This window comes from Diorhabda carinulata, chromosome 9, assembly GCF_026250575.1.
Source record: "Diorhabda carinulata isolate Delta chromosome 9, icDioCari1.1, whole genome shotgun sequence".
NCBI lineage: Eukaryota > Metazoa > Arthropoda > Insecta > Coleoptera > Chrysomelidae > Diorhabda > Diorhabda carinulata.
In genome coordinates, this window is record NC_079468.1 from 23,461,695 (window position 1) to 23,523,922 (window position 62,228).

The 62,228-nt window shown below is 30.5% G+C and overlaps 8 protein-coding genes and 1 non-coding gene across 11 annotated transcripts; 3 read left to right on the plus strand and 6 right to left on the minus strand.

Moving 5' to 3' along the window:
- Nucleotides 1–3,480: 3,480 nt before the first annotated feature.
- Nucleotides 3,481–5,878, minus strand: LOC130897912 (zinc finger protein 680-like). The gene is made up of 3 exons (XM_057806894.1): nucleotides 5,636–5,878; nucleotides 4,297–5,036; nucleotides 3,481–3,914 (listed from the first exon to the last, which is right to left on the minus strand). The coding sequence occupies exons 1-3, from the start codon at nucleotides 5,780–5,782 to the stop codon at nucleotides 3,533–3,535; spliced, it is 1,269 nt and encodes a 422-aa protein (XP_057662877.1). The 5' UTR covers nucleotides 5,783–5,878; the 3' UTR covers nucleotides 3,481–3,532.
- Nucleotides 5,879–5,930: 52 nt separating this feature from the next.
- On the plus strand, nucleotides 5,931–8,574 carry LOC130897920 (ras-related protein Rab-18-B-like). Its single transcript, XM_057806906.1, has 3 exons — nucleotides 5,931–6,489; nucleotides 7,228–7,353; nucleotides 7,460–8,574. Exons 1-3 carry the CDS (start codon nucleotides 6,112–6,114, stop codon nucleotides 7,568–7,570), a joined length of 615 nt encoding a protein of 204 aa, XP_057662889.1. The 5' UTR covers nucleotides 5,931–6,111; the 3' UTR covers nucleotides 7,571–8,574.
- Nucleotides 8,575–9,518: 944 nt separating this feature from the next.
- LOC130897923 (RNA-binding protein 48) lies at nucleotides 9,519–10,421 on the minus strand. The gene is made up of 2 exons (XM_057806910.1): nucleotides 10,056–10,421; nucleotides 9,519–9,953 (listed from the first exon to the last, which is right to left on the minus strand). Exons 1-2 carry the CDS (start codon nucleotides 10,149–10,151, stop codon nucleotides 9,600–9,602), a joined length of 450 nt encoding a protein of 149 aa, XP_057662893.1. The 5' UTR covers nucleotides 10,152–10,421; the 3' UTR covers nucleotides 9,519–9,599.
- Nucleotides 10,422–10,698: 277 nt separating this feature from the next.
- LOC130897916 (progestin and adipoQ receptor family member 3) lies at nucleotides 10,699–16,668 on the minus strand. 2 transcript variants are annotated; one of them, XM_057806902.1, is made up of 7 exons: nucleotides 16,449–16,668; nucleotides 15,857–15,934; nucleotides 12,580–12,803; nucleotides 11,963–12,119; nucleotides 11,744–11,896; nucleotides 11,053–11,241; nucleotides 10,699–10,992 (listed from the first exon to the last, which is right to left on the minus strand). In XM_057806902.1, exons 2-7 carry the CDS (start codon nucleotides 15,932–15,934, stop codon nucleotides 10,759–10,761), a joined length of 1,035 nt encoding a protein of 344 aa, XP_057662885.1. In that variant the 5' UTR covers nucleotides 16,449–16,668; the 3' UTR covers nucleotides 10,699–10,758. The 2 variants fall into 2 exon arrangements, with proteins under 2 accessions (XP_057662885.1, XP_057662884.1); XM_057806901.1 differs by having other exon boundaries at nucleotides 16,275–16,645.
- A 469-nt stretch (nucleotides 16,669–17,137) lies between these two features.
- On the minus strand, nucleotides 17,138–17,210 carry Trnav-aac (transfer RNA valine (anticodon AAC)). The gene has a single exon. It is a non-coding gene; the product is annotated as a tRNA-Val (tRNA).
- Nucleotides 17,211–17,475: 265 nt separating this feature from the next.
- On the plus strand, nucleotides 17,476–22,586 carry LOC130897924 (ubiquitin-conjugating enzyme E2-17 kDa). The gene is made up of 5 exons (XM_057806911.1): nucleotides 17,476–17,831; nucleotides 18,333–18,396; nucleotides 18,463–18,494; nucleotides 20,482–20,665; nucleotides 20,798–22,586. Exons 1-5 carry the CDS (start codon nucleotides 17,808–17,810, stop codon nucleotides 20,935–20,937), a joined length of 444 nt encoding a protein of 147 aa, XP_057662894.1. The 5' UTR covers nucleotides 17,476–17,807; the 3' UTR covers nucleotides 20,938–22,586.
- A 3,390-nt stretch (nucleotides 22,587–25,976) lies between these two features.
- Nucleotides 25,977–26,506, minus strand: LOC130897926 (60S ribosomal protein L30). The gene has a single exon (XM_057806913.1). It carries the CDS (start codon nucleotides 26,381–26,383, stop codon nucleotides 26,033–26,035), a length of 351 nt encoding a protein of 116 aa, XP_057662896.1. The 5' UTR covers nucleotides 26,384–26,506; the 3' UTR covers nucleotides 25,977–26,032.
- A 353-nt stretch (nucleotides 26,507–26,859) lies between these two features.
- LOC130897917 (RISC-loading complex subunit tarbp2-like) lies at nucleotides 26,860–29,634 on the plus strand. Its single transcript, XM_057806903.1, has 4 exons — nucleotides 26,860–27,534; nucleotides 27,712–27,898; nucleotides 27,951–28,170; nucleotides 29,336–29,634. The coding sequence occupies exons 1-4, from the start codon at nucleotides 27,195–27,197 to the stop codon at nucleotides 29,555–29,557; spliced, it is 969 nt and encodes a 322-aa protein (XP_057662886.1). The 5' UTR covers nucleotides 26,860–27,194; the 3' UTR covers nucleotides 29,558–29,634.
- Nucleotides 29,635–32,920: 3,286 nt separating this feature from the next.
- On the minus strand, nucleotides 32,921–60,005 carry LOC130897910 (leucine-rich repeat and calponin homology domain-containing protein). 2 transcript variants are annotated; one of them, XM_057806891.1, is made up of 10 exons: nucleotides 59,574–60,001; nucleotides 50,397–50,593; nucleotides 47,095–47,412; nucleotides 46,020–46,257; nucleotides 43,462–43,612; nucleotides 43,307–43,393; nucleotides 42,642–43,239; nucleotides 40,600–40,737; nucleotides 40,460–40,537; nucleotides 32,921–35,280 (listed from the first exon to the last, which is right to left on the minus strand). In XM_057806891.1, exons 1-10 carry the CDS (start codon nucleotides 59,746–59,748, stop codon nucleotides 35,146–35,148), a joined length of 2,115 nt encoding a protein of 704 aa, XP_057662874.1. In that variant the 5' UTR covers nucleotides 59,749–60,001; the 3' UTR covers nucleotides 32,921–35,145. The 2 variants fall into 2 exon arrangements, with proteins under 2 accessions (XP_057662874.1, XP_057662873.1); XM_057806890.1 differs by lacking the exon at nucleotides 32,921–35,280 and adding an exon at nucleotides 39,469–40,377 and having other exon boundaries at nucleotides 59,574–60,005.
- Nucleotides 60,006–62,228: the final 2,223 nt, after the last annotated feature.

Sequence of the window (62,228 nt, forward strand, 5' to 3'; positions counted from 1 at the left end):
GACAATGGTTTTTAGTCGGATGCTTTTATAAAAATCGGAAATATTTGAATCTACGTTACAAAATTGTTCATTTTATACAGGGTGTATATAAAAAGTGGTCAAAGTTTAACTTCATAAATATCAAATTTCTTTATTTTTTCAAATAGAACACCCTGTATATTAATACATTTTTGAAATCTACGTTAAATTTTAGTATACTTTTGTCTAAAAACTTTTTTCGAAAAATGCACACTTTTAGAGTTATTAATTCTTTTGTAAAAAATTTGACGTTGCAGACCCTTATAAATTATTTTTTTACGACGATACCCTTAAAGATACAAAAATGGTTTTTAGTCGGTTGCTTTTATAAAAATCGGAAATATTTGAATCTACGTTACAAAATTGTTCATTTTATACAGGGTGTATATAAAAAGTGGTCAAAGTTTAACTTCATAAATATCAAATTTCTTTATTTTTTCAAATAGAACACCCTGTATATTAATACATTTTTGAAATCTACGTTAAATTTTAGTATACTTTTGTCTAAAAACTTTTTTCGAAAAATGCACACTTTTAGAGTTATTAATTCTTTTGTAAAAAATTTGACGTTGCAGACCCTTATAAATTATTTTTTTACGACGATACCCTTAAAGATACAAAAATGGTTTTTATTCGGTTGCTTTTAACAAGATCAGACGTATTTGAATCTATGTTGAAAAATTTTTCGTTTTATACAGGGTGTGTATAAAAAGTGTTCAAAGTTTAACTTCATAAATATCAAATTACTCCATTTTTTCAAATAGAACCACCCAGTTTTTTCTATTTTAATGCATTCAGGGGTAAAAAATAATGCAAATTCATATATACTTTCCTGTACTTAAACCTTACCGTTATCCAGATATTAAATGTTTTCTATCTATCTTTGAAAAATTATCCAAAAAACTAATATTAAAACAGAAGAGACTTAAAATCATTGCCATCTGAAGGATTTAATTCTGTGGATGACGTCTATTACCATGATAATATGGCATTTTTACAATTTGACGCATTTTTTTCGAAGTGAAATCGCCAAATTGTAAAACAGAACGCACCTCGCGCGCAGATTCGTTTGAACGCCATATGCCCCCAGCCGCCATATTTGTTTGTTAATTAAGAAACTTTGAATAACTAACTTTAGGTTCTAACGTGTTTTTCAGTTTTTGAAAAAATATTTCAATATCAATTTTAAAATTACGTGAAACTTGACCTTCTTTTAAAAATTAGTTTTGTTACGTCAATGGATCCAAGCGGGTCGCTGGCGTGGAACGGCAAACGGTGGGGGGCAAAGGGACATCACCACTTCACGCACTGACAACTGCGGATGTATCCCGGACGCTAGCGTACCCAAGCGGAACGTCGAAGCATCTTTCTAGGTACTTACATAGTGATTCTAAGCGGTGCACGGTGGAAATACAATTAAGAAAGATTGATTGTCTGTTATAATTTATATTTTTGTCTTTTCATTGTCTAAAAACTAATTTTTTTTGTATAAAAACAAACGGCAGTACCTACGTATGTTTCTTTATCAGAACATTGACGTTTCTATTATCATTTTTGAAGCTTCCATCCAACCATGGGTTAAATATGTCTCAGTTTCGATAACTATTTTCAATTTTAAAAATCTGATCTCTACGACGACATTTTCTTATTATTTGGAGAAGGTCTCGAGATCCGCAGAAAAGCTGTCTTTTGAAAATGACAGTTGATGTTAAAAAAATATGAGGAGACCGTTTATTCGAAAAAGAAGAAGATAAAGGAGGTTGCCGAACGTTCCAAAAACATCAAGCGACCGTTTATACGAGAAAAAAAGAAGAAAATGACAATTGTCGAAATATAAGCAGAGCTTTTAATCGAAAAAGAAGAGAATTACAGTCATCGTTAGTTCCAAAACATTAAAGGACCGTTAATTCCAAGAAAAAAGAGGAAATGGGCAACTGTCGAACGTCAAGAGACTGTTTTTTCGAAAAAGAAGAACATAAGAAAGTTATTCTACGTTCCGAAAAATCAAGAGATCGTTTATTCAGAAAAAAAAAGAAGAAAATGATAGTTGTCAAACGTTCCAAAACATAAGTAGACCTTTCGTTGGAAAAAGAAGAAGATAAAGGAGGTTACTAAACGTTCCAAAACCTCAAGAGACCGTTTATTCGGAAAAAAGAAGAATATGACAGTTGTCTAACGTTTTAATATATAAGTAGATCGTTTATTCGAAAAAGAAGAAGATAAACGAAGTTTCCGATCGTTCCGAAATCTCAAGAAACCGCTAATTCGAAAACAAGATGAAAATGTCATTTATCGAACGTTCCAAAACGTCAAAAAACCGTTTATTCCAAAAAAAAAGATGAAAATTTCGGTTTCCATCGTTCCAAAACACAAGCAAATGGTTTATTGGGGAAAGAAGAAGTTAAAGGATGTTATTAAACATTCCAAAACCTCAACAGACCGTTTATTCGGAAAAAAGAAGAATATGACAGTTGTCTAACGTTTTAATATATAAGTAGATCGTTTATTCGAAAAAGAAGAAGATAAACGAAGTTTCCGATCGTTCCGAAATCTCAAGAAACCGCTAATTCGAAAACAAGATGAAGATGTCATTTATCGAACGTTCCAAAACGTCAAAAAACCGTTTATTCCAAAAAAAAAGATGAAAATTTCGGTTTCCATCGTTCCAAAACACAAGCAAATGGTTTATTGGGGAAAGAAGAAGTTAAAGGATGTTATTAAACATTCCAAAACCTCAACAGACCGTTTATTCGGAAAAAAGAAGAATATGACAGTTGTCTAACGTTTTAATATATAAGTAGATCGTTTATTCGAAAAAGAAGAAGATAAACGAAGTTTCCGATCGTTCCGAAATCTCAAGAAACCGCTAATTCGAAAACAAGATGAAGATGTCATTTGTCGAACGTTCCAAAACGACAAAAAACCGTTTATTCCAAAAAAAAGATGAAAATTTCGGTTTACATCGTTCCAAAACAGAAGCAAATGGTTTATTGGGGAAAGAAGAAGTTAAAGGATGTTATTAAACATTCCAAAACCTCAAGAGACCGTTTATTCGGAGAAAAAAGAAGAATATGACAGTTGTCTAACGTTTTAATATATAAGTAGATCGTTTATTCGAAAAAGAAGAAGATAAACGAGGTTTCCGATCGTTCCGAAATCTCAAGAAACCGCTAATTCGAAAACAAGATGAAAATGTTATTTATCGAACGTTCCAAAACGTCAAAAAAACGTTTATTCCAAAAAAAAGAAGAAAATTTCATGAAAAATTGTTTTTGTACGCCCCTTATATTCATTTGAAGTAAAATTTGTTAAAATATTTACGTTAAAATTATAATTTTTTCAACTATTTTTCAATACACCCCTGTATTTTACCAATTTACACTTTAGCTATTTAAATAAAAAATTGAGACTAAAATATGGAAGTTAATCGTAACAAAAAAAACAAAAAATTAAAAAAATACGTTTATTCATTGAAGAAATTATTTATTTATTTCAAATTTACAAGTTTGAGTACCTACAAAATGTCTACTACAAACGACGAATTCTCCGTTGCTTCCATTTGCTCGGGATGGTGTCGCCTTTTATGTTTCTTCAACTGAGACGACGAAGTGTAACTTTTAACGCAAAAATTACACTTGAAATGCTTTATTCCAGTATGTTGTTGCATGTGGTACTTCAAATGTACAGACTGCAAGAAAGTTCTACCGCAGCACATGCACAAGAACTTCCTTCCGCCGTGCTTTTTCTGGTGATACATAAAAGTATCGTAAGTTTTAAATTCCATGTTACATTCCGCACACGAAAACTCACAAGAATTGGAATGTACCGCTTCGTGTTTTTTCAAACTCCATTGCGTTGGAAATGATTTTGGACAACCGTCATGACTGCAATGGAACCTAAAAAAAACTATTCACTCTAAACCTTTCGTCCATATTTATCCATAAAATTCACTTATTGTATTTACTACTTTGATTACATTTTATTTTCAACTCATAAAAGATGAAAAAACACGAAAATAAAATTGAATTGTTTATATTATAACCTTCAACAAAACATTTTCAGTACGATCAAAAATCCTAGAACTACTAGAACCGATTCGGATTCGTTAATGAATTGAACACAAAACTAAACAATGTCAATAGTATCAGAGTTGAATCGGAATCGAAGCAACGAACAAACCTATCAACTCATATTTAAACAACGTTGCCAGACTTCGAAAAAATTACGGAAATTTAAAAAAAATGAGGTTAAAACTTAAATTTTCTTATAAATACGTACCTAAACCTGTAATGGGTCTTTATATGTGCCGTTAAGGTCCCCGTTTTATTAAAACTTTTCCCACAATACGGACATTGGTATCTGTGGAGTCCCATATAATGATTTAGAAAAGAGTCGCCGTTATATAATTCAGCATTATCCGAACAGATATTACAATTGAAATATTCGCTGTGTAAAGACATGTGGGGCACAAGTCCGCTTTCGAATGAAGCGAAAAACATACCAGGGCAAACCGGGCAAGCAAATCGAATGTTAATTCTTCTCCTAAGTACAGTTTGCGGTTGTTTAGGTGACGAAGGGACTTGTCTTATAACTTTTACAGTGACCGGTTGTATATTCATATTTTCCATGTCAATTTCTCGTTGATCATATTCTTCAAGTTCTTGTTGATCCGGCACAACTTCCTGGTTATCCCCTTCTTCGTATTCGATTATTTCTTCCTTTGTGTTTTCATCGAGTACATCTTCTTGTTCTCCTTCTAGATAATGTTGAATTTCATCGTCAATTAGTTGAGAATCATCGTTATCTTCGCTTTGTACTATTCTACTTTCACTAAATTCGTTTTTGATGTCACTATCTGAGTCTTTATCACAAACTTCATTCTCCAAATCTGGTTCTGTTTGTTTAGAAATCAACTTTAGATGATTATCTCTAAATTGTAAAATGAAGTTGTAGGCTATTCTCACTGTTTTAAAACACGGCACACAAACTCCTTGGGGTATATCCTCAGATAAATCCAACTGAAATTTAAAAGCATATAAGCAAAATATTATGTCTAATAATTAAAATTCAATTTCAACCCAATGGTAAATTAGAAAATATGAATCATTATTGGTGTTTAATATGTAGAATTAGATCATAACTATCTTAGAAATTCAGTTTAACATAAAATAAAATAATGAAAATAATAATTCATATACATTCAAACTAAAAATGTTTCATTTAGGTAAAATACCATTGTAATACCTGATAAGGCAAGGGGCTGGAATATTGATAAACACTCTTATCAGTTATTTGTGAAAGGGGATGTTTATGTTGCAAAGAGGGTAGATAATAAGGTTGTGGTTAAAACTTGAGAAAATACATTTCATTCTAAAAACTACATTCTTGTAAACAAGGTTGATTTCTACATTATTAAGAAGTTTCATTTTAAAACCCATAACATACACGAATATAATTGTATTAGAATAGTGATAGAAATAATTAATCATAAACTGTCAAAAATGTTTTTCATAATATACGTAAAATTTATTAATTACCTATTATTTTTTTTAAATATGAAATACTAGGAATTGTTATCTTTTTAATATAAATAACTGCTTAAGAAAATTTGATTTACCTCGATAGAAGTGCAATAAGTAATCATGGTGCTAACTTCTACATCACAATTTGCAATTGGTCCTCGTAAAGGATATAACTTTGAAGATGTTTCTAAACAAACAAGACACCTATCATCTGAAATTGTTTGTGTTTTTATTTTACTCATTTTAATTGTAATGATTTAACCAATTTCAAAATACACAGTGTTAATCAAATATACTATTTTACTTAAACCATGATATTGACAATTGGCATTCATTATGACATTAATGACATAACGACATGTACCTTATTGCTTCCAAGTTCTATGCAATAATTTTATTAAATAGAAGAGAGAATTAACTTTTAAACTTTGACGTGACATTGACAAACGTTCAATGTTCATTATTTTGAAGATTTGCGACGTACATAAAGAAAAAATATAAACGAATTTAATTTTTGGGTACAATTATTTTTCTTCTTTATAAAAATAACACATCCAAAGTAAATATTAAAATGGAAGAAGATATTCTTACAACATTAAAAATTTTAATAATAGGTGAGAGTGGTGTAGGAAAATCGAGCCTTCTCCTTAGGTTTACAGAAGATAATTTCGACCCCGAACAAACTTTAACAATCGGAGTAGATTTTAAAACAAAACGATTGAATATAGATGGTAATACGGTGAAACTGGCTATATGGGATACCGCGGGACAAGAAAGATTTAGAACATTAACACCATCCTATTATAGAGATGCTCAAGGTGCCATTTTAGTATTTGACGTTAGCAATTATGCATCGTTCTCTAAACTAGAGATGTGGCTAAATGAATTAGAAACTTATTCTACCAAAAGTGATATCATTAAAATGATTGTTGGTAATAAAATAGATGTGGTAAGTTCTTTCTTATTCATACTTCATTTTTATAAAATTTCAAGGATTTCCATTCTATTATTCTTTTAACTTATATTTTTCATTCGTTGACCTCTTATTCGCTGCGATTTTATAAATCTGGTGCTAGTTTCTTCATTTCTTCAGTGTTCATAAAGATTCTATATTGTCCATCAGCCATATATTCTTCGTATCATTTTTCTTTCAAATGTGGTAAGTTTTTCTTCATCAACTTTGTATATTTTCATTTTAGTACACCTACTGATTTTTTTGCATAGAATTAGAAGCCAGAATTTATGATATGCCTGCATGGATCCTTTGAGTGATTTCCTCTCATCATTCATTTTGTTCATTAACCCCCTCGAATATATATTTTTGGGTCATTAACATGTTGAAATATTACAGGGGATGGTCTGGCATATTCCCTTCCATTTTTTAAATTTTCCCAATTCTATAAGTTGTCAGACTAACCGACAATTCAATATTAACACTTCCTCATAAACTTGCAACTCTGTTTAATAATTTTTTAATGTAAACACCTCATTTGGAAGTAGTTGTTCAACAGATTCTATAAGATTTTTTGCAATTTGTCTCATAGTCAAAAAGAAAAACTTTCTCAGATATTTTTATGTTTTTTGTGATAACTTGATTTCTATAAGAATGATTTTCATAGAAAATGTACTATAGTTTCAATGAAAAATTTTGTTTTGGAGAAATCGATGTAATTTTTTTGTGTTGAAGAATAAACGAGAAGTATCTAGAGAAGAAGCCATGAGATTTGCCAAGAGACATCAAACTTTATATATTGAAGCTAGTGCTAAAACAAAGGATGGAGTACAATCAGCTTTCGAAGAATTAGTCCACAAAGTAAATATATTAATCTGTTTAGTAATTATTAAATATTTATAAGTCTAGTTATTTTTTTTTTCTTCAATGAAATGTGGTATTCAAAAAAAAATTATCATTGTTGTAGATAATACAAACACCGAGTTTATGGGAATCTTATGCAATGAACAACATTCACGTAGGAAATAAGGACCATCCGGAACAGTCTAGATGTGCCGGATACTGTAATTTAGTCTAAATTATAATTATTTCCACCTTTTTATCAATAATAAGTTGAACTTTCTTGTGTTTTAACGAATACTAATCACATTGCTTATTGGATGTTACAAATAATTATATAAACACTAGTAGATCTACAGGTATTGGTCACAGCACAACAGCTTCTTCTATCAGCCTTTTCCTGATTCCCAATGCATCGTTAAGTGAATCATTCCATTGTGGAGTTGATTTATTTTTGTTACACTTCTTTTTTCTTAGTATTTTTCAGTTGTTGGTACCAGAAAAGCTGTCCCTCTAATTTTTACTTGAGAATCACACTAAGAATACAAAATAAAGTTTTCACAAGGAGTATTGGTGCATGTGAGTGTCCTTTCTATTCCTAATAATTTTTTATGTCATTACAGATGAATAAAATTCGCAGTTGGTAGTTCATAATCTGTTTTAGAGAATCGGACCTTATTTTTATAAGATAGTATGAAAACAATTGTAAAATATCGATAAATCAATATATTAATCTCATTGAAACCTAGTATATAATGTGATAAGTAACTTATTTAACCAAATGTATCTAAATATTCTAAATATTTTTTTTATCAATTAATAAAACCGATTTTTGTGAAAAACTGTTAATTTTATTTTTTATCCATTTCCACCCTGTTAACAGTTTCTTGATAAAAAATAAATCCTTTAATACGATTATAAAGTCACTTAATACGATCTGGACTCAAAAAAGTGGTTCAAAACGATTTTTTAATTTCATATCCAAGGAATGATGGGAATGGACAAAAATAACAGGATATTAATAAATTTTTGTTACAAACATAAATCTTATGTGTTTAAATAAAAAAAATGAAAATGGAGTTATAAATGGCGCTATTTTTATTTAAATAAATGTGGTAATCACCTCGTTATAGCAAATAATTTCTCTTATAATTTACAAGATTCAATTCAACACAAAAATCGGTTTTTCTATTTTATTTACAACTATAAAAAACCTGCTACAAAATAAACTTGTTTATTTAACTAATTGTTTTATTTCATTGCCTAAAATTTATTATTCTCTATCAAAATATGACTAATTCACTTACCCAATTTTATGTTTTACAAAGGCACTATAAAATAAAATTCAGTAATGACTCACTCACTAAGTTAAAGTTAAAATCGTTTTGATAGTTAAAAACACTTTAGATGTTTCACAATTTAACTATGATTTTTATTTGAATTCTGTAATACCCGCAAATATTACTTAACCTATAAAAAATAAAGTTTACAATACCAAACCACCTAGATCTATGGTTTTCGCATAGTGTATCGATGTCACAATGAAGTGAAACGGACCACCGAACTATACCACTAGGATCACAGATCAAGATAAACAAAAATACCAACTTTGTAAATGTATAATTCAAAATTTAATGAAGTTATGTATTTATTACGTATAATAAATAATGAAATTAAATCCATTTAAGAATATTTGAATTTATCAGTCATTTCTGATGAGGGAAATTATGTGGTAGGTTCCCATAAGAAGATACAAATATCGCATCGTAAGTACATTAGCTTAATTCGGTTGTGAATCATTATATTCCTATATCTAGGGAATGTTTTGGATAATAATATCCACAAAACTGCATTTAACAAAATTCATTCGTAAATGATATGCGATTGATCCGCAGGATGTAAACTAAGCCACTGTCTTGTTTAGAATAACTTACAACGTTGCCAAATTTAATTAATATAATAAACTAAAATGAGAGATTAAATAAAAAATTATTTGAAGATTTGCTTTCGTCATTTCGAAAAATAGGATTTTTTCTCGATTTTTAAACCAAAAAAGTCGACTTTGATTTGTTACAACTCTATTTATACTATATTAATAATCGTGTATATAGAAATGTAAAAATTGAATTTTGTTACATATAGGATTATAATACTTATTCCCCCTTTTGTAATGAAACAAAAAAAAACATTTTTTATACATTTATAATAGGAAAAATTACCTCTTTTAATATTTTCAAAAATTTACAACCACACACTATCAGTCAAATTCAAGTTTTTTCATTTTCTGGTTTCGGTAGCCTCATCAAGACATCTCTTTTCCTTTGTAACAACTTATTTTTAGTTTCTTGTATGGTTTCACACTCAGGAGCATAACAAACATGAAGAATACCACCATAAAACGATTTTGTATCTAATAATCTTTTAGCAATACGAGCTGACTGAATTCTTTGATACCTGACATGATAACACTCTGTAAACAATTCATTTGATGCATCAGCAACAACGGTGATACTTAAAACTTGACCATATTTGATACAAAGTTGTTTCAATTCATTTCGTAAACCTATTGAAGGTACACCATATATGTACAAATGTTGAGATTCCTGATTTATAGTATACACCTAAAATCGACATCTAAATCTACTAAATTTATATAAAAATAATTCATGTTCTGATATAATGAAAAAGACATAAATAGAATTTATTCTAATAATTATATTCACCTTAACTGCAGTCAATTTTCTCCCTTGACGATACGCAGGTCTTGTAGTACATAATTCTAACTGAACGTGATGAATTTTTTCTTTATCTTCACTCATTTTTTATAAAAAATATACTTAACATTTAAAATTATGTATTATTTAACAATTCAAGATTAAAATATAGAGTTTTATATTATATATAAACATAAATATAACCTCACTTCTTTAGTCAAATCTGAAGTTAGGTCTAATCATAGATCTCAATCAATTTCGGTAAAGCGGTGCACATAATGATCGTTTTGTTTCTAATTTGGTATTCGTTGCATTAACTATTATTTTCGTGAATTCAAACAAAGACTTAAGTCATAAAACTATAAAACTCAAGACAGGAAATGATGTCATAATTATCTTAAAACGTAAGCTTTCACGAAATAAAATTCATAGATAAAGTGTATCTTATCTTTGTTTAAATTAAATGTTTCATTGCCGAGTGGTTAGTTTTATCTATATTCAAAAAATTATTTTAATTTATAATTGTATATTTAGTAAGAATTTGGTTATATTAAAAATTAATTGATATGTATGTATTAAAATAGTCTGGCAACATTACGCCACTGATATGTTATAATCACATAGTAAATACAGGGTGAAAATGATTGTACAATTGTCTTATCACAGTTTTATTGAAAGTTACATAATATAATGAAAATAAAATATATTAAAATTATGGAAATTTCATTTTATTTGGACAAGCATGATTTAACCGATATTCTATGTATATCAAACCACTATTGTGCCAATAATAAAGTGCTAGTACGACGAATATATGCCACCATTGATGCGAATGTCCAACAAAGTCAAACTTTCCCGCCAAAAAACGTTCAGGAATCTTCGTTATGTATATAACAAATGCGATACCACTTATTATATACATTCCGATCACCCTAGGTAACAAAATCTAAAAATAAATCAACGCTACAGTTGGTACCAATGAAAAGATCATAGAGTATCAACTTACACAGACTAGTGGGTTCTCAAACCCACCATTTATGATGGTCCAGTGTATAGTTGGTATCACACCGTATAATCCCCATGCTACAAAAACTATAGTTTTAATATTCGAGTGAATATTAAAATGGGGTATATGTAACGTCATTGCTATGGCAAATATCACAGTTACAGTGCTGGTATAAAACAACTGCAAGTCCTGAAAAATAATTTGCAATAACGTGTTTATTAAACAAACCATAGAACTAAATCTTGTTATCATTTTATAGAACTAGGAAGACCAATAGATTTGTAGCGTAAAATACTAGTCATACTAAATTTGTACAGAGTTTCAAGGTCAAGTGACTACGTTTGTAAGAAGGTTAATAACACTTATCAAATTTAGTGTCTGCTGGTACTTGAAATATTATTTGAGGAGTCTTGATAAGAACTGTTTTTATATTTTAATAAAACAATAACAAGAACGCAATAAAGAGCAAAATGGACACTATTTGTTTACAATTTATACAATTGTCAGTTATAATATATGTCAAAAGTGCTGTGTAAAACCGGTTGCGATTCGACCAATCAGGAATCTACAGAATTGCCAACTTTTATTCATATCAAAATATACGAGGGTCGGGTGGAAGTATTGTATTATATAAAAATGTTTATGTATACAAATCGGTCATTTTTCATAGTTTCCGGACTATGATACTTACTGTATCGCACCAAAAGGCATAATAAATTCCAGATGTATATATCGCTAGTAAAGATAAAGCTATACCAAACAAATCATAAGAGAGATATTTATTACAATCTTTTTCCGATCTACACGAGAATGTGTGGTATAACGCTGATAAGGCCATGCATAACTAGAACAAAATATTTATTTTTTTAAAATAACAGCGAATAAAAAATTGTTGGTTAGGTATACTTACCACAAAACACGCTAAAAAAGATCCAACTATAATTTTATCGCTGAAAGTGGCCTGTATTTTCAATATCATAAAATCGTAAATAGGTAACAAGATAAAAAGAAATAATCCAAAAATGTGTGACCATATGTTGATCGTTTCATTCGTCCACCAAAATATACTACAAAAAAGACAGGTTATAATACATTTACTGATCCCGCGATTTGAAGTCGAACGCAGCCACGTGGGACGAAACAATTTAGAATAGATGTAGTGTCAAATGTCAACTGTTAACTGTCATTATAATCAGTTCTATACTGAATATATCGATTCTGATAAAAAAACTTCAATGCAAATATAAATAATTCATTATTATTAAAATAGGAATAAACAGCTGCCAACATAACCTGTTTTACTGGGTTATTTGTAATCGATTATTCAAACTGATTCGCATTAATGATACACAAATGAAACTACTTTTCACTCTAGACTGTTTCAGATAGAAGTATCACGTGACTGCATTAAATCGGTTATTTGTTAATCGATTATCGTAATCGATTAACGTTAATGATAAATAACTGATCAATCTCTAGTTTTGACGTTTGTCCTCGGTTCCTTTTTTTGAATATAAATAGACTTACCTTGATACACATAAATCTGTGTTGAGATTTTTTCTGTATCCTGTCAAAATAAAAGGATTATGTTTCAAATATGGCGGAGCTTGGTCATAAGGCAACAATTCCTTCGCTTTTTGGTAAAAAATTTCGTCATATTCGTCATCATCGCTTTCTTCGTCTATTGAATTTTTATTTGGAGCTCCAGACAAATCTTCTAATAATGATTGTGTGCGATCGTGCGATACAGCCTGAAATAATGCATTATTTCAAATTAAATAAATCGGCAACGCTGTATCTTATCGTACCTATTATAAACACAGTTTCCTTTAGTCAACTTGGATAAATTGAATAGCATGCTATGTTGCCAAGCTTATATATTATGCGTATTAATATTATATAACACCTTGTATCATCACGAAACAACCCTGTATTATCACTTCCAAGCATGCTAATAATCGAAATATTATTTTTATTCATTCAAATTATTATTGAGCAAATGATATCGACGGATTATTATGTGTTTTAAAATAATTAATTATAGATTGGCAACACTGTGACATAAAATCGAGTTTGATTCAAGCTTCGTTCGCATACATTGACCTTCTCACGCTTCTGTTATCCTAATAACAGAAAAAGCGTGGACAACGTGGCATTGAGATGTAAACAAAATTCTTTCAATCAAGTAAAAAAGGAGAAGATGAATTTATTAAAAAAAAAGAGTAACGGACACAATACCAATGTGTTTTTTCTTTTATACAGTGTGATATTTTACTAATAGCAATAAAATAAATGTAGTTAGTTGTTTGAACAATTTTGTCACGTCTAGACAAAGCGATGTAGGAATAATTAAATCACGTAGGTCATTTTTGTAATTTGATTTTATTCATTTGTTTATTTAACGTATGTTAATAGTATTGGAAAAATTTAAATAATTTACATGTACTATTAAAGCGGCTGTAGCTGATATTTTTTTTAAACATTGAAAATATTAATCATTTCACTGTCCATAAATTGATATAAATATTTTTATTACAAAATATACATGGTATCAATCTTCGGAAAAAATCAATAAATTCTCATGTGGCCATAGTTAGTGATAAAAAAACAATTATTATCGATAATTTCAAGGTTAGCATATAGTAAACGTATAAAATTAACATCATTAAACTAAAAGGTAGTTGCGCTTGATTGGGAAAAACTGCAGGAAACTACCGCCATGCAAATTAGTTATTTTACTTCAACTTTGACAGGGTCATAACGCAAAGACGCCATCTTTACATTTAGTACTATGTCACTTTTGTTGCGTCATCATCGGCAACTTCACTTTTCCATTAGGCGAACATAACATGCAAGGGGTATTCGTCACAACATGTAATAAACGCTAGACTTTATACTTAATGTTTATCTATTTAGAAGCTTTTATCCAAAAATCCAATAGATAAACGAAATAAAGTGGATAATATAAATAATTAAAAGTTGTGTCACGATTATTATTTTGAAATTATGATTTGATGAAAAAGAAGAAGAAAATGAAGTGGCTACTGTTACGTGTACATAGATATATTCATTATTTTTAACTTTAAAGCTAATAGTGATAGTTCAAGATTTTTAAAAACCATATAAAAACGTATTATTTCTAAGAATTTTGGATGTCGTTACTACAAGTATTGTATTATGTATGTATGTAAATAAAAATCAGTCAAAAGTCAATCGGTCAATGTCAAATATGTTGGCAACTACAGTAATTCCACATAAAGTAGTTTAATGTTAAATTTTTATCTTTATTTGTATTGTCAATGCCAGTATGCAAGAAATAATTGATTAAGATTCTGTTTGTACATCGATTATATCATAAATCGATTACGAATTGAAAATTTCAATGATTAGGATTGTCTTTTCGGGTTAATGACCCATTGCATAAAGTCTGGTCAAGGTTATAGTTGGGGGCCGAATTTATCAACAGATTTATCACGTTGATTTTAATAAAAAATCTCACTTTATATCAAAAAATGTAATAGTATTTGCAAAGATAGGTGTAGGTAATAACTATATTTACGTTTACAAATAATTAACTAGGTATCTAGTAAAATAGATCTGACAACACTGTAAAAACTAACATTAAATCAGCTGTTTCAGATTTAAAACTCACTGTTAATAATGAAAGTCATTTAACCGCCATCTTGTTAATTTTTTTCAACTAAATATTTGTTTGGGATGTTTACTACGGGTTATACTTGAAATTCAATAAATTCAATTTCGTATATAGTGTAATATTACTTCAGTAAAAGTGATAGGTAGTCGAAAGTTTTCTGAATTATTATTATTGAAATTGACCTAGATAAATCAACGGAACTTGTTCTTGGCAACTTTCTTATTTTACACAAAACGCGCATTGTCGCCTTTATACTTAATGTCCATGTAAATACTTATAAACGAGTTTTTTATTTATTATTAACATACAACAGAAACGTACTTCATATTTCCAACCAATACAACACAATTATTTTTTTGACACCCATAAATAATTTGTGACCGTTCAGATTATATGATTATAAGATGTGAAATGCTTGTATTATTATACAGAGTATATCAAAAACGACGCTGTTTCCAAATTAAATCTTCAAAATTCAAAACTGCGTTTTATTGATATAATACCTAATAAAATATAAAATTCAATCTTGGAAAATAATTTTAAAAAATTTCTAATTTACATACCTCGCTCTCTCTATACGCCTTACTCATTATGTTGAAAAGAGATAGCGACAAACGACATTAATTAGGTTCTATGAATAAAGATTCGTTTTGATTCCTTCTGATAACTGTCATTTACAGTAGTTTTCAAAACATATTTATTTTATAATTAGATATATTTTACAAATGGATAAAATCCTTTATTTGTTATTTTTACTTTATAATTCAGTTGCTTGAAGTTTATGATTTATATTTGAAATGAAATATCATAAATAGTACCAGTATAAATGTTATTTGTTTACTTTCAAATTTGTGTCTAAATATACGTGAAACGGAAATGTAGTGCTGACAATATTTGTATTTTACATAGTTGGTATGCTTGGAATATCCCGGAAAATAAAATTTTAATGTATCATTATAAACATTCAAGGTTTCCAATTATAATGTTTTTATAACTGTAATTCAAAACAAAAGCTATTCAAAATTTAATTGTGAAGAAAATAAAAAATAAAGTTTGTTAACAGGAGAGAGATACGCAAGTTATATTATAAATCGTATAATGTGAAAGTGTTGATTGTAATTTCTAAACATTGATATCAGGTTTACTCACCTTAGAAGTGGTACAACAAGTTTCATTGTCATTGTCGTCAGTAACTACTTCATGTTTTGCTACCAAAGTAACGGTCATCTTATGAAAAAGAAAAAAAAAACACGTGAAATAAAACAAAAAAACAGAAGAAATGTTTGTATCATTAACCTCAACTACCAGACTATTATTTATGCAAAATTTGTTACTATTATCAATTCCAAACATCAATAGTAATGAATGCTACACATTTTAAAACTCATTATTGTTTTAGCAATTTCCTAATAGACTATTTCGATATTTAATTTTTTTTATAGCAAAATTTATCACTAAATCTTATATTGTCTTGATTAAACTAAATTTGTAAATAGTAGTTATCAATGTATTAATTTACATAACACCCTGTATCACAAAAAGCAAAATAAAATATTAGATAACTTACCTTAGTTTGAGTTTCTTCTAGTTTCACGTTAACAATAATAATTTTTCTAATAATAACTTTACTGTACCGTAAATTATATAAAAATTGTTATTAACTCGACTTTCTATTCATTTGGCATCTTGAGCAAATTAACATCGAAAGTGAGCGCTAACAAAAACAACAAAATTACGTTACCTTGCCGGAGACGGTGATCAACTGAGTTTTCCTCAGCTCGTCGACAATCTCCTACTGTTGCAAAACAACGACCTACTCAATAAATAAAATAACTTGACGACCTCCGTATTGTTTGTGACCATCACTCATTTTGAATTAAATATTAGGAGATGATGCTTAAGAAATCTGATTATACGAGAAAATAACCAATAACTAAATATAACAATATGGCGTTTTTTAGTGTGAATTTCCCTCCTTTATTAATGTTATTAGTTTGATCCAAAGATGTCGTTGTTTGCGTATAAACTATAATAATGTTGATTGAATTGTTGCTTAAATTCTATTTCGTTTCAAAAGTTCAAAATAAGATTAATCTATTAAAAATATATTTATAAATTTCTTTAATGATGATATTTTTCTAAATCTTCTTGATTTTAGGTATACCCCGATTTAAAATTAATTTTTTTTACTAGTCGAAACGTCAAATTTATATCTATCTTTTAAAAAACTAATTTTAAATAAGAAGTGACCTAAAGTGAAGAAAATTTAGAAACATAAATAAATTTATATATACCTAGTGTACTCACAAATTGTTTGAAACTTGCCATATTCTCTCTTTAAAAATCACTGTATTTAAAACGCTGTGAAAATTCAATAATTATTATTATCACTGATTGCTATTATATATATAATTGATAAATAAAAAAAAATGTTTCCGCCCGGGATCGAACCGGGGACCTTCCGCGTGTTAGGCGGATGTGATAACCACTACACCACGGAAACCATATGTGATTATAAAATTATTTTTTTCAAATTGAGTAAAAAGATGTATAATAAATTATTATTAATAAATAATATAATAAGGTAATTATCTTTTCACTTATAAATTAAGATAATTATATAAATTTGAAGTTCCAGATAAATATAATTGGTATTGGTCAAAAAAAGCGTCATCTGTAGAATTTTATTCATACTACGAATTTGATGTAGTTTAAAGCAGTTTCATAAACTATAGAAAACTTTGTTATCAACTTTATTAGAGAAGTCAGTAAAAAATAAATTCTGTTATACCGACAGAAAATAATTGTCGCCACGGAAGTGAACAGTCATATATTCTGGAACATTACAATTTTTAAGTGCACATTTAAGTGAAGACGGGGTGTTAACAAGCTTTTTAGTTTCTCTTGTATTTATTTCCACCCATTTGTCTGGTATAAAAACATATTTTGGGTGAATGATCGACAAACCATATTTATTTGATTTACGTCGTGTCTGTGAGTTTTGAAGGAGGCCATCTTTGCAATCTCTAGTAGAGGTCTTCAGCTTGCGCTTTCATTGTCTGGTGGGATACCAGTATTTATTACAGACACATTTCATCAAATGGCTTTAAAACGAATTAATAAGGTACGTTAAAGTATTAAGTTTCAGTGAATAAATGTAAGATTGTACGTGCATTATTTAAAATGTGTTTTTAACATTCATCGAACGCCCTTAACGATTTCGTGAAGTATAAATGTGAACACTTTTAGAACAACGTTTATTGTGTGGAAGATTGAGTTTCCTTGTCCTAATTTCGTTGAAAAAAAAACGTGCAAGGTTCTAATCTAATATTTTTTTTAATGAAAATCTGTCATACGTGACAGGATCGGAATAATTTAGAACTTATCATTTCAAAAATCTTTCCGAAAATGCCGGAATTTATAAATAATATTACACCCAATTTTTAAATTTATAGAAATATAAACTTATTTTCTAGTGGATATGAAAAATTTTTGTGAAATAGTGTTATTTTTACGACACTAATATAGATTTCACATGGATAACCTCACCATATTAGGCCCACAACTTTCAAGTGTCTATAATTAACTACAAAGGTATTTGAAATAATTGATTTCTCACTTGTAGGAATTACAAGACCTCGGCAGAGATCCTCCGGCACAATGTTCAGCAGGTCCTGTTGGAGATGATTGTAAGTGTTTCGAGAATTAATTTCACAGTGGTATTTAACAGAATTGATTTTTTTCGTTTATTACAGTATTTCATTGGCAAGCCACAATTATGGGACCAGTAAGTACCATTTAGTTATATTATCCTTTGATATTAGTCATACAAAGACGTCCTTTGAGGTCATTGACATTTTTTTACATTTAACAAAGTGTTGCAAGGTTTTGTTTGATAATAATTTACTGGAAAATGTTCATTGTGTGTTTTCTGTTGATTAATCACATTTTTTTTTTGTTTACTTATAATTAATTTTGAAATTTTTGTAGAAACTCAAAGAGGGTGAATCATAATGTGTTTATTAACATTTAACAGAAAATAAAACAGGTTTTCAAAAAAATGTAATCGTATATGTGGTAAATTGATTATTTGACAATTTTTTTCATTTAATTTTTGAAATATACCTTGTTCTTTAATTCTTGGTATCAACTTTTAAATAAATGAGTATTTTTTGAAAATTTTCAATAATGTACCTTAGTGATCTACTTGGTGATTTTCCCTTCTGAAATTATTATTTTATCAGTGTTGCCATCTACAGATGGGTCATTCTCAATGAAGAGTTGGTATACAAAGTGTTATAAAAATGCGAATCATTTTTTATAGCAACACCTCCATGTGTTGTTAGGAGTTTGAAACTGTTTCAAAATATTTAGTGCAGTGTCTGCATTTTTTAAACAATATGTTGAGTTGTAAGTTCAAAAATGTGCCAGAAATGCTCATGAAATGTTTGAATCTGTTGAAGTTTTTGACCTAGTAATCTGAGGATTGTTTACATCAAAATGAGCACCTAAAATGTGAAAAATTGTTGAATTTTTAACCTAAGACTGTTTACAAACGCAATGAGCGACTTGGAAGTGGAAGTTAGTCAAATGTTTAACGTAGTAACTTTGGAGACTGTTTACAACCAAAATGAGGACGTAAAATGTGTTTACCAACTGGAATATAGGAAATTAGTCAAAGCTGATAAAGTAGGAACTTTGAAGACTGTATACAACCTAATTGGGCACTTCAAACGTGTAGTTTGGTTAAATTTTGAACCTAAGACTGTTTATACCTGAAATAAGCGGCTCAGAAGTGAAAATTAGTGAAATTTCTTATGTAAGACTATTTACAAATGAAATAATTGAGTCAAAAGAGGAAATTAGTCAAAGTTTATAATGTAGGAACTTTGAAGACTGTTTACAACTGAATTAAGCTGCTCAGAAATGAAAATTAGTGAAATTTATGACGTAAGACTGTTTATAACTGAATTAAGCGGCTCAGAAACTGAAATTAGTCAAATGTATAAAGTAAGACTGTTTTCAATCGAAATGAGCGGCTCAGAATTGGAAATCAGTCAGTTACAGATAACAGAACCAAAGAGATTTATTTATCAAAATTGGTAGAGATATTGAAACCCAGGACTAAGGATCTGACTATGAGACAGTTAATAATAGTTTAAACTTGAAACAATCGAGCATCGAAGTCATAGTCATTATTCTATGAGGGAATGTTGAGATCAGATATGTAAATTCTGAATTATACAAGGAGTTACTGAAACATTTGAAACATAGCATGTGAAGAAACTAACCTAAAAACTTATTCACTATAACAATGGACCTCTTCAACATTCACTCACTACTGGTTTGTGAAGTTTTGGCTGAAATGAAAATGTTTTGTAGCAATTTGTTGTTATAGCCATTTCATCAGATATTGGTTGGGAAAAGTGCCATGAAGTTGGAATTTCTGGAACTTTTTTTCTTTGAGTACTCTTCAAAAACTACTTGTGTGCCAAAAATTGTGGCTACAGCGCCTGGACTAACAGTTGGGGTACAAATATTAATGAGAACCTTGATTCAACGTATAAATTCTTTGATGATGGACCTCCAATTATTCCATATTTAACATTATTAGACTATTTGTAGTGGGGTTACTTTGATCTATCAAAGAAACCTTCTAGGGGAAATAATTTTGATTTACTCTTTTTTTCGTTCAAGTTTAATTGTGATAAGAAAAAATTTCTACAGATTGGTTGACGTTGTATGAATAAAATATTATTTAATGATTTTTTCAGCCAGATAGTCCATACCAGGGCGGAGTATTTTTCTTAACAATACATTTCCCTACAGACTACCCCTTTAAACCACCAAAAGTGGCGTTCACAACAAGAATCTATCATCCTAACATAAATAGTAATGGTAGTATCTGTCTCGATATATTACGTTCGCAATGGTCTCCAGCTCTTACTATTTCAAAAGGTGAGTAACCCCCAAAGATTGTCAATTTATTAAATCGCCCGATTTCTTTATATAATTTCGATTATCTATTCACGGGATATACAAAAAAAAAACAAATTCGATATGCGTAGTGTAACGTTTTGTTATTTTCAGTTTTGTTATCAATCTGCTCACTGTTATGTGATCCGAACCCAGATGATCCATTAGTACCAGAAATTGCTAGGATATACAAAACCGATCGGGAAAAATACAACGAGTTAGCGCGTGAGTGGACTCGCAAGTATGCTATGTGATGGCCCGGCCCCTTCGATCCACATCTCACACATTAGAAGAAAAACAAAAACAATTTATTTAATAATACATAAAAAAAAAACAAAAAATATCAACAAACACACCGGAGGGGATCGGCCAGCCTGTAATTTTTCACAATTTGATAATAAATATAAACAAAATTGTAACGTAACGCTTTTTGAAGTTTCGGGTTCCACCACAACAACTTTTCATATTTCAGTCGTCTCGTTGCCTTTACCGCCACACTCAAACTGATACTTTTTACTGTTAGATAAATTAATATGTAGGTACTTTGACGTTCAATTAGGTGTATTATATTAAATATAAATATATATAATTTCGAAAATTATTTTTTTTTTAGTATTTCTGAAAAAAAAAATACGAGTTTGTACGTACATAATTAAATCTGTAGACGATTTGTAAGTAGTCAGTTTTGTATGGAAAAATCTTTATTCGAATGGATAAATGAAAATATAGTAGGCAGTAGATTTTGTTTTTTTCGAAAAAAGAAAATTATATTTCGTTTAATTTTACCACCATCGGCTGGTCAATTGAAACTTCTCGAGGCTTCCAAATAATTTTGTTCCCGATAATTTATTTACTTTATGATAATTGAAATGTTCGATAGAAACAAATGTTACTTCAACTCATTAAATAATATTTAAAAAGTGACTTTGTCGACTTTTAATTTATTCAATATATATAATTATTAAAATTGTTAGCTATTTTTTTTTCTATTTTGTACCTTTGTGTTTCAAATGACCGACCATATAAAAAAATTCAATCTACCCCCTATACGGATTTTTTTTCACTTTCATACTCTTTTTTTTTTCGTTCATTAAACTACCATTCGATTGAGTCAATTCCTATAAATCAATTTATAAATAACCCGCGGGGGCTAATAACTCAAATAATATAAAAATCTAATCACAAATGTATGAAAAAGTTCAGCATATTAAGGCCGGCATACACGTTACGGTAAAATGAATCGACTGATATTCGTATATTCCACCCTTTTTCCCTTCGAGAACTATTTTTAACCTCACTTTTTAGTACCTCGTATTATCAATTTCACTAACAATAGTAATTACGATTTGTATAAGGCCGGCACACACGTTACGGTGCCGCTAACTCCACCAGTGTGCTTTTATATTGAAAATTTCAATTAAATAAAAAGTTTTATCGCGTTTATTAAAAATATGGTAGTGATACTAATGATGCGGTATATTTGCCGCCGTGCGGTAGTGATACGGTACCGTCGCGTGTGATCCGGCCTTAATATATATACAGTTTTTTTTATTTCAATCACTTTTTTTTCGATTTAAAAGTTTAGATACACGTTTTCATGTAGTTTAAATTCATTTTTTTCTTAATTGGAAATTATAAAACAATTATTTGAAACACAAAGGGTTATAAAATTAATTATTACACGCCTAGTTTGTCCCATATTTAGATGTTTATAATCTCTTACAGGATTAGTCAATCTCCTCCAGGATTTTTTTAATGTACCGTACACTTTTTACTCCCCCTTAATTTAAATTATTCAGTGTAAAATATGAAATCTTCTTACTTGATAAGGAAACTTAGGAATATTTGTTATATATATTTTTTTCTCGTAATTGAAACAGGACACATTAAATAATAAAATCCACTGGAGTGTCTTTTTTCTTCTTCTTTTTTTTAAGTGTTTTGTGATAGTGAGCGAGACTCTCGAAAGTTTTTTTATATATAAATATATATAGTGAATTTTTTTTGTCGGTTATTTGGGACAATAAAACGATGTATGTTATTCGAAATGTTTCGACACCCGAATGTCTCTCGAAATCCACTTTTACTGTCACGACGAATTATTGTCGGAGAAGCAATAGAAAAGGGCTTAACATACAGTTTAAATTTAGGATCTAATATAATAATAAAATTATTAAAACTGTTGTTTGATTTTATCTTCAACCCACGTTTATAGCAAACCACAATAGTACCATAGTTGCGTTAAGGTGGTTAACTACGAGAATCACTTTTCGTTTCGTATTTACCTCGCCGTACGGCAGAGACGCGGTCCGGTCGCGTGTGTTCCAACCTTTATCCATCTAGGTATTCCTTAACCTCACTTTTTCGTACATCCTACTATTAATATCCACTGTATTTAAATTTAATCGTTTGTCATGAAGATTATCCTAGTTATTTAATAGTTTTTCAAAATATTTTGAATTTTCCAAATTGCATTGAGAAAATATTTCATATAGTTGTCAACTTAAGTTATAAAACTATCATAGGCAGGCACACACGTACCTGCACCGCAAATCTCCCCAAATCCACTTTTACAGTCGCAAATTGGGAATTGGTTATCGTGGAAAATTATAAGAATGACAATGAAAACTTTGAATTTGTTTTGATATAAACAAGTAAGTATTTTTACCTCTAACTCAATTAGTTAATAAAATAGTTTCTGAGTAGTATACAGGTTGTTTGAATTATATACACAGAAATTTTTTGGAGGGTTGGAGAGCTCACGGGTTAGTTTTTCCCAATAAACCCTGTCCCAAGTGTCACAATAGTTTAGATTTTTTCCAGAATCACCTTTTAAATTATTTATGCCAAGAAGCAAATCTTTGGATAAGAAAAAACTAGATTTAAAATGGTTTTTTGTAATGGATTCAAAAGTTGTCAAATTTTCACTGTTATAAAAGTTTTCTTTTAATACGAACAGTATCAAGTGATTATTTATTTAGCTTAAGGATACATACGATGCGTTTTGATGATTAAGAAGCAAAATTTTGGGTCATTTTCGAAAAACCTTAAAAAAAAACTAAACTACCATAACACTTGGGTATAGGGAGTATCGGGAAAATCAAATACATCAGAATTTCTTTGAAACGTACTTATCATATTTTCATAATTATTAATTTTATTTAGTATAGAAAGTGGAAAAAATTGGATAAAAACTTGACTTTGGACTAGTTTTTTATATAAATAACTACTTTTACCTGTTTTGTTAACAAGTTATCGATATAATCGCCTTTAGTAAATACACTTCCTTTGGAATCTATTTATTAAATTTACACTTTAATATCTAATAATAATTTTATTTCATTTATTCGTATGGGAAGGGTAAAAAAATGATGAGAAAACACAATTAAGAATAGTTTTAATATAAATAAGTACTTTTACCTCTTGCAACAAATTATAATCCGGTATATTTTACAAATTACATCGTTAGTAAACGATTTTTATGAAATATATAATTTCTCTGTAATTAAACTAACACACTTCTTGTGTTTTACTTTAATAATTAACACAAAAACGAACAAAAAATAATCTATTGCATGATTACGCAACCTAACCCCATTTTATTGACATTAGTGGTCCGGTGTGTTCCCATATTGAGTGCATTCACGGTGCCTGAAATGCTCTTGAGCGTTTCACATAGCGACTACGATATTTATCAATTATAATCTTTCGCTTTATATTTATCTCAATGATTAAAACGCCTCGTAATCAATCCCACTTGGGTTTATGATTATAACGCTTTAGGCTAAGTGGAACGCACTCGTTGACATGTATCAGTATCTAAAATTGACATAAGCCATAGATATAAAGGTTTTTCGGAAACGATGACCATCTGTCTGATTGATCCCCTATTAGCTGATTGCGGATCCTAACCCAGAACGAGATTTGAATCACAGTTCTGAACGTCAGGTGTAATTACAGATATATACGAAGAAATTAAAAAAAATAAACATTTCCTATTGTTTATATTTCTTTAATTTTTTTTATTTACTGATAAAAGATCTATGTTATAGCAGAGTGCTTTGTAAATTAAAAAAAAGTGTTTTTTCTTGAGAAATTTGCACCATGCATTATTTTCAAATTTGAGCTATTGGTAAAAAGAGTGTGCATTTTGATATTATCTATTGGTTTCTTATTGCTGTTTTATTGAAATATTAATCAACTATTATAAACCACAGAATGTTCAATACCACTTGCAGTCTTAAGTCATATTTTATTACGAAGCTGTTTTTTCTGAAATAACTCTTGTTGTTGGCAAATAAATTGCGCTCATCAGTCTTTCAGTTTCTAGTTTTTTATCAAAAACAAAAAATCAGTGTTGTTTGAAATGTTTTACCAGTTAATGTCATTGTCTATATAAAGTTTTTGAGACAAAAACACGTTGAAATTAAAAAGACTCATTACATCTGACGCAAATCTGTCTTTTATGTAAGAGAAGGCTCAAGACTACAGCATAAATACTCACAGCAACAAGGCTCCGAGTATTTATGAAGAGGAAGAAAGAGGGATGTTTCCAGATTTTGATAACGAAACACTTAATACTGAATTTATTAAATATTTTCGTGTCAATCAAGAACAATTACATATCGTAGAACTTGAGCGGGGAATATATAATAAAACTGCCATCAGAAAGACATCCAAAGCCCATATCACGTGAATAAAAAGTTGCTTGTCACTTTTATTGTATAATGCACAATAACATTGCACTGATTCAAACAATAATTCATTTTTTTTGAGATTTTGTGCTTTGTGGGCGTTTATAGCAGACCATGCGCTTAGAAATATTAAAAATTGAGTTTGAAAAGCCAGAAAGCTGATAATTGACATTTAAGACCAGCCTTAATCAATTAACCTCGACAAAAGTATTACTGCAAAAAATTTATTACCTTCTTGAACAGACGGAATCTATTATTAGCTATAAGCAAGTGGAAAACTGATCAACCAAAGAAGACAGGTGGAATCCCCGACTAATAAATTATAATACATATATTTAAATTAAGATTTTTAAAGCTAACCTCAAAAGAAATATCCCCAACATATGAAACTGAGGAAATAAATATCATTAACTACAAAGTTTGAGAAGACAAATATAAAACTAATAGTTATTTGTTTGATATAAATCGAAATAAGATACAGTAATTGTGCTTAAAAAAAACTAAACTCGATGTTCGTAATAACATTAAAGTAAAATAATACTTTCAACACTTACCCTTGTTCTTTTATCTCGGAAAAGAGGAATATAGAAAATAAACACTTAAGGTTCACAATTTATTCAAAATATTTTGTATGCTTAAAATAATTCGACATAGTCTATTTTTCACCTCCTTCTGATGCTGGCATGGACCTAATGATATCACTGTCTCCTGGATCGGTGATAGACATAGCACACACCCTGAAGTATTTTCCACAAGCCGTTCCTAACTCGACGTTGTTACCAGAATAGTGATGTACTCCAGTTTTGGCTAACATGGCGTAATATTCAATTTCTGATTTTCTAAGTGGAGGTGTGTTGTTAGAAATGATGATAAGTTTCGATTTACCTTGTCTTAAGGTCTTAAGTGTCTGCTTGTAACCTAGACAGTATTTTCCAGATTTCATTACCAAAGCCAAACGACTGTTTATACTCTCAATTGCCTTTTTCTGTTTCTTTTGAGCAACCATTTTTGTTAATTTACTAGTCGCAGATTAGCAGAAATACAAAAAAAAAACCGTGGATCGGTCGAGAACCTCAACAACACTTTCCGATGAATCGAAGAAAAGAACTTCAACCACGTTGTGAAAGATTAATGTATGTAAGTTGGCAATATAGTTTCCGTTTATACCAACCGAACTGTCAGACATATTTTAAAACGATTAGTTCTATGGTCAAAAATATCTTACTGCTATATTATAATACTATCCGGTATATATTTAACTATAGTAACAATAGCTGAAATTTGTATAAATACAAAAAATTCTCCGAATTATAATCACATAAAATCTGTTTTTACATAAGGTTTTAAGAAACCTGAATCACACCACTAGAAATCACTACGTAAAAAGTTTCCAAAATAGAAGGGATGCCAATGAATAAAATACTTTTGTTTATTTTTTTAGACAAGAACCGTTTCTATACTCAATAAAACAACTATGAACGCAGTTCAATATATGTTCATATTGCTGTGTAAAGCTGACTATTATTTAACCAATCAGGAATCTCCAAAATTGCCAATTTAAATCAAAATCACTCTTCCAAAGGTTAAAAACAGTGTACAGTGAAATTTTATTCATAGAAAGATGTATTTTTGAGCAAATCGTATTTATTTTTGAATAAAATAATTCTGTTTCAAAATAACATTTTAAATTATACATACAAAAAAACGCAACTACAGTGCTAGTCAATTTAAAAATTTTATTTGGAGGTTATATATTGTTGTCGAATACTGTTTCTAGAAGAATTGTTATTGTTTGAGGATACTTTATTTAAAAAAGAATGTCAAAACTAGCAAAAAATCCAGCTATGGTTCTTCAAGAACTTACCGTGAAAAAATGTTTGGGACCTCCGAATTTTGAAATTGTTCATAGTATAAGTGGTACACATGAAAATAGATTTGATTATCGAGTTAGGGTAGCTGGTGTCGAAGCTATCGGAACAGGTTCTTCGAAACAAATTAGCAAACATGATGCTGCATACAAAGCTTTAAAAATGCTAGAAGAGATAGGAATATACGATCCGGTCGAACTTCCCATGGAAGAGTTTAAGGCATCAGCTATGCAAAAACAAGCCGGATATAGGATTGGTAGTCCTAATAAATTATCTATAAATTGTATTGGTAAGTTTGTTTTACTTCATATTAGTGCATTGTAGTGTAAGTGTAGTTTATAAAGTTGAAGTAAAAGATTGATTGTTGTAAAAGCGTTTGAAAATCAATAAACTATCAGTTTTCACTGATGATAAACTTGATTAATTGTATGTTTCGTTGGATTTTGTTCGACTTAAAACGTTTCAGGACCTCTGAAAGATCTATGCATGGAAAACAAAATAGAAGATCCTGTTTTTACTGAAATATCCGATGTAGGGCCACCACATTGTCGTGAATTTACTTATGAATGTTGTATAGGTTCTGTTAAAACAATTGCTACGGCTAATACTAAAAAAATGGCGAAACAACTGACTGCAAAGGAGATGTTGGAGAGGTATTTTTTTTAAGGTAGAAAATTTCGGAGTATTTTAAAATCTATGCCTTAGATTGAAATATATTCTTCCAACTATTAAATTAGAGGCGCCGCGTAAAACTGAGGAACAGAAAACTTTAATGCCTTCAGAAATAGATCTTGCCGCTCTACAAAAGTATAATGAGGTTTTCTCAGATATAGTACCAGACAAAAAAGTTAAAGTAGATGACTTTGCATCTGTATTCAATAGATTGATGCTTGAATACAAAAAAACTAGAGAAGATTTCAATGAGGTAAGTACTACCAGTTTTTTTGTATGTTCATATTTCAATGTTATCGCTTTGAACAAAAAATTTAATTTTTTCTTAAATAACTTTGATTTTTTTACTCAATTTATAGAAAGATCGTAACAAATACACGTTAGTTTAGCGTTTTCTAAGTCTAAGTCCATTTATAAATATTCCAGATGCCAAACATTAATACTTCCGGTTTTACCATTAATTGGAACTGTTGACTTCCTGTTTGGCGTTTTTAACTGATTTTTAAAGATGAAACGAAAGGTTTTCTTTGAGAGGCTATTTTTAATTGATTGGGGGTAAGCTGAAGGGGGGAAAAATACGTTTTTATTTACATTCGAATTTTAAATTAGGTTATGTTAACTATAGTTTCAATTAGGTTAGGTTGAGTTGACTTTAGCTTCAATTAGGTTATGTTCACTTAGGTTAAGTTTCCTCTAGCTTGGATTACTTTAGCTTTAATTAAATTATGTTTCCTTTAGTTACTATTAGGTTAGGTTTACTTTAGCTGAGGTTAGGTTATTTTAATTAGCCGAGGAAGTTTTGTGTCTTGTAATTCATAAATCCAATTCAAAAAACCGATCCGGAAGTCGACTAATCCAATTATTGGTACAACGGGAAGTACTCAATTCCGACATATTGGACTTCGGAAATGCGAAATTAACATGTTACGGTAGTATTTCCGATATTTTCAACCAATGCAAACATCTGATTTTGAAATTCAGTAGTAACGTTTTTGCGGTAATTTTCGTTTCCCTCCGTTGGCAATAAAATTTAAATTGTATACTGTCAACATATTTGTTAAAACGTTGCCAAATCAAAATTTATTGTACATATTTTGCGAATCATCTGTGATTTTAATATTATCTTAGATTTAAAAAAAAATTATCATTTGAAATTGAATAAATTTTATTATTTTCATTGTAAATAACATCCCTTATTTTGATAATAGATAATTTTATAGTTATTTTGTTTATTGATACATAGCAAGTAAATTTAGGGAAATGAATTTACTATTGGCAACGTAGCGTCGTGCTGTCAATTGCATCGGGCATCCATTAATATCAGTATAAAATAAACAGTGGGAGAGGTAACATGTCTTGTACGTTTATTTGTTTTCGGATGTAAATAACCTTTTTTTAGTATTTCGCAATTTTTTAAGGAATTTACTGAAATATCTCCAGATTCTTTGGAAAGAATGTTAAAAAAATTAGGTTTGCAATATGTAATTTTTCCATTACAAGAACAAGAACCAATTATACTGGCATTGAGAATAAATTGTGATGTACCCTTTGCCACAATGGCTGTTGGTAGAACGGAAGAATTAGCTAAATCTGAAGTGATAAATAACACTTTCAAAATGCTTGATTGCTTTATTAAATAACAAAAAAAAACATTGTAAACATGAGTTTAGAATTTATTTTTTTTGTGGTAAATCAATAAAAATAATTTGAAAAACCATCATTAGCTCAATTCTTTTAAACCTTTTTTCATAAAATCGAAATCCTCTAATGGTTTAATGTACGTGGTATAATTTTTATTGACATCATTGTCTGAAGATGATAATTTTCATACCAAAACGTGGATCAATGTGACTGAGTAGTGATAGTGTTAATTATGAATATAATCATACAACTAAAATGAGAGTTTCCCTTGAAAACTTGTCCTACTCACCCCAATCGGATATCATCAAGTACGGACACCTATAAAGGGGTAGGTAAATAAAATTCTTTTTTTTTTGCAAAAATTACTGTTTATTAACTTGACTAGATAATCGAAGTTAGATCATAACTATGTGGTTCGTATCAACAATTGAAACCATATGATACGTATCACAAAAACACCATTAATTAAATCATGCAATTAATTATTTGATGAGATTGACGACACAACTATGAATATTTTATAATAAAAATTTCAAGCATTAACACAATATTGTTTCATATGGAAACTACAGATTTAATAGTATTTATAGATCAACAAGATCAGTTGGAAATTAATGATGGATTATTTATCCCAAATAAATGACAATTTAATATTTGAAATTATTCTTCTTTTCGCACTTTTGGGAAAATTACGACACAATTTCATGTGATAATACAAAGTTGTATAGTCCAAATATCGATATACTCAATACCCTAATTGAAATAGTATGAATGCGAGGTTAAGTTAAATATATTACATTGTTGTCACGTTGCAATTTTTTTTCCAAGTGATGTACAATGATATTTTAAATTTATTATTATTACTTACAATTAAACTAATAAAACATTATGGTAATAAATCTGAATAGAATAATAATTAATTATTCATGATATAATAATTCAATATTGATAAAATACAAATTGATAACATTTCAAAATGTACTGACACTATTACTTGATTTTGATAAAAATAAATCTGTCAACAACGACGACGCACGGGTACCAACGCTTAGAATATGATTTCCCTAATATATGAGTAATGATTTCATATGCAATTTGGATATTAAAATTTCATTTTATAACTGCAATTGTTATATTTGTATTAATAACAATAAAAATGTTTTTCTGATTTTTTAAGTTATAATCCCCTCGCACCTTTTCATTAATTTTACGTTAAAATGTTTTACATCGTTGCCACGTTGTATTTTTTTCCTATTGGTATATTGAATTATTATTTTCAGTTAAACTACTTAAAAATTGTAGTAATCATTATAAAAAGATAAATATTATTCATAAAATTATAATTTGTTATCGATAAAATACAAATTGATAACGCTTCAAAATGTACTGACACTATTACTTGATTTTGATAAAAATAAATCTGTCAACAACGTTGACACACGGCTACCAACGTTTAAAATATGATTTCCTTAATAAAATGAGTTATGATTTCATTTGCATTTTGGATATTTATACTTCGTTCGTTGGCTGCAATTGTAATCTTTTTATTACTGTCAAAAAACAATACATTAATATTAATCTGTGTAATTTTATACTGCAAATGATAATTTATTGTGATAAAAACGAGTTTTTATGGATCTTTTTGATATATTTGAGGTTAATTGTCAGTATGTACACTTTTTATTTATTACTATGCAGTTGTTTATGTAGAAATAATATTTTTACGAACACTAGAGTCTGGTATGAAACTTAAGAACAATTTTTGTTCTGTTGAGCCTTTGCACATGAAAGTTATTGTTAAAAATGTGTTTTTTCAGTATTTTTAATCGTGTTCAGTAATATATCTGAATGTTTTAATGATTAACGAGAATGAGAAAGCATAGAAAGATCTTGTTGATACGTAAAATTTTTTTGAACAATTGTAGATATGCTTGAAACTAATGTTCCAATTAACATAGTTATTAAAATAAAAAGAGAAAATGTAATTTGTACAAAAAATTTATTTTTTCAAGTACACAGTCTTCTGAAATTTTCTATTCGCTACAATTATTATGCACTTAAAAAATAAAATTCGAGTTACAAGTTTTTGAAAGAAAAATTTATTTCCTTGCAACTGGCACTTGAACTTAAACAAAAATACAAAAAAATCTTTGGCACTTTTTAAAATTAATCGATTTACATTTAAGTCTTTGATACACCACATTAAAATTATGACACGCTTTCGTTCTCTTATACAAATTCAGTTCCGGTACTGTAGGTCTCAAAATGTCTCATTTAGTGATAACTGCCCGCCATAAATAAGATTTTTTGATTGTTTTTCATTTTTGGGTTAGAGGGCACATAAAGATTCTGGTAGGTCCTGTTTGAGCTACTCTAGAGTTATTTTTGTATCGGCTGTCTTCGAAATCTTTAAGAACCAGAACCTTCTCAACAATAGACTACCAATCCTTTCTGTCCTGGTGCTTCTAACGTCGAACCCCTAGTTGGATCAGATCCACCTCAACGTCTTTATCAATTTCTAGAGCGTTTATCTTTTGAGGTGGGTACCCAAAGATGTAATAACTGTACCAAGAGTAGATTAGAAGCAAATTGGTAGCGAAACAACCCAACCCGTTGTTGTTCTAATACACGGTCACCAAAACAAGTTGGACCTTGCAGTTTATCAGGTGTTGAAGGGTTTTTTTGCAGTCTAGAGTAAACTGTTACATCCTTTATGGCAGTTCTGTTATCTGAACGTTCATCACAGCAAATACTATGTCTTGGAAGACTGTAGCATGTTCTTCAAGCGATTTAAGTTCACTTATTTTGAAGTGTCCATTGTTCTAAACTATTTCGAGTGCTGAGGATTTAGTTTATTGCGAGCAATTATCAATAATATCCGCTCGAATCACTATATTTCGAATAAATACAAAATAGTGGTAATAAAATTTATATATCCGGTGATATGATTTCGTTTTTGAATATAGAGCGTACAGTTTCCATTGAAACACCATATAAACAATCACATTATAAAAATTGAAACGTAGAACGATTTAGGGATAATATTTGAACAACGTTGCCGGATTTTGTAAGTAGTAGAGATATCGAGGAAATTCAAAACAATGTTATATCAGTTTTTCTAATTACAGTTTTATATATTTCATTTAAACGATTTGTGTTTGAGCTTAATTTGCTTATAAAAAGTATTGTCAGACATCAAAATAGTTACAATTATTATTTATTTGATTTATATGCGAGGACAATGCACCGTTTCGATCATATATACCTATGAATTGGAACGAGATCTCTGCCGGTTAAATTATTGGAGTTTTCGTAGTGGGATTGTGGCAAAATTAGTACACTTTGGTGTCTAATTTTGCCACAATCCCACTACGAAAACTCATATATGTATATATATATATATATATAAATTGTTCGAGATATGTTTAGATATATAAAAATTATACACTAAAATAAATAATACAAAAAATGTACACTAACCTAAATAATAAATCACACGTAAAATAAATTCCAATACCTACAAATCTCCTTCGATGTTGTTAATTAGAAATTGTCTACTATAAAATTGACACAATATAATTTTCCGAACCGCTTCAAACTGGTTATATCTACTTAGAGGAACAAAATCAATTTTTAATAATGAAATAACGTGATTTTAGAGTGTTATTAGTTCGGTGATTGCTTTTGCATATAGTTCGATGGTTATAACATTGTGTTCGACTACAATAATTAATTTTGGCAACACTGTTTAATCAGCAAACGTTCTGGAAACTTGACAGTATTACAGTGTTGACAGAATTAACTATGAAAATTTCCTGTTTTGTCTTTTATACCGAAACGATTTTAAGTCGAAATAGTTTTAGTTAAATATATACAAGATGATCAAAAATTATGTAAATTAATTAGTAGAATTGATTATAGTTATAAAATTTGTTTCCCAAAAAATAAGGAAGAAACCACTTTTTTAATTTTTACCCCTTTTAATGGGGGTGGTTTTAGTAATATTTTGATGTAATAAAACGTAATTAATTTTATACTTTTTTGAATTACCTTGTATATTTTGAATTCAAATTCTATTCTAAAAAAATTCTTTTCGGTATAAATGAATAACAAACAGGAATTTTTCACGTATTTGGCAACATTGTAGTACCGTCATGTTTCCACATTTATATTTAGTCAATGTTGCCAGATTTAAACTACAGTTTTTACTACTTAAAAATTGAAGGTTTTTATACGAATTTTAAAGATTTTATGACAGAATTGTGTATTTATTAAATTTTCTCGAATATATTTTTTAGTTATTATTTTGAAACATGACTTTTTTGTTCATAAATTGGAAGAAATTCGTTAAAAGAAGTACGGCAACACTGTTATTAGAATATTTATAAGGAAGGTGATGACATGACAGCTGAGTCGCATTAGCGCCAGTGATGTCAACTTGAATTGTTTTTCCCTAGATTTAGGGAAATATTTGTTATTTTCGTAATTTTAAATAAATGAAAAAGTCGATAAAAGAAAATGCAGTAGACAAATTCTAAAAATTATTTGTAGATTTATGTAAGCAATCATATTTAAAAAGTATTGTTGTGCGTATTAATTTTTTTATTTAAAAAAATCTGTCACTATTTTTTTTATAGAGAAAATTATTAGATTTTCAAAAAATAATCACACCATAATTGATTTAATTAAAAAAAAACAATTATGCTCACAAAAAGACTTGTTTTTGTTGATGATTGTATAGTTTTGATACTTGAGCCCTGATATAGCATTCTTTTCCTCTGCACTGCTCTATTTAGGACGTTTTTAGACAACCACATCATTTAAGTTGTTTAAATATGGAAATATTAGGAAAAAATACTAGTATTGCATATACAGCGTGTCCCAATCAAGCTCTTGGCAGTAAAAAATTTCGAAAATAACAATTAATGTTCATAAAAATATATTTGATCGAAATATTTTTTGAAATAGAAGATTTTGGTTGTATAAAAGATGGTCTTATGATGTATTGAGCCCCGATATAGCATTCTTTTCCTCTGCAGCGCTTAAATTAGGGTCTTTTTAGATAACCACATCATTTAAGTTGTTTAAATATGGAAATATTAGGAAAAAATACTAGTATTGCATATACAGGGCGTCCCAATCAAGCTCTTGGCAGTAAAAAATTTCGAAAATAACAATTAATGTTCATAAAAATATATTTGATCGAAATATTTTTTGAAATAGAAGATTTTGGTTGTATAAAAGATGGTCTTATGATGTATTGAGCCCCGATATAGCATTCTTTTCCTCTGCAGCGCTTAAATTAGGGTCTTTTTGGATAACCACATCGTTTAAGTTGTTTAAATATGGGAATATTAGGAAAAAAATACAATTATGGTATATACAGTGCGTTCCAATTGAATTGTGACAATAATTTTCCAAATATGAATGCTTTTTTTCTATCAAATCGTAGTTGTATAAAAAAAATATAAAGCAAAATATTCCTATAATCGAATTTTAATTAAATACACGCTCGATAACATATTTTTAAATAAATACCGTTATTATTTGTGATACATTAAACTCCAAAATTAAAATTCTCCTTTAACTAAACCACAGTTGACATTGGAGTTGTGTGCAAGGGAGATCTGGGCATGTGGAATCTCAATAGTTCAGTCACCGTCACAGCTACTTGCACTAGACCTTTACCTTCTAATACGTCTGCAGCGCAACATAAAAGATTCTGAAAAAAAAACACTTTTCACATTCACATTCCTCTATAAAAAAAATATCTGCTTCCTATAGCAGGCGGTTTATTTACAGTATTTCTTCGAAATACATTATATTCTAGAACTTTGCAGAATTTCATTTAGGTATATAAATGGGTTGTGTAAATTAGTTAAGTGATAGTGATAAGTGAATTATTATGAAGTAAGTGTAGTGTATAGTGTGCAAATAAATCAAGAACGAAAACAAACGGCGTTTATTAATTCACCGGACGACAAATCATTCTCCACTAAGACAATGCGACCTTTCATATTTCAGTTCAAACGAAAACTTTTTTTGAAGGTCGAATTGGAGTCATGAAGACGAGGAGGTATTGGAAACGGTACAGTGGAAAGATTAGGGAGCTGATGGGCTGGAAGTCGGCGAAATCGGAAGGGTGGATGCCTGGTTCGGAGAAAAAAAGCCCGAGCTGCTGGACCTGGCTTTGACCACGACATTTATATCATTTGGGGGGCAGGATCGAGGAAGGGGGAGCAGATGGGGGAAGTTATTGTTGCGGAAACGATTGACTCGATTAAGTTGAGGAAAGCTCTAAAGTTTAAGGGTACAAAAGTATAAAGAGGGAGACATTGTGGACCGGGAAGTGTTGAGGAGATGATAACTTAGGAATAAACGAAAAAAACGAATAAAGGGGACATAGTTGTGAGACTGAAAGTGAAGGGAACTTCGGAAACAATCAAATTTATCACGGAATCGTCTCAATTCAATAAAACAATTTTATAAATAGCAAATTTATTCATGTAAAGCTATTAAATACTGACATATTTTTAGCTGCTCAGAATTTATATATATATATATATATATATATAAAAAAAATAAACGAATAAACTTTAAAATTAAACGAACAATTCTTAATAAGTGGTAAACAATATTTAATTTTATAATTTTAGAACAGAATCACAGTTAATATTCCTGATGATACAACGAATTTTTTGGACTTTACGTGTTGTACATTATATTTATCCTACGACACGCTCTGTTGCAGTATATCGTGTATAGGTCGTTGGAAAATGTATCGGAACGTGAATATTGACTGTACTATAACTGGCTACATATCGTCATGAATATTACTTTGGAATTAAAGTTGATATAATAATAAAAAAAAAAACGAAAACAGTCTTTGATTTTTCTTAATACTGGAAATTATAGTGACTAGAATGTCGTAGATAGAAATAGAGGGCTAAGTCAGTCAGTAAAACTGACTTTCGCCTTTTTATATTTATTTATCGAAGAAAAATAGTAAACTAAAATAAAGATCGGTGCGTGATAAGTACGTGAATATCCCTCGCTCGACGCAGAAGCCGCTAGATCGGGCTGACTAAAACCGATGAAGTTTCGAGAGTCTGTCTTCTCGTTTTTTTTTCTCCAAAAATACTTTTTAGTATTTTTCTATCCTACATTACTAATTAATGTTTAATTTTATCCAGTTTCCGCAGGGTGGGTCTCGAAATTGTCTTATAAATTCGAACTTTCGTGGATCCGGATATATCTTTCGATGTTAATATTCTTCTTTTTGGTATTTGGCTTTATACGCGAATATGTTTTAGTTTACTATTTTTCTTCGATAAATAAAATGTAGGTACTTAATTAAAACAACAGAAAAAAAAATTTCACTGCATTGGAAGTATCTCATAAACGTTAAAAAAATTCACAAAACAAATTAGATAATACTAATTTCGATTAGCGAAAAGTTGTTGGCCTCTTTCTATGTTTGGGTGCAGGGCAACGATGAGGCGGACTCACTTGCCAGACTGGGATCGGCGATGGGCCCAAAACCCATCCTCGGTGTACCTAAACCTAGTCTTTCAACGGTCTGCTTGCAGATCCGACCGGTGACTAGACTTTTAACCGAACAAGGTCATCTAAGACACCTAATTTTCGATTGGATTCAATTCCAATTAGCATTATCTAATTCGTTAAATAACTTTACCCGATCAATTTAGCACCGAATATTTCATTTTAAAAAATGTTCCGAAATATATCCTACTAAATCTAAATTCTAATTTTCAGCATAACCAATGCGATGTTTTACAACCTAATATAGAGGCACTAATAGTAAAATCACATCGTTTTTTTAATACATAGCAAAATACCTTTATGTCTCTATAATAATAACAATAAAAAAAAATAAAAACAAATAAGAATTTTTGGAACCGTTCGTGATATTCATACTGAACACTACCAGTACACCAACACTCCCAATTACACTGTCTGATCAAGTTATCGTAAACCTCCAGTATCTGAAGACGATATTTGGGTTGTCGAAACGCTCATATCAGAGTGTTGGTGTAGAACGGTATGTTCAGTAAGAATAAAAACAAAATGTAGAAGATAAGAATGGTAAACAATCATGTAACCGAAAAACCCTACGGCGAAGAAAGTTATAGAACGAAAACTATTTAAAACAAAATCTAAAAAAAAAAAAGAAAAACTAAATGAGGGCAAAACAGAATTCGAAACGTTGACCATAATCTAGATGGAAGGAGCAAGTGAAAGATAGCTGATAAGAAATTAAAAGATTGAGACCGAAACGTAGACTAAAATATATATGAAAAGAACAAGGAAGATGCCAGAAAAATGATGATAATTAAGAGAAATAAGAAAATATGAGAAATAATGGGCAAAAAGGGGCTGAATTCTTATTGGAAGAAACAAGCGAAGAAGGTTTTCGATAACCGGTTTAGAAGTAGTTATAAAAGTAAAGAAGAGGGAATAACAGACAACAGAAGCTAAAATAAAGAACAAAATCTCAATGGAAGGATCAATCGAAAGAGAATATCAAAAGAATGATGATTACAAATTGGAATAAATTAAAAAAACATGAAAGAAAGGAAAATAATATGACATAAGGAGGTCAAAATGTAGATAAAAATTTGATAATAAATTTGAGAAAGTCAGAGAATAGTATAGATAAGGGAATAATTGTGAAAAGGCACCGAAACCTAAATGAAAATATGAATGGAAGAAGCAATGAAGAAGAAGATAACCAGACGAATGATGATAATAATGAGAAATAAGAAAATATGAAAGGAAAAGAGACCAAAATCTTAATGGGGAGGATCAAGTGAAAGAAGATGTTAGAAAAAAAAAGAGAGAACGGAAAGTAACAGACAAAACGGGGCCAAAATGTAGATAAAAATCTAAACAGAAGAAGACACCGGAAGGAATAGTTAAATAGGCGATAAAATGTAGAACAAAGTCTCAATGGAAGGATCAAGTCAAAGGGGATGCCAAAAGAATGATGATAATCGAGAAAATATGGAAATAATGAACAAAGGGAGGCCAAAACATGAATCAAAATATTAAAAGAAATATAAAACAAACAAAAACGAAAAGGGATGTAAAACAATAATTAACCAATAGTAGACCAAAAACTGAATTCGATAAGTAAGCGAAAACAGACATCAAAAAAACAAATATTGAAAACAAAAAAAAGGTCCTGAAGGATAATGATGGTCAAGGAATAGCAAAAACATAAACAAATAATCAGCAGGACTCAACCATCCCCTGCAGAGGAAATGAATTTTTTATTAGAGCCACTAATACATTTAAAGAAAAAAAATCTGCAGAGGAAATGATCCATTCGAGGATTTTACTGCTTTTGAAACAATATTCCAATACAAGCTCTGCAGAGGAAAAGATCCTACATCAGAGCTTAATTAAATCAAATTTCTGAAGTCAGAGTAAATTAAAATTTGATGTGGAGAGTATAAATAGAAAATATCCTCCGGAAACTTTGATCGGTATACTAGAATGTAGAAAATCTTTCCGAATAGATGAGAAAAAAAAAGGAATTCTACGAAAAGAAATAAAGGACACGGTCATAAAACCGTTTCTCCAGAAATTGGTAATGAAAAACAATTAATTTCGGTATAGATGATTGTTTTTATAAACTTATCTAATTTTTGTAGTCGGAAATTGAAAAAAAAAAAAAAAATAAAAATAATGATGTTAACTCTAAAAACCGCTTCCAGTTAAAATATATATTCATGTAAATTAAACTTTCGACTATAATATAAATGGAAATATACATAAAAAGGAAAACTCATCCTTAATGGAATGTTAAATTATCTTAATTTCATATAAATAAAAAAAACTTAATGGAAATCCTTTGGAAATTAGTTGAAAAAATAAATACAAAAAGTAAGTACATTTGTTTTATTTTTTGTTTATTTATGGAAATTATTTAAAAATAAGATTAAATACCAAATTTGTCAACAAGAAAGTGACCCTAATTCAAATACAAAAGGGTTTAAAACGTTATAAAAAAATTATTAAAATAAAAAAGTATTTTCATTAAAAATCCTTACAACTTTACATGTTTTGGTTGGACACCATGAACAGACTGGAGGTTTTTGAGGTGTGGATCAACCAAAGAATTTAATACGAAAAATCATTTTGACATTTACCAATCAGTAGGTTGAGTTAATGTACCATCCACCATATAGACATGATTCAACACTCTATGATCCCTTTTTGTTACAATATATCGAAAATAAACTGTGGAATTCAACAATTTGCAACAAAAGAAGAAACCGATAGGTCAGTTGTTGGTATATATCAGTGGTAACGATCATTTATGTACCAGAAGTCATCGGAACATGTCAAAGAAGAATCATTTTGACATTTACCAATCAGTAGGTTGAGTTAATGTACCATCCACAATATAAACTTGATTTGGCACCTTCATAGGAGGAACTCGGAATGTATTTCCCAAAAAAAAAAAAAAAAACAATAATAATTTTGTTAAAAAGTTACTTTTTATGATGATATGAAAAAATTTTTTTTTTTTTTATATATATCGAAGACTTTCTTGTTAACAAATTTACTTATCTTAATTCGGTGGAGGATATGCGATCAACATAGCCAATGTTCCGAAGAAGATGGCTAACAACAGGAGTGAGACTGTGGTGTCTTGCAGATTGGGGCCCTTGACAGTCGCCGGTCGAAGTTTGGGATCAAAACGGCAGAGTTGGTTCACGGTATCGACTAGTCGTGGTAAACCTCTTCCCCATAATGCTTCAGTCACATCTAGGCTACTGCAAAGGTGTTCCTGCAAACCAACCACAGTCTCACTCACTGTCCATTTAAGCGGGGTAGATAATTAATTGATAGAAGAATTAATTGACACTCACCTCATCGACTCCGATTTTTCGACAAGCCTCTATGAAGTTGTCGACGTTTCTCCTACATCTAGCCATCGTCAGTTTAGGCTGAAATTCAACGTGTTAATTCAAAAAAAAATCGAATGCGAAATTATTTGATATTAACTTACAACAGCTGGCGATGGTACATGGATACTGGCCACCGATCTGGGTTTTATATAATTTGCTAAATGGCATAATACAACGCCATCTGTCAAAGCTGGCGCTAGATCTTCCGGCAAGGCCATTTTCAGTCTGGTTTCTATGATCTAAAAAAAAAAATAAAGAAATAATAAGGAGAAGATTGGATAAGGATAGAGAAAAGAAGAAAAATCATAATGTAAACAAATAAAAAAAACAAAATGGAAGCAAGTGAAAAAACAAAATGGGAACATAAGAAAGACAAAATGGCAGCAAGTTAAAAAACAAAAGAGAAGCAGTCGACAAACAAAATGGAAACAAGTGAAAAAATTAGAATAAAAACAAGGGATAAAATGAAACGGGAAAAAGTGTACAAGTACAATAAATGGATTGGAATCAAGTGAAACGTAAAAATGTGAACAAGTGAAAAAACAAAATGAAAACAAATGAGAAATTAAAATGGGGACAAATTAAAAAAACAAAGTGGAAATTTGTGATAAACAAAATAGAAAAGTGAAAAATCCAAATTGGAAAAAAGGGATAAAACAGAATGGAAACAAGTGAAAAACTAACAGGGAAACAACTGAAAAAACAAAATGAAAACAAGGGATCAAACAAAAGGGAAACGAGTGCAAAAATAAAAGGAAAACAAGTAGAAAAACAAAGGAGAAATCAAAATGGAAGCAAGTGAAACAAAATTGAAACAAGAGAGAAAATAACATGGAAACAAATGAAAAAAACAAAATGGAAACAAGAGAAAATATAAAATAGAAGTAGGTTAGAAAACAAAATTGAAAACAAGGGATAAAACACAATAGAAACAAATGAAAAACTAACAGGGAAACAAGTGAAAAAACAAAATGGAAACAAATGGAAAACTAGCAGGGAAACTAATGAAAAACTAACAGGGAAACAAGTGAAAAAACAAAATGAAAACGAGAAAATATAAAATAGGAGTATGATAGAAAACAAAATTGAAAACAAGGGATAAAACACAATAGAAACAAATGAAAAAATAACAGGAAAACAATTAAAAAAACGGGAAACAAGTGAAAAAACAAAATAAAAACAAGGAATAAAACAGAATGAAAACAAATGAGAAATTAAAATGGAAAAAATTAAAACAAGAGATAAAATAACATGGAAACAAATGAAAAAACAAAATGAAAACAAATGAAGGCAAATCAAAATGGAGAAAATTAAAAAAAAACAAAATGGAAACTTGTGATAAACAAAATGGAAACAAGTGAAAAAACAAAATAAAAACAAGGAATAAAACAGAATGAAAACGAATGAGAAATTAAAATGGAAAAAATTAAAACAAGAGATAAAATAACATGGAAACAAATGAAAAAACAAAATGAAAACAAATGAAGGCAAATCAAAATGGAGAAAATTAAAAAAAAAAACAAAATGGAAACTTGTGATAAACAAAATGGAAACCAGTGAAAAAACAAAATAAAAACAAGGAATAAAACAGAATGAAAACAAATGAGAAATTAAAATGGAAAAAATTAAAACAAGAGATAAAATAACATGGAAACAAATGAAAAAACAAAATAAAAACAAATGGAAAACTAACAGGGAAACAAGTTAAAAAACAAAATGGAAACAAATGGAAAACTAGCAGGGAAACTAATGAAAAACTAACAGGGAAACAAGTGAAAAAACAAATGAGAAATCAAAATGGAAAAAATTAAAACAAGAGATAAAATAACAGGGAAACAAATGACAAAACAAAATGAAAACAAATCAAAATGGAGAAAATTAAAAAAAAAACAAAATGGAAATTTGTGATAAACAAAATGGAAACCAGTGAAAAAACAAAGTGGGGATAAGTGAAACATCCAAATCGAAAACAAAGGGATAAAGCAAAAATGGGGAGTAAGCGGCAAACAAAATGGAAACAAGTGAGAAAATAACATGAAAACAGGCGCAAAAACGTACGAAATACATTCGAAATAATAAAGCGGATGAACCGAATATAAGGGAAATAAATAACCGGAATCCCGAAAAGTAAAAAGATACTCACGTTTCTCAATTGATTAATGAGATCCGTTTCCTCTTTCGCCTTATCAATCTCTCTCCTCATAGTAAACGACAATTTGTCATTGTGAGTATCCTGGTTCCAACTGATGGTCTTCGCAGTTTTCGGACTCTTCGGCATCATCTGTATCGGTATCGAATGCATCGTTCCGATTTTCGTCGAGTTTTTCCCATTGGTAATCACAGATTTGATAGCGGGCACATTATCGTACGACATCACGTCGACGCGGTGTCCTTTAACGGGCGATTTCGGTTTAACGTAACCGCTTATCCTGGTCGTCAAGGATCCGTTTCTATTTTCCCCTAAGCCGTTCGTATGGATCGGCGACGAGTACGTTCTAGACGGTTGTACTTTTTGTACGGGTTTCTTGGTCGGGCTCGTATCGTCGAACACCGTCTTTGGACTACTACTGAAAGCCGAATTTAACGGTGTAGGATCGGATCGAGAAGTTGCCAAAGTTTGCGAAGGAGATAAATGGTGGGTCGGGGTGTTCGGTTCAGTTTTGTAACTTTGGTCGTCTTTTGTTCGATATATGGAAGGCACGTCTTGCGCCCTTTGTTGCTTAAGGGCCTCTTTGTATTCCCTGGAAACGAAAAAACGACGACGAGTGTCGGAACGGAGACGTTTCGTTAAAAGGGTGGTAATTTTACCTGTAAGTTTGGATTTGTTGAAATGGTTTTTTATCGTCGATTCCATTGCAGTTGGGAAATGTGTCCGGACAAGGGCTAAGACGTACGCTGCAAAAAAAAATCATGCGTTTAATTAACAAACCAAAAATTGTGACGCCAAAACCGATTTCACTAACCTGGCGTGATCTTTAGAAGCCTTTGAACCGTCCATTTTGTCGAAATCGTCCATTTTTACGTTGTCTTCGTCGTTGTTGCTTTCTAGAGCCGGCGATAACGTCGACGGTGTAGATAACGTCGATTGGGTGCCGTTTTGATCATTGGTTCGTACTAAATTTGGAAAATTTCAATGTTTACACCAAATTATATCCACCAAAAAAACAAGTCGAGTAACGGGCTTGGTACCAAGACGTTCCAGGAAGGGACAAAAAGAAGGTTCGAGGAAGATAGAAGAATAAGGTAACAGGAAAGGGAGAAGGGTAAGAGAAGAAAGTTCCTGGGAGGTAGGAGAAAACAGGAAAGTTCCTGGAAACTACAAAGAAATTCCAAGAAGGTAGATGGAGAAAGGAAGTGAAAGATACTGAAAAGCTCTTGGAAGATAGAAGGAATAAAAGAAAGGTTCCAGGAAGGTAGAACGAGAAAAGATGGAGGAGTACCAAAAACCTCCAGAAAGATAGAAGGAATATAAAAGAAGAAGGTTCAGGAAGGTAGAAAGATAATGGAGAGGATACCAAAGAAAATTAGAAAGGGGACAAAAGGAGGCACTAGAAAGCTTCAGGAAGGCAGAAGGAGAAAAAAGAGAAGGAGATACTAGGAGGTTTTAGGAAGTTGAGACAGAAAAAAAGAATGAGAAAGTCCAAGGAAAGCAGAAAGAGATTCTAGGAGAAGGAGAAACGAAGTAAAAGATACCGGAAAGCTCCTGGAAAATAAAAGGAGTAAAAGAAAAACGATAGGAAGGTACTGGGAAGACAGAACGAGAGAAGAAGAGGGTTTATGAATGGTAAAAGGAGAAAAGAACAATTTCAGGAAGATAGAAGGAATATAAAATAAGAAGAAGGTCCAGGAAGGTAGAAAGATAATGGAGAGGATACCAAAGAAAAGTAGAAAGGGGATAAAAGGAGGCACTAGAAAGCTTCAGGAAGGCAGAAGGAGAAAAAAGAGAAGGAGATACTAGGAGGTTTTAGGAAGTTACGACAGAAAAAAGAATGAGAAAGTCAAAGGAAAGCAGAAAGAGATTCTAGGAGAAGGAGAAACGAAGTAAAAGATACCGGAAAGCTCCTGGAAGATAAAAGGAGTAAAAGAAAAACGATAGGAAGGTACTGGGAAGACAGAACGAGAGAAGAAGAGGGTTTATGAATGGTAAAAGGAGAAAAGAACAATTTCAGGAAGATAGAAGGAATATAAAGGAAGAAGGTCCAGGAAGGTAGAAAGATAATGGAGAGGATACCAAAGAAAAGTAGAAAGGGGATAAAAGGAGACGTTAGGAAGCTTCAGGAAGGCAGAAGGAGATACTAGGAGGTTTTAGGAAGTTACGACAGAAAAAAGAATGAGAAAGTCAAAGGAAAGCAGAAAGAGATTCTAGGAGAAGGAGAAACGAAGTAAAAGATACCGGAAAGCTCCTGGAAAATAAAAGGAGTAAAAGAAAAACGATAGGAAGGTACTGGGAAGACAGAACGAGAGAAGAAGAGGGTTTATGAATGGTAAAAGGAGAAAAGAACAATTTCAGGAAGATAGAAGGAATATAAAGGAAGAAGGTCCAGGAAGGTAGAAAGATAATGGAGAGGATACCAAAGAAAAGTAGAAAGGGGATAAAAGGAGACGTTAGGAAGCTTCAGGAAGGCAGAAGGAGATACTAGGAGGTTTTAGGAAGTTACGACAGAAAAAAAGAATGAGAAAGTCCAAGGAAAGCAGAAAGAGATTCTAGGAGAAGGAGAAACGAAGTAAAAGATACCGGAAAGCTCCTGGAAAATAAAAGGAGTAAAAGAAAAACGATAGGAAGGTACTGGGAAGACAGAACGAGAGAAGAAGAGGGTTTATGAATGGTAAAAGGAGAAAAGAACAATTTCAGGAAGATAGAAGGAATATAAAGGAAGAAGGTCCAGGAAGGTAGAAAGATAATGGAGAGGATACCAAAGAAAAGTAGAAAGGGGATAAAAGGAGACGTTAGGAAGCTTCAGGAAGGCAGAAGGAGATACTAGGAGGTTTTAGGAAGTTACGACAGAAAAAAAGAATGAGAAAGTCCAAGGAAAGCAGAAAGAGATTCTAGGAGAAGGAGAAACGAAGTAAAAGATACCGGAAAGCTCCTGGAAGATAGAAGGAGTAAAAGAAAAGTGACAGGAAGATAAAAGGAATATAAATGAAGGAGTTTCAGGAAGATAGAAAGATAATGGAGAGGATACCAGAGAAAATTAGAAAGGGGATAAAAGGAGGCGTTAGGAAGCTTCAGGGAAACAAATGGCACTTCATAAAGGTAGAAGCAGAGCAGAAAAAAAAATTCAAGAAGCTAGAAGAAGGTACCGAGAAACTCCAGATAAAATCAGAGAGATCGAACCCATATGCGGGACGAACTGAACAACTTTTAGAAGAAGAAGGTGTCCGAGTACGAAAAGATTTGAATGAAGAAGACACCCACGAAAACTATGAAGGAATAGTGTTGAGTATCCACAGGAACCGGAACTACACGCCTTCTTAAACAAAAAAAAAAAAAAATATGGGAATCTGGTACAAAATTACTTACTAGTTATTTCTTGGGACCATCGTTTATCGTAACAGTCGCTACTGGTACTGTAACCGCTATCGACATTCTGTCTTTTGTGTCGATTGTGAGTAAGAAGTAGAGGTCCGGGTGATGTACCCGCGCCGCTTCTTCTCGACTTCCTACTCAACGTTCCGCCACCGGCGTCCGTCCGTCTATCGAACTTTAAGGCTTCTAATTCTAAATATTTGAATATGTGCACCCTGCCTCGTTTGCATAACTGGAATACAAAAAACTATTTGAATATGTATCGAGGTGCGATTATCCGAATATCAACTTTTTATGCACTCAAATTGAGGGAAACCCATACCCAGGGAAAACCGATCTAAAGATCATAAAGTCTTCTGGATTCGATTCCTCCTGATCTCGAATCTTTTTGGGATGATAAAATGCACTTGGGAGTGGATCAAATCGAAAAGATCCTTTGAGACTTCGTGAGCAAGGTCAAAAATCCTGCGTTGTCCCGCATTAGGATGAAGTTTCTTCCAATGAAACTAAAGTAGGAAACGACGTGATCCACTAAAATATCTTCCGTGTATTGAAACGTCGTTAACCCCTTCGCTCCATTGCCAGATTCGATAAAAACCAACTCGATTTTGCTTCCATTGAAATGCCCGCCAAAAACACCCAGAAACTTCCTGCTTGGTGAGCTGAGGTTAATTTGGGATCAGTAATTGGCCTTCAAGTCTTCTTCTGACTGTCCAGCCGCGTTTCTCCGACCTAATACTTCAAAATTTCGTGTCCAGAACATGAAAATCCGGATCACCTATTCCAGTGAGAGCAGTCGTCTTCCTGGTGATAATTTTGTAGCCAATCCGTGAAAGTTGTAGCACTCCAAAGTCATTTTTTCGAAACTTCATTGAGAAAACACCATTTTCGATCGGATCCACGGTTATGGAAGCCAAGAAGATCTTCAATTGGACCTGGACACGTTTGTATCGAAACGCTTCGAGAAGAAAGAGAAGGCAACGCCTTCCTGACAAGTTCCTTTTGGAAATACGACGCACCGATGCCCAAAGAAGCATTAACTAGTTGGATAATTCCCTTATATACTTACACTTGCCGGAGGACTAGTGAGAGGATTATCCTCAACCGATAATTCGATCAAACTCAATACGTTTCTCAACTCGACGGGAAGGTTGCTGATTCTATTCGCCCTGAGGTCCAGCCTCACCAATTTCAGATACGTCAGTTCGATCGGTACGGCTAGCAACAGATTATTTCGCAACACCAAAGATTGGAGAGATTTCAATTCTCCTAAACGGGGAGGTAAATGCGTCAATTGGTTACAGGAAGCGTCCAGTTCGGTTAATTGAGACATGCGACACATCTCGTCAGGGAGGGACGAAAGGGAATTGTTCGAGACAAGTAGAATCTGCAAAATAATGAAAATCGTTTAATAATTAATCTAACGGGAAGCAACGTCGTTGTTAAGCGATTCCATATGTACCTTAGACACTTTTAATTCCATTAACTCGCCTTTATTTTCGTATTGAATGGTCGGGCATCCAACGAAAACAGTATTATTTTGTCTTGGCACCATATTTCTGTTGCGTTTATCCATTTTACAACTTCCTTCTAGTTACAGGATGCTTAGTTAGTAAAGGTGGTACATTCACATATTTATGTTTAGTAATTTGATGAAGTCAATGGAAATGCAAGTGTCTAAGGGACACTTGGAATCGCTTAACTACGACGTTGCTTCCCGTCCTCCCGTTTTCGTTTACATACCAGACGTATTAGTCGTTTTTTTTTTTAATTTTAAACTGAGAATTCATAAAATTCACGAATAAATAAAAAAAAGTATCGATTTTTCGAGAAAAAAAAAAAGAATTTGTGCTTTTTTCTATCGATTTCCACGGTTAGTTTCAACAAAAAAAAATCCCCCCCTTGGGGTGGTGTTACAAATTTCAAATACAAAGGAATAATGTGCAGATTCCCGCTAAAATTAATTTTTTTGGCGGGAAAATAAAAAAATAGTATAAAACTAGTTCTTGTTCACCGGACTATTTTTTTCCATTTGGTAGACGTGACGGTGATTCAACTAAATCATTAAAATGTCGAATATTCTAAATGGAATCCTTATAAAATGAAAAAAATTTAAATTGATAAATTCCTATCCGGTTTATGTGAGTCCAAAGTCGACTTCCGGTAGACGGTTCTGCGATTTAATACAAAATGGTAACCATAAAATTCATAAATAACCTTATACGGTGGATATTTTAATTTATTCGAACGCAATTAAATTATAAAAACAAAATTATTTCCAAAACCAGTCGCAAGCGATGGCGATCGAGTTCTACATCTGCGTGTTATTTTTTTGGCGTCTCAGTTCACAAAAAAAGTATTTATAGAACGGGCGCCAAATTCTATAAACACTCATAAGAAAATGACATCATCGTAAATGGAATTTGGGAAAATAACCAGATCACATTAAATTATTTTCTATGCGGAGATTTAGTACAAAAGTACAAAACTTTTGGACGGTAGTGTATACTGATAATAGCTGTACATCCTCACTGTTTTAAGTAAAATAACATTTAATCCAGCAGATTTTTCGTTACGATGAAAATTGAACGTTTTTTATTAGAAAATAATAATATATACAGATGTGTTGATGGTTGCATTTCGATTTTATCGTAAAAAAAACATTCTTATTACATATTATTAATGTCTTGAAACACCATCAAACATTTCTAATTGAACTGCATACTGTCGAACTCGAAATTTCGGTACACCCTGTATAAAGTTTTAATAAACTTTAGGTAAATGGAATGATTACGAAAAATTGAAGTAACAAACAAATATTGTATTTGTGTTATTAAATAAAGGATATTCCATTTGAAAGTTAAAAGTTTCAATTCCTTTCCACCCTGTATATAAAAAAACGTATAGTCAGCTACAGCTAACTCTTAACTGACTTTGTATAACGTACCAAAATCTTGCAATTCGAATTCGATATATGTTTTGTAACGGATTTATGTAACACCCTGTATAGTGAGAGATAATTCCCCAGGTCTAATCCCTAACGACTGTCTCATAACCTTAAATTTCACTTGAAATAGAAATTTTCATCAGAAAAGTACGTTATCGCTGACGTAAACGCTTATTTTGACGAAAAAAAAAACAACAACTATTATTTGGAAGGGTATAAGAGTTAAAAATTGGACAAAAAAAATTAAAAATGTCTTTTTCTTTTTTAAAAACTTTATATATAGTATATAAATTATTAATTAATTAAATGAAATCCATTTTGAAAGCAGTTACATCATTTTTTTTTTCTATTATCTTATATAGAATAATCAATAAAGTAACTGTTCATTTTCCAAACGATTTATAAACAGATCAATGTCCCGATAAAACATTGTACGTATATACAACACGTCAGCGGTGTTATTTTAATCGAAAATGGAAATGCATATTAAACATTCTAAATTAGAGTCTGGTGGTATAAAGCAAAACATAACAAGTACTTATTAGAAACAGTATTTACTAATAATTTTTTTGTCACCCCGTAATACATTTGTTTATCGCTACAGTTGTTTTTGTACACGAATTAAAAAAAATGACAAGTCTGGTGCGCTTTATTTCTCTCTTTATCTTACTCACATTATAGAAAGTGATGGAAACCGTAGAACCACTTATACAAAGTTATATTCGATCAACGTTGCCAAATTTTAAAATTCGAATGGAGTGACTACAATTAAAGTTTTATGACAATTCGGAAATTTGTAAGAATAAAAAGATTTCAGTTTTTACAGAAACTACTAAAAGGGAGAAGGTAAAAAATGAACAATAATTGTTATTTCCTTTTGCTATTATTTTCGTATTTATGAATCCTTCGTTTACTATAAAAAAATAGAATTATGGTCAAATTTTTATGCAACTAAAATGCTGTTTTCTCCTTTAAAAAAGTTTTAGGCATTAATGGATTAAGATTTATTTTATATATGAATGGTACTCAATATTTAATAATTTCCTTTTTTTTTATTACATCTTACTTCTAAATGACAAGAATGACAAGTCTGGCACGGTTTATTCCTCTCTCTCTATCTCACTCACACTATAGAAAGTGATGGAAACAATTGAAAACTATAAAGTTATCTTTGAACAACGTTGCCAAACTTGAAAATTAGTATGGAGATTTAAGAATTATTTGATATATGAATTTTATAGAATTCTAACAGGATCGGATTAGGTATCTCGAGCCATGAAACAATGTGTATCATAAATTTCGAATTTTTTTTTTTATTAAGAAGCAATGATAAATCGAATTTTCAAGAGTTTATTTTCAAAATTTTCTAAAGATACTTCTGATATTTTTCTGTAAATACGAATAAACATTATAAATAATCTTACCTGAATTGGCAACTGGCATAATTCTCTCGGAAGACTGGTCAGCTGATTCCGGCTGAGATCTAAGAAATTCAAACACTGAAGGCCGCTTACGGTATCGGGTATAAACCGTATGGCGTTGTGATAACATTGCAATTTTTCTAAAAAATGAAAACCGAGAACTTCGTCCGGTAATTCGCCGAACCGATTTTTCGATAAATCTGAAATAAACAAAAAAAATTCCATTTAAGAGACACTTTATCTATAGTCAAAGTATTGATCGATACCATTATTATGCTAATGAAACAAATTCGACTGAAGTTTAATCAGGATTGGAGTTTGGCTCGGATGTGATGCCACAACCCCCATACAGCCCCGATCTGGCACTATCTGATTACCATTTATTTCGAAGTTTGCAGTTTTCTTTGGAAGGTAAAACTTTTACAAATGACAATGACCTTCAATAGCACCTGGTTCAGTTTTTTTCTAATAAGGACCAGATATTTTATGAGCGCAGAATCATGAAGACAGTCTCTAAAGTCAACTGACGGTTTTTTTTCAATAAAGATAATCTCTAAAGACAACTGACGGTTTTTTTGGGTACAGACAGTCTCTAAATACAACTGACGGTTTTTTTTCAATAAAGACAATCTCTAAAGACAACTGACGGTTTTTTTCAATAAAGACAATCTCTAAAGACAACTTTTTTTCAATAAACACAATCTCTAAATACAACTGACGGTTTTTTTTCAATAAAGACAATCTCTAAAGACAACTGACAGTTTTTTTTCAATAAAGACAATCTCTAAAGACAACTGACGGTTTTTTCAATAAAGACAATCTCTAAAAACAATTGACGGTTTTTTTTCAATAAAGACAATCTCTAAAGACAACTGACGGTTTTTTTCAATAAAGACAATCTCTAAAAACAATTGACGGTTTTTTTTCAATAAAGACAATCTCTAAAGACAACTGACGGTTTTTTTTGGGTAAATACAATCTCTAAAAACAATTGACGGTTTTTTTTTTCAATAAAGACAATCTCTAAAGACAACTGACGGTTTTTTTTTGGGTATAGACAATCTCTAAAGACAACTGACGGTTTTTTTCAATAAAGACAATCTCTAAAAACAACTGACGGTTTTTTTTGGGTAAATACAATCTCTAAAAACAATTGACGGTTTTTTTTTCAATAAAGACAATCTCTAAAAACAATTGACGGTTTTTTTTCAATAAAGACAATCTCTAAAGACAACTGACGGTTTTTTTTGGGTACAGACAGTCTCTAAATACAACTGACGGTTTTTTTTCAATAAACACAATCTCTAAAGACAACTGACGGTTTTTTTTCAATAAAGACAATCTCTAAAGACAACTGACGGTTTTTTTCAATAAAGACAATCTCTAAAGACAACTTTTTTTCAATAAACACAATCTCTAAATACAACTGACGGTTTTTTTTCAATAAAGACAATCTCTAAAGACAACTGACGGTTTTTTTTGGGTAAATACAATCTCTAAAAACAATTGACGGTTTTTTTTTCAATAAAGACAATCTCTAAAGACAACTGACGGTTTTTTTTTGGGTATAGACAATCTCTAAAGACAACTGACGGTTTTTTTCAATAAAGACAATCTCTAAAAACAACTGACGGTTTTTTTTGGGTAAATACAATCTCTAAAAACAATTGACGGTTTTTTTTTCAATAAAGACAATCTCTAAAAACAATTGACGGTTTTTTTTCAATAAAGACATTCTCTAAAGACAACTGACGGTTTTTTTTGGGTACAGACAGTCTCTAAATACAACTGACGGTTTTTTTTCAATAAACACAATCTCTAAAGACAACTGACGGTTTTTTTTCAATAAAGACAATCTCTAAAGACAACTGACGGTTTTTTTCAATAAAGACAATCTCTAAAGACAACTTTTTTTCAATAAACACAATCTCTAAATACAACTGACGGTTTTTTTTCAATAAAGACAATCTCTAAAGACAACTGACAGTTTTTTTTCAATAAAGACAATCTCTAAAGACAACTGACGGTTTTTTCAATAAAGACAATCTCTAAAAACAATTGACGGTTTTTTTTCAATAAAGACAATCTCTAAAGACAACTGACGGTTTTTTTTTGGGTATAGACAATCTCTAAAGACAACTGACGGTTTTTTTCAATAAAGACAATCTCTAAAAACAATTGACGGTTTTTTTTCAATAAAGACAATCTCTAAAGACAACTGACGGTTTTTTTTGGGTAAATACAATCTCTAAAGACAACTGACGGTTTTTTCAATAAAGACAATCTCTAAAAACAATTGACGGTTTTTTTTCAATAAAGACAATCTCTAAAGACAACTGACGGTTTTTTTTTGGGTATAGACAATCTCTAAAGACAACTGACGGTTTTTTTCAATAAAGACACTCTCTAAAAACAATTGACGGTTTTTTTTCAATAAAGACAATCTCTAAAGACAACTGACGGTTTTTTTTTGGGTATAGACAATCTCTAAAGACAACTGACGGTTTTTTTCAATAAAGACAATCTCTAAAAACAATTGACGGTTTTTTTTTCAATAAAGACAATCTCTAAAGACAACTGACGGTTTTTTTTGGGTAAATACAATCTCTAAAAACAATTGACGGTTTTTTTTTTCAATAAAGACAATCTCTAAAGACAACTGACGGTTTTTTTTTGGGTATAGACAATCTCTAAAGACAACTGACGGTTTTTTTCAATAAAGACAATCTCTAAAAACAACTGACGGTTTTTTTTGGGTAAATACAATCTCTAAAAACAATTGACGGTTTTTTTTTCAATAAAGACAATCTCTAAAAACAATTGACGGTTTTTTTTCAATAAAGACAATCTCTAAAGACAACTGACGGTTTTTTTTGGGTACAGACAGTCTCTAAATACAACTGACGGTTTTTTTTCAATAAACACAATCTCTAAAGACAACTGACGGTTTTTTTTCAATAAAGACAATCTCTAAAGACAACTGACGGTTTTTTTTGGGTAAATACAATCTCTAAAAACAATTGACGGTTTTTTTTTTCAATAAAGACAATCTCTAAAGACAACTGACGGTTTTTTTTTGGGTATAGACAATCTCTAAAGACAACTGACGGTTTTTTTCAATAAAGACAATCTCTAAAAACAACTGACGGTTTTTTTTGGGTAAATACAATCTCTAAAAACAATTGACGGTTTTTTTTTCAATAAAGACAATCTCTAAAAACAATTGACGGTTTTTTTTCAATAAAGACAATCTCTAAAGACAACTGACGGTTTTTTTTGGGTACAGACAGTCTCTAAATACAACTGACGGTTTTTTTTCAATAAACACAATCTCTAAAGACAACTGACGGTTTTTTTTCAATAAAGACAATCTCTAAAGACAACTGACGGTTTTTTTCAATAAAGACAATCTCTAAAGACAACTTTTTTTCAATAAACACAATCTCTAAATACAACCGACGGTTTTTTTTCAATAAAGACAATCTCTAAAGACAACTGACGGTTTTTTTTGGGTAAATACAATCTCTAAAAACAATTGACGGTTTTTTTTTCAATAAAGACAATCTCTAAAGACAACTGACGGTTTTTTTTTGGGTATAGACAATCTCTAAAGACAACTGACGGTTTTTTTCAATAAAGACAATCTCTAAAAACAACTGACGGTTTTTTTTGGGTAAATACAATCTCTAAAAACAATTGACGGTTTTTTTTTCAATAAAGACAATCTCTAAAAACAATTGACGGTTTTTTTTCAATAAAGACATTCTCTAAAGACAACTGACGGTTTTTTTTGGGTACAGACAGTCTCTAAATACAACTGACGGTTTTTTTTCAATAAACACAATCTCTAAAGACAACTGACGGTTTTTTTTCAATAAAGACAATCTCTAAAGACAACTGACGGTTTTTTTCAATAAAGACAATCTCTAAAGACAACTTTTTTTCAATAAACACAATCTCTAAATACAACTGACGGTTTTTTTTCAATAAAGACAATCTCTAAAGACAACTGACAGTTTTTTTTCAATAAAGACAATCTCTAAAGACAACTGACGGTTTTTTCAATAAAGACAATCTCTAAAAACAATTGACGGTTTTTTTTCAATAAAGACAATCTCTAAAGACAACTGACGGTTTTTTTTTGGGTATAGACAATCTCTAAAGACAACTGACGGTTTTTTTCAATAAAGACAATCTCTAAAAACAATTGACGGTTTTTTTTCAATAAAGACAATCTCTAAAGACAACTGACGGTTTTTTTTTGGGTATAGACAATCTCTAAAGACAACTGACGGTTTTTTTCAATAAAGACAATCTCTAAAAACAATTGACGGTTTTTTTTTCAATAAAGACAATCTCTAAAGACAACTGACGGTTTTTTTTTGGGTATAGACAATCTCTAAAGACAACTGACGGTTTTTTTCAATAAAGACAATCTCTAAAAACAACTGACGGTTTTTTTTTGGGTAAATACAATCTCTAAAAACAATTGACGGTTTTTTTTTCAATAAAGACAATCTCTAAAAACAATTGACGGTTTTTTTTCAATAAAGACAATCTCTAAAGACAACTGACGGTTTTTTCAATAAAGACAATCTCTAAAAACAATTGACGGTTTTTTTTCAATAAAGACAATCTCTAAAGACAACTGACGGTTTTTTTTTGGGTATAGACAATCTCTAAAGACAACTGACGGTTTTTTTCAATAAAGACAATCTCTAAAAACAATTGACGGTTTTTTTTTCAATAAAGACAATCTCTAAAGACAACTGACGGTTTTTTTTTGGGTATAGACAATCTCTAAAGACAACTGACGGTTTTTTTCAATAAAGACAATCTCTAAAAACAACTGACGGTTTTTTTTGGGTAAATACAATCTCTAAAAACAATTGACGGTTTTTTTTTCAATAAAGACAATCTCTAAAAACAATTGACGGTTTTTTTTCAATAAAGACAATCTCTAAAGACAACTGACGGTTTTTTTTTTGGGTACAGACAGTCTCTAAATACAACTGACGGTTTTTTTTCAATAAACACAATCTCTAAAGACAACTGACGGTTTTTTTTCAATAAAGACAATCTCTAAAGACAACTGACGGTTTTTTTCAATAAAGACAATCTCTAAAGACAACTTTTTTTCAATAAACACAATCTCTAAATACAACTGACGGTTTTTTTTCAATAAAGACAATCTCTAAAGACAACTGACAGTTTTTTTTCAATAAAGACAATCTCTAAAGACAACTGACGGTTTTTTCAATAAAGACAATCTCTAAAAACAATTGACGGTTTTTTTTCAATAAAGACAATCTCTAAAGACAACTGACGGTTTTTTTTTGGGTATAGACAATCTCTAAAGACAACTGACGGTTTTTTTCAATAAAGACAATCTCTAAAAACAATTGACGGTTTTTTTTCAATAAAGACAATCTCTAAAGACAACTGACGGTTTTTTTTGGGTAAATACAATCTCTAAAGACAACTGACGGTTTTTTCAATAAAGACAATCTCTAAAAACAATTGACGGTTTTTTTTCAATAAAGACAATCTCTAAAGACAACTGACGGTTTTTTTTTGGGTAAATACAATCTCTAAAAACAATTGACGGTTTTTTTTTTCAATAAAGACAATCTCTAAAAACAATTGACGGTTTTTTTTTCAATAAAGACAATCTCTAAATACAACTGACGGTTTTTTTTGGGTAAATACAATCATTAAAGACAACTGACGGTTTTTTCAATAAAGACAATCTCTAAATACAACTGACGGTTTTTTTTCAATAAACACAATCTCTAAAGACAACTGACGGTTTTTTTTGGGTACAGACAGTCTCTAAATACAACTGACGGTTTTTTTTTCAATAAAGACAATCTCTAAAGACAACTGATGGTTTTTTGCAAAAGATATTCTGTGACATATAATATTTTATCTACGGTTTGTTTGATATACTTATTCTCGTAAATCAACAAAAGACAAAAACGTCATCGTTTTTTTAGATATCATCTCGTTTATCCAATTATGCTAATGATCCATTACTTAATTAATAATAAATAAACCACTTTTGTTGTATACTGAAAGGTCAAAAGCATAACGGAATTAGTTGTCAGTAAATAAAGTCTCTGTTGACATTATATGCAATATTTATAGTAATTGTTTATATATAAAAAATCTTCACAATCGAAGAAACCGAGAAAAAGGTATGAAAACGTTATACGCGTACCAAAAAATTACATATCATATAAGAAATTCACCATTTTGTATATTCTTCGTTTAATTGATGATCAATAGCGACCTTTTCAACTGAAATATCCGCATCGATTCCGATATATCCTTTTTTAAATGTCAAATCAAAGGTCAAAATGCTCAATATACCTTTGTAGGTCAGGAAATGAAAACTTTTAGGGCTGTTTATCAATGCCGCTATAAATACATACCGACCGACGTTTTTCGAGATATTTAACAAATTTTTTTATATTTCTAACGTCGAAGTATTTCGTGTTGATTCATTTAGAGACAGTCACCGCCCCTTACGTTTCGTCTTATCATCTGGAAAACCTTTTCCGTCTATTTCGATCAAAAAATGTTCATTTAAATTCAACTTTTATCGTAGTCGTTAAGTACACGATCCTAATAGGGACCCAAATCACAGATGATTGATTCTTGGGTGTCCCTTGGGCACTTGAGTACTTTATTTGTATCGATGTGTCTCCAACGCCCATTATTATAAATGGATATCATAAAATTTCAGTTATCAATTTCGTTTTGTTTTGTTTGGGTGGAATTATTCCATTCGGACGAACACATGGTAATGTAATTGGGTCCGAAACTTAGTTTACGGAGTTGAAGGTTTTTATCGATCCTGTCAAATATTCATCCCCTAAAATTTGGGGTTCTCGCACGAGAATAATGAGAATTTCGACCGTCTGGCCGGATGGGACAGTTAAGGTTTAGTTGGGGGCGAAATTCGCTTTGAAAATAGGGAAAGCAAACGCCCGTTGAAAAATATTTAATTGGAGAAAATCGTGATTCGATTAAAAATCACAGTTTAAGCGCTTATACTATAAAATATACGCGGGTTAGTACTTAAATTCCGAGATATGGCAACACTGATTTGAATATGTCAAATCTGATGCTGCCATTTTGAAGTTTGACGTTTTTAAATGGTGGACGTACTAAGTACGTATTGTCACTTGTCATACGAGTGTTTACAGTCAAAAAATGGAATTCGATCCCGAAAATTTTCGACTTGGATTAAACCAACAACAGAATTAATATTTTTGGTGGAATTTTTCGAGTTCTCTCCCCCTTTTATCAAACACATGTTTATGTGGCTCGTGCCAAAAAGTTCTACCAGAATAGCATCTGGATGTTAATTGTCTGCACAAGATTTCTTTTTATTTGGTAACATCTCCGAAGAGGGTGCGACAGATGGATGAATCAAATGTATAATATTTCGATTTTATCATAGTTTCCTGTCTAAATTTTACGTGAAAATACTTTTACAATAAACACATCTATTATACAGGGTACATCGGAAAAGCCAAATATAAAATACTAATGTACAGGGTGTTTTCGAAAAAGTTCTCTAGGATAGAAAGTTTTCTATCTAAACTACAAACACCCTGTATAATACAATTTCAATTTGCGGTCTTTCTGATCCGAAATTTTGAGGTTAGGAAACAAGGAAGAATCGCCGAGGGCAAGATCGTGAATTTTAGGTGGGGGAAAGTGCGTTATTAAAACTTTTTTTAAACGTTAAATTTTACACCCTGTAGATATAATAAATCGAAATATTATCTCGGTATCTTATCTATAAAATTACGCGATTTAATAAATAGTTTGGGATTTTTGTTGATTATAAAAAAAGTGATCGTGAAATTGGCCAAAATTATTTTTTGTTTGACAGGAAACAACAACTAAATCAACGACTATCATTAAATCTGATATTTACACAAACAGTCATCGTTATATTATCTACATAAACCTATTTTTTTTATATATAATGAATTTTTTCTTCAGATCTTCAATGAATCACCGGAAATGTTGCTATTACATACTGACATCTGGTGGAAACGTAATCAAAACTTATAAACTAATAATTCATCATGAACAGATAATAAAATTTGGAATATTCCAAATAATCTTTTTAATTCCAGTACTGAACTTATAGTACGTTTCAGGAAAAACCAACATACCTACGTTCCTATACCTTTCACACCCGGCATTGCAACAAACGCTTCTCGAACGACGCCTAAATCGACCTACGCTGCTCTTAGAGATTAAGCCCGCGCGGGATATTTTGTAATCAAGGTACACAATTACAAAATTGTGTTTATGAGTTTTAAGCCCAAAAAATGGGTTTTTAGAAAATAGGGAGGGGTTCCATCGAGAATAAACACTCACTCCCGAATTTTTGGCATCGAGTCTCGTAACACCCTGTATAGTGCGGTGTCTTTTCTTTGTTTGTGCATCCCACAGTCAAAATGAAATGTATATTTTCTGCTTGGGCGGCTATTTGTAAGAAAAAAATGTATATTTCTGCTTAATGAAAACAATAGAAAGCATGGGAACCTTCAACCCTTTTTCCAGGTCAAGTTAAGTATTCTTTGTGTGCTTTGGAGCCGTTTAAAAACAATGGTAGGAAACAGTGTAAAGTAAAAGAACGAAAAGTTCACATCAGAACATTTAAGACGAAAAAAAATTTATTTTTATAACAAATATTGTAACCGATGATGCATTAAATTGATTAAAACTATTGAGGAATAAATCAAACAATAAACAAAATTCATTGAACCTAACCTAACCAAAAATATGTCTATTTATACACGAATTTTTCAAAGAATAGTCACCACCACACAATGTGGTATTTACACCACTGACAGTTTTATAACACACCAGATTCCCTTATCTCTGTACGTTTACACAAAAAATTTGTTACGTGAATAATTTCATAACTTAGAATAAACATAAATGTAAATAATAAAAATAAACAGACATTCCAAAAGTTTGAATAAAAACGCACTATTCAAGTATTTATCTCGTTGATAAGACTTCCTGTATTAAATCGAAGAAACCACACACAAAGACAAAACCTATACGTGCCATGAAATAATAATGAAATAAAAACGTTTTATTATTCACCATTCTGAGAATTTAAATAAAAATTTAATAAGAACTTACCTGCAATTACAGTATCACTCAAATTGTATTTTTCGTTGGTTTTGGGAAAATCCTTCAATTTTCTGTTACTTAATTTCAACTCTCCACTTTGGTTTGCTTCTTCCAATATTCGTTCTAAAGATCGAGTCAACTGGTTTTGAATATGTCCACTTATATTGGAAACTAACACTGCCATCGTTCATTTTACGTAAATATTATATCGGTATTTTAAGATTGCTATATACTTTTTTTAGTTCTATAAAGTAAATACTGAACGTAATTGTACATGTTTATATAATAATTTACCGAACTCGTACTAAATTCATGTCAATATTAGCGGTAACTTTCTAAAACGAACCTTGCATGTATACAATTCAATAAAACTCACGACTGTCGACTATTAACTCGGTCTTGTTTCGCGTCTAGCCGTATGCCAGTCGCAAATAGACAGATGAATGAACCAGCGTTGCCAAAATGAATAACCACAAATACGAAAAAAAGTCACACCGATAATGAATATACTATTAAAAAATTAAAATACAAATACAAAGTATACTAAGATAATTATACATTATATATGAATAAATATATGAATTGAAAACTGTAATTAAAAGTGTGATATACAACATTATATTGTGATATTAGATTAGCAAAATTACTTTTATTTTTATAATAAATCTATTAATATAGAACAACTAAGAAAATTGAATATTGAAATTGTCACGAAAACGTAGGTATCAATAACAAACAAAATCGAAAGTTCTAAATATATTCGGCATACATATCACTACTAGGAAAAATATTTACATTTGACAACGTTGCTAAAATATTGAAATCGAACAACTCCGCATGTCTATTAATATGACATGGTACACTAAATTCACACTTTAGTTATTTTTTTTTAAATATATCGTAGACTTGGGCATTTCGAAAAATATATTCTTGGGAATTAAATAAAAAAAAAATATTAATACACCATATTAATCGAAGGAAAATATTTAATTTTTATAAAATAGCTGAACTATTCACTTATAGACACTTTTATGTGAAATAATTATAATGCCTCTTCTTAACTGTGAATATCCTATTTTTTAAGGATTCATTTATCTAAAATGAGGGTTTCAAGGACTTAAGCAGAAATATTAATGAATGTTTTAATGGAATATTGTCGCGCCATCTCCATATCTAACTGCGAACCACTGTATTGTTGTATCGCAGTAAACTGTTAAATATTATAAATGAATATTTTTGCCACCTTCCAGTCGTTTGATGAGTTACTAAATAGAGACGTAGTGGATCCAAAAAAATTAATTCTTAAAGTTAAGTCAACTTAAAATAAAACTACTTTTCGATTTATTCACTTTTTAATAAAAAAATTCAGCACTTTCTATTGCGCTTCTTCGGTGTTGTGTAGGCATAATGAATGTTGGATTATAAGGATCCCCCTCCATTCTAGTTAATTTGATGCATAGCTCTCTAGATCTTATAATAAATATTAATTTTGAGAATAATTCTTCTTCCATCTCGAAACATTTCATGTCTCGAACAAGATATATTTCAAGACATATATGGAAAATTCTGTCAACGTTCGGCATATCGTCTAACCATATATCGTTAATACGGGAAAACATGGATTCATGGAGAATGCTATACGCCACCAAGAAATAAAATCCATACATAGCCAGAATCCTATATAAAGTAAAATATTAATAGTGATAAGATAACTATATTTTATAATATAAAACTATAATTCAATATTTATTTTAATTATTACATTTTATACTAAAATCCGTTAATCACTGAGCGAAAATTTTATATGATACGCCCATGGTTTCAGATTCGAGAATAGAGATGGGCTTTGTAACTTATCAATTTTTATATGTATCAGTAACTACGATAATAAAATGATAGTGAAAATGTGTAAATAAACAAACACATTATAACTTATTTTAGGTCTATTGTTACTCCATTCTTTAAAAATTTATTACTAATCAAAAATTCCCTTCTCTCTCCTACCTTTAAACATTATAATCAATCGAATTAAAGTTGTGTAACAGAAGCGACAAAGACATGACCGGTGTTGCCAGATCTAAGAAAAGTACATCAATTTAAAGAAATTTTTGATACTAAAGCTTTTTTACACTAATTTGAAGGTTATTTTATAAAAATATTGTATATTTTAGTCCATTTAGTCCATGTCATACATTTGCAGAAAGGTTATTATAAAAGTTTGACAACACTGTCAATGGGGAGAAAACTTTTTAATATCTATGTTATGCAATGAATACGATTTAAAGGATCAATGATTGATCTAGACGATTAATAATAAGAAACCAACACACAGAAGCGATGTTTTTCATGGTCACTATATAGAGTGGAGCAAAACACATTCTAATAAAATAAAAGTTTACTTATGAAATATGTGGGGTGAAAATACACGTGACGAAAATTATTTTAATAATATAACCAGATAATTATTACAACTTCTGTTATATTTATTGGTATAAACCAATTAGTACTCTAGGAATTAATTATTTGATAGAGTATTTCGTAACGCTTTGAAAATAACGAGACACCTCTCATTTTATTTCTCTCGTATGACGCGATGCTCGGTTGCCAAATTTAACTTGTATATTAATAGAAAGAAGAAATATTAATAATATTTGTTGGAAATGA

Excerpts from the sequence above, each read along its gene's own strand:
- LOC130897912 (XM_057806894.1), bottom strand. The coding sequence starts at position 5,782 with ATGAGTAAAATAAAAACACAAACAATTTCAGATGATAGGTGTCTTGTT. Across the intron at positions 5,037-5,635 it reads CTTATTGCACTTCTATCGAG|TTGGATTTATCTGAGGATAT; the intron begins GTAAATCAAATT and ends TTTAAATTTCAG. Across the intron at positions 3,915-4,296 it reads AAGACCCATTACAGGTTTAG|GTTCCATTGCAGTCATGACG; the intron begins GTACGTATTTAT and ends AGTTTTTTTTAG.
- LOC130897920 (XM_057806906.1), top strand. The coding sequence starts at position 6,112 with ATGGAAGAAGATATTCTTACAACATTAAAAATTTTAATAATAGGTGAG. Across the intron at positions 6,490-7,227 it reads TTGGTAATAAAATAGATGTG|AATAAACGAGAAGTATCTAG; the intron begins GTAAGTTCTTTC and ends TTTGTGTTGAAG. Across the intron at positions 7,354-7,459 it reads TCGAAGAATTAGTCCACAAA|ATAATACAAACACCGAGTTT; the intron begins GTAAATATATTA and ends TCATTGTTGTAG.
- LOC130897923 (XM_057806910.1), bottom strand. The coding sequence starts at position 10,151 with ATGAGTGAAGATAAAGAAAAAATTCATCACGTTCAGTTAGAATTATGT. Across the intron at positions 9,954-10,055 it reads GAAAATTGACTGCAGTTAAG|GTGTATACTATAAATCAGGA; the intron begins GTGAATATAATT and ends TGTCGATTTTAG.
- LOC130897916 (XM_057806902.1), bottom strand. The coding sequence starts at position 15,934 with ATGACCGTTACTTTGGTAGCAAAACATGAAGTAGTTACTGACGACAAT. Across the intron at positions 11,897-11,962 it reads CTTTTTTAGCGTGTTTTGTG|TTATGCATGGCCTTATCAGC; the intron begins GTAAGTATACCT and ends ATTTTGTTCTAG. Across the intron at positions 11,242-11,743 it reads ATGCCTTTTGGTGCGATACA|GACTTGCAGTTGTTTTATAC; the intron begins GTAAGTATCATA and ends ATTATTTTTCAG.
- LOC130897924 (XM_057806911.1), top strand. The coding sequence starts at position 17,808 with ATGGCTTTAAAACGAATTAATAAG. Across the intron at positions 18,397-18,462 it reads AGGTCCTGTTGGAGATGATT|TATTTCATTGGCAAGCCACA; the intron begins GTAAGTGTTTCG and ends CGTTTATTACAG. Across the intron at positions 18,495-20,481 it reads AAGCCACAATTATGGGACCA|CCAGATAGTCCATACCAGGG; the intron begins GTAAGTACCATT and ends TGATTTTTTCAG.
- LOC130897926 (XM_057806913.1), bottom strand. The coding sequence starts at position 26,383 with ATGGTTGCTCAAAAGAAACAGAAAAAGGCAATTGAGAGTATAAACAGT.
- LOC130897917 (XM_057806903.1), top strand. The coding sequence starts at position 27,195 with ATGTCAAAACTAGCAAAAAATCCAGCTATGGTTCTTCAAGAACTTACC. Across the intron at positions 27,535-27,711 it reads ATTATCTATAAATTGTATTG|GACCTCTGAAAGATCTATGC; the intron begins GTAAGTTTGTTT and ends AAAACGTTTCAG. Across the intron at positions 27,899-27,950 it reads GCAAAGGAGATGTTGGAGAG|ATTGAAATATATTCTTCCAA; the intron begins GTATTTTTTTTA and ends TCTATGCCTTAG.
- LOC130897910 (XM_057806890.1), bottom strand. The coding sequence starts at position 59,748 with ATGGCAGTGTTAGTTTCCAATATAAGTGGACATATTCAAAACCAGTTG. Across the intron at positions 43,394-43,461 it reads GCTTCTAAAGATCACGCCAG|CGTACGTCTTAGCCCTTGTC; the intron begins GTTAGTGAAATC and ends TTTTTTTTGCAG. Across the intron at positions 40,538-40,599 it reads ATGTACCATCGCCAGCTGTT|CCTAAACTGACGATGGCTAG; the intron begins GTAAGTTAATAT and ends GTTGAATTTCAG.